This window comes from Ictalurus punctatus, chromosome 10 (genome assembly GCF_001660625.3).
Source record: "Ictalurus punctatus breed USDA103 chromosome 10, Coco_2.0, whole genome shotgun sequence".
Lineage (NCBI taxonomy): Eukaryota > Metazoa > Chordata > Actinopteri > Siluriformes > Ictaluridae > Ictalurus > Ictalurus punctatus.
Genome location: NC_030425.2, coordinates 28317549 through 28389637, shown reverse-complemented (window position 1 = coordinate 28389637; position 72089 = coordinate 28317549). Strand labels below are relative to the sequence as shown.

General features: G+C 43.5%; 2 protein-coding genes across 3 annotated transcripts in view; both read left to right on the top strand.

Moving 5' to 3' along the window:
• The window catches only part of usp10 (ubiquitin specific peptidase 10), a 34748-nt gene extending 22451 nt beyond the window's left edge, over positions 1-12297 (top strand). For both annotated transcript variants that reach the window (XM_053683149.1, XM_017477537.3), the window contains 7 exons: positions 1-48; positions 224-323; positions 1622-1811; positions 4352-4517; positions 5811-5955; positions 7995-8060; positions 11665-12297. The exon at positions 1-48 is cut by the window's left edge and continues 56 nt beyond it. In XM_053683149.1, the coding sequence (XP_053539124.1) occupies positions 1-48; positions 224-323; positions 1622-1811; positions 4352-4517; positions 5811-5955; positions 7995-8060; positions 11665-11852 (903 nt within the window). In that variant the 3' untranslated portion in view covers positions 11853-12297. The remainder of the gene's footprint in view (positions 49-223; positions 324-1621; positions 1812-4351; positions 4518-5810; positions 5956-7994; positions 8061-11664) is intronic.
• An 11951-nt stretch (positions 12298-24248) lies between these two features.
• crispld2 (cysteine-rich secretory protein LCCL domain containing 2) lies at positions 24249-56939 on the top strand. Its single transcript, XM_017477531.3, has 15 exons — positions 24249-24421; positions 32585-32941; positions 36268-36386; positions 37181-37313; positions 44004-44119; positions 44467-44567; positions 45741-45905; positions 46418-46478; positions 46564-46630; positions 46743-46873; positions 47355-47398; positions 47520-47592; positions 48360-48435; positions 53208-53338; positions 54844-56939. The coding sequence occupies exons 2-15, from the start codon at positions 32687-32689 to the stop codon at positions 54893-54895; spliced, it is 1524 nt and encodes a 507-aa protein (XP_017333020.1). The 5' UTR covers positions 24249-24421; positions 32585-32686; the 3' UTR covers positions 54896-56939.
• Positions 56940-72089: the final 15150 nt, after the last annotated feature.

Sequence of the window (72089 nt, the reverse complement as noted above, 5' to 3'; positions counted from 1 at the left end):
TATATCTACAAACTCCTCATGCTGATTAAATGCAGCCTCTCGGAGAAGGTAAGGGGTTCGTCCGCCGGCGCGCGGTCAGTTTGTGGTCGTGACTAGAACAAAAACGGCTTGTTCAGTGAGAGCGTTGTGACCGCGCTCTCCTGCTGGCGAAGCGCGAGCGCTTCGTGTAATGCCACGTAGAGTTGTCGAGTCAGCGGTTAACCGCGTGTCGTCTTCCCTCCAGGGTCGTCAGGAGGACGCCGAGGAGTATCTGGGCTTCACGCTGAACGGACTGCACGAGGAGATGCTGGCACTCAAGAAGCTCATCTCTCCACCGGACGAGAGTGCGTTCACGTTTCCTGTCCTTTAAACGCGCCGCACGGTCACGTCAGCTCGTTCACTCGTAACACGTCGCTTACTTGTCGTAAGGTTCATGTTTCGGTAAAGTAATAGAGACTCGACCGGGGGTCAGAAGCGTTAAACGCGTCGAATGTTTTCATTGAACGCAAAACAAACGAGTAATATCGCCGGAACGTTGTTCTAGAGGGAAAAAACACTATTTTGGGAAGTTTAGCCCGTTCGGAGCGCCCCGCTTCCTGTACGCCGGGCCGAAGACGCCCCGATGGCTGTTAAACAGCGCGGTGTGGAACGCTGGAGCGGGAACGTATAAACGTTTCGGGTTCTGTCCAGAACCAAAACGGGAAAATAAAGCTCATCTAATTCGTTCTCAAGGCAGGTGTGAGTCGGGCGTGTTCAGACGTCGCGTTAGTCTCCGCCTCCATACTGAGGTTTTTTTTTTTTTTTTTAAATCTAGAATAGAAAGAAATGTGGAATATGATTCAGATTTTTATTTATTATTTATTCACGAAGGAAAGGGAAAGAATAAAACGAGCTGGTTTAACGCTTTCGGGCCCGATGACGATGATAGTTTGGTGAGATGACACGTCAATAAATAGTATTCGTTTTGTTTATTTCATTATTTGGGTGAGGAATGTGTAACTTTTTTTTTTCTTTTTTCTTTTTCCACAAGACACACTTTGGTCTTTTAGCTTTTGGACTGCGTGTTAAAAAAAACAAACATTTGATAATTTAGTCAGCAGGAAAACCGGTACTGTCGTCGTCCGTCTGTCTGTGGCCGTGGAACATCCCGGTATTCCCGAGACACGCTTCTGGACTCCAAAATCTTGTAATAAAAATCGGACGAGGAACGTGCGACTCTTTCCAAGACACGAGACACCCTTTGGCTTAGAGCTCTCGGACACAAAACGGATAGTTTTGCCAAAAATTATTATTATTTATAAAAAAAAAATAAATAAATTCCAAGCCGAGGTGGACTGTGTATCTATTCCTAAGACACGGTTTGTCCAACGTTTAGCCCAAATGTCATCCATCATCCAAAACGTGTTTTTTACACTAACGTTGGTTTATCGCCACGGCTACGAGACTAATGTAGCTACCAGGTACAGAAAGCTCGCGAGCTCCTTTTTAGAATCCATGTGTGAAAACCATCCGAGGTCCTCGTGACGCCAAACGTGAAGACTTCGCACACCTGTTATTTCATTTCAATATTTTATTTATTTATTTGTCTCACTTGGATAAACCGTTCTTTTAGCCGCGAGTTAATTAGCCTGTTTGCGCGCAGAAGCGTCCACACCGAACGGGCCGGGTTCCCACGTGGGCGCCGAGGAACCCACGAGCAAGGGGGAGGACGAGGAAGAGGAGGGCAGCGAGGACGAGTGGGAGCAGGTTGGACCCAGGAACAAAACCTCCATCACCCGGCAAGCAGATTTCATCCGCACCCCCATCACCGACATATTCGGAGGACACATCAGGTAGGAAATGATCACGACTTGGATTTCCGTCACTGTTTAATTAGGATGTCGTGGGGGGAAACAACCCCCCCCCCCCCCCATGACTTTAATATGTTTTGGCCCGATCAAAGGGGCTTAATTTGAATGTTTCTTTTTTTATGATGTAACAATTTGACAAAAATGAACACCATGATGTATGTCGAAAGGGAAGTTTTCGTCGGTCCCCGAGCAAATCGTGCACCGCCGTCACGTTACCGTATGCAGGAAGCCATTTTGGATCGCACACGCCGCTGAATTATATTCACGTGAAGACCCGGGTAGAAACAGAACCCCACACTCCCGTCTGTTCAGTACCGATGACTAGACCTGATCTATCGATTGCGTTCGGGCACAGGATAGCGTCACGTTAGCGTTCGTCCATCCGTCTTCCGTCAACCGCTGCATCCTGGTTCCCACGCTTCCGCCGTCTCGTCCGTCCTGAGGGTCTCTCTCTCTCTCTCTCTCTATACGTTGGCGATATTAGCACCCGCACTATTTCCTGTCTGACTAAAGACAACCGTTCGGTCGAAGTCTTGTCCAGACTGTGGAAAATCTGAAGTTTTGCGCATCGCGACGCGTCCAGTAGTCGGATTTCTTTCCTCTCCCAGCGCAAAAGTCGACGGTGCGTCGTGGGCTTTCTGCTCTTTTCCATGAGCGTATTTTTCCCCCCCCCCGTGTCACGTCTGGCACGGGTTAAAGCCGAGCTCCTCTTCGTGTTGGATCTGCTCGGTGTTTAATAGGACACGCGAGTGTGTGTGTAGTAGATCTGACCCTCTGTGCACAGCGTAGCAGCTTCTCCAGCTGTGCTTATGAAAAGCAAAACCCGTCCGAGCCAAAAGACTTACACGAACCCCGTCTCGCACAGCGTGTGAGGTTACAGCTTGGCATCGTTCATGACTACATTTGGAGACGGATCTGCCCGAGGTGGTGATGTTTGGGTAACCGGGTTATGAACTGAATTCATTATAAAAGAGGATTGCCTTTAAAGCCTTTGGAAGTCTTACCCGATGCCTAATTTTCATATTCCTGGAAAAAATAACCCCCCCCCCCCCCCCCCCCTTTTTCCTTTCTTTCTTTTCTCAAGCCATTTATTTAATTTTTAATTTTTTTTTTGACTTGGTTTGAGCTCTCCTGAGAGACGTGTTTTGAGCATTTGCAGAAATCAGGGGACGTGTGCGTGTTTCGTATTTTAAGAGAAGCTTTTAGTCCTTTGGCACGGTCCTGCGTGAAATACAACCCGATTTTTAGTTTTGTTTTTAAGGCTCTGACTACAGAATTTCAGGTGCCAATATTTCTGTACTGGTATACTGTTATAGCTGGTACAACTCCATGCTAGTGGACATCACAGGACTTTTTTTTTGGAAATGTCGCACCACTGATTTCATAACTCGCTCCTCGATCGGTGATCTCCTCGATCGCGCGGCCCGTCCGCGATCTCACGAGCTCGGGTTTACGCGAGACGGAGGAAACGCCGCGGTTTTGATTCGTCGCGGATTCGGTCCGAGACACGTTCAGCCAGAGCCCTCTTCGAACACGAGTAAAGCTAAAAGGTCTCGTTCACCGGCATCAATGCGAAAGACTTTCGCGCAAATCGAGTCGATTTCCGCCACCAAAAAAAAAAAAAAAAAAAAAAAAAGAGCAGATTTTGGGAAGAAGCCTGAGCAGAGTCGCGTTTTTTTTGGCCGCGACGATCACAAAAAAAGCGACGTTTTTTCCGAAATCCTGCACGGACGGGTTGTGGACGCGAGCGATTTTGCTGGCGTCTTGTGAAGGTACCGATTTTGCAGAATCGTAGAAAGCTGTCGTCATGGCGCCCTTTTTATAAAACGCAAGATTAGGCTACTTATGTGAACCGATATATTATAAAAGCGTCAAGCTCATCGTTTACCTCCAGCAAATAAAGTTTAAAGGTGAGTCAGCAAAGATGCAGTTATTTTCCTTTCGATATTAAGGTCTCCGTTCCCTCGTACGCTTGCAAAGCTCTGCCCTCATGATTTACGCCGTCCCGTGTAGTAGAGTTGTCTCGGAGATGGCTGACGGGGAGGCCCGTCCGAACACAAAGCAGCATTCTGGACCGAAACGCGGTTTTCCAAACGGGCTTAAAGCTATTTCACCTTTTTAAACCCGAGTAAAGAAGATAATAATAATAATAATAATAATACTTCACAAGCACGCATCACACCGGTCCTAGCTAGGATCAGCTCGCTGTCGAGACCCCTGAGCATGAAAGCATCCTGATACTAGAATGAGCGTCCTGGATGTTGACCAAATCCCGAGTTGTATAAATGACCATCGCTGACTCTTTCTTTTTTTTCTTCTTCTCTTTCTCCCTGTGAAAAAGGCTTTTAAATCTAAAGCACAGGGAATCTGTTTTTCCTCCCGTCATAGCAGAGCGCTGTTGAAGCAAACCAGCGGCGGCTCGTGAATAAAGAAACGCGTCGCTCGTGCAAACACGAAGCAGCTGTCGTGCACAGCTAATGTGTGTTCCTGTGTGTGTCTACATGATGTGTGTGTGTGTGTAGATCGGTGGTGTACCAGCAGAGCTCGAAAGAGTCGGCTACGCTCCAGCCGTTCTTCACCCTGCAGCTGGACATCCAGTCTGAGAAGATCCGCACGGTTCAGGAGGCGCTGGAGACCATGGTGGCTCGCGAGTCTGTCCAGGGCTACACCACTAAAACCAAGCAGGAGGTGCGTTTCCACAGCTGTGTTCGACTCTCAAATCTGATTGGTCAAAAGGCGTCGATTTTTGAAAAGGCGTCGAATCGCAGCTCGTTCCCAAGCGACGTGTACGGCGGATTAATAAAGAGATATTTATTTATTTATTTTTAAATCTGCGTGATTTATCGATACGTTTTCAATAAGGAGCCTCTCGTTTACGGAAGGAGTCTCCAGAAACGCTACGTTTTCCGACATCTCCGGGACAGAGGAGTTTACGTTCTGCGATTTCTCTGTGACACGGGTGGGTTATTGCTGCTCATCATGTAACGTAGCATAAGTAAGAACTTGTTTCGTGGACCTTCCACAGCATTAAATGGAACTAGAATCGGATAAAAAGGTATGCCTCGTTCTTTGATTAAAACCGTTCTCGTCGTCCTGCTGTGTCAGTACGAATAAATCACTTCAGGACGTGCTGCTGTTGGAAATAATCAACGTCGGGGGGCGATGGCCGTAGCTCCGCTTCATCGCTCCGCCCTGTCGTTGAGTGTCTTCCTGAGGTAGTAGTACGCTAAGCAGCGGTTAACTGACGTCAGATCTCAGTTTTCATTGACTTGTGTGCGTTAAATCACAGTGGACATCTGTAAATAATTGTCACAGTCGTGATTTCCATACAAGGTAAACGAAGCATGATTAGCGATCGCCGTCGTGCAGTCCTGGCATTAGCGACGTTATATTGTTCAGTTTAAAAAATAAATAAATAAATAAAAAAATCCGTTATGAGATCCCTTGCATGCTCCAACGTTTCCACTTTCAGGCCCGATTCGGAGTAAACATGTCACGCACAAAAACACGGCGTGTTTAGTTTGGCCGTAGCGGTCGGCGTGTGATGGATCACCTATCCTCAAACCTCCAAAAACACACCACTGTTGTGTACATGCGGTCTGCACGGCCTCGTTTGTAATTTTATGGACTCTCGGTCGGTTCCTGTTTGAGCACTTTAGACCCCAAACAAAAAAAAAGAAAACGATGCTCCGCAAACACATTAACCGCTGTCTGTTAAACGTCTCGAATGCCGGTGAGGAGGAACATCTGTTGCACATGTGTGCTTCTCGTCAGTCGGCGGTCTTTGTGTTCCTGCCGTTTTCTTGGGACGCGGTTTGTGGGTGTGCGAGTAAAAGCAAAGTGTTGCCGAGAGTTTGTTCAGTCCTGTTTATCAGCACTGTGTGTACCCGAGAAAGGACGGGTTTGGGGGAATGGGACTCGTTCCATTGTCTCGTCTCACACACTCTGTCCTCCTCTCGTTGTGTTTTGTCCTGGCCTCAGATCGAGATCAGCCGAAGAGTGACTCTGGAGGAACTTCCTCCTGTGCTCGTGCTCCACCTCAAGAGGTTTGTCTTCGAGAAGACCGGCGGCTGTCAGAAACTGGTCAAGAACATCGATTACCCCGTGGACCTGGAGATTAGCAAAGGTGCGCCTGTTTAGATTTCCTTCAGTCGAGTGACGGGGTTATTGCTGCACAGGTTTTGGAAACAAATCTCTCGTCGACGAATTGAGTTCTCGTTAATCACAACGAGCCTCGTTATTCGATGTTAATATTCTGTATTATGTTTAGTGTGCATGTATTTATATTATACTGCCAATGATTATTACAGTTAAATGGACCATTTTTAGTATTTTATCATAATCCTCAATGTTTCAGACGATAAAAATTTTTTCCAAACAAGCCCATCCATCCAAATAGTCCATCCATCCATCCAAACAGTCCGTCCATCCATTCATCCATCCAAACAAGCCATCCATCCTTCCATCTATCCAAACAGTCCACCCATCCATCCAAACAGTCCGTCCATCCATTCATCCATCCAAACAGTCCATCCATCTACCCGTCTATCCAAACAGTCCTCCCATCCATCCATCCAAACAAGCCATCCATCCATCCAAACAGTCCACCCATCCATCCACCCATCCATCCAAACAGTCTGTCCATCCATTCATCTATCCAAACAGTCCGCCCACCCATCTATCCAAACAGTCCGCCCATCCATCTATCCAAACAGCCCATCCATCCAAACAGTCTGCCCATCCATCCATCCAAACAAGCCATCCATCTATCCAAACAGTCCACCCATCCATCCATCCGCCCAAACAAGCCATCCAAACAGCCCATCCATCCAACCATCCAAACAGCCCAACCATCCAAACAGCCCAACCATCCAAACAGCCCAACCATCCAAACAGCCCATCCATCCATCCGTCCAAACAGCCCATCCATCCAAACAGCCCATCCATCCATCCATCCATCCAAAGTCTGCCCATCCATCCATACACCCACCCACCCAAACAATCCGCCCTCCCATCCAACCATCCAAACAGCCCATCCATCCATCCAAACAGTCTGCCCATCCATCCATCCAAACAGTCTATCCATCCATCCATCCATCCATCCAAACAGTCTGCCCATCCATCCATCCAAACAGTCTGCCCATCCATCCATACAGTCACCCACCCAAACAAGCCGCCCTCCCATCCGTCTATCCAAACAGTCCGAACAAGCTCGCCCATCCACCAATCCATCTAGCCATCAAACCAACTAAGCTTGTCCATCAGTCCCACCAAGCCAATCCATCCATCAAATCATAATCTAGCCAGCCAAGCCCGCCCATCCGTCCATCCAAACAAGTCACCTCATCCATGCAAGCCTGCTCACCCACCCATCCATCCAACCAAGCCTCTCCAATATAGTGAAAATGAATCCCAAATTAATTCTTAACTAACAAAAATGCTCACTACGTAGGACACAGCATAATGGTGCAAAAGTCAGTCACACAGGATGACCATCCCAACCAAGATGATGATTTTTTATTGGTCGATTAGGTAACGGACTCCACACACACTGTTTTGTCAAAAGGGGAGAAGTCATTAAAACCTCCAGCGAGAACGAGTATGTTGTTTGACTGCGTCCCAGCCGTCTGACGAGTTAGCGATCCAGGCCTCATCACACAACCTCTCTCAGGTTCACACCTCATCAGTCTGTAACACACCCGTAAACGCTGTGATGACTCACCCTACAGATCCTAAACCTTTATAGCCAACAGGTCACTTCTCAACACTCTCCAAAACCCCATCAGTCTTAGAGTTTGGAATAAAGCTCTGGATCCGGTTTGGTGCAGTCCTGGTTCCTTTTCGTCGGCTTTAAATCTCCAGCGGAGTATAGCACGTACGAAGATGAACAACGATAATAGAGAAAGAGAGTAGCGTGAGGCATTCCGTGGGGGGAAAAGCAACAAAATACTGCTTACAGCCCCGTTAATAATGCATCATCATCTGGTTAGAGAAGCAAAAACATTTCCCTTCCTTGGACACACTTTTAAGCCTTAGTTAAAACGCAATCTGGAGTCAATCTGACTAGAACGTTCCTTCCCTTTCTTCCGTAACGGCGAGTGTGTCAAGCAGCTGATGTTTACAGCTAGCATGTTTTATGTAATACGAATCCTCTTCTCCGTGCAGATCTCCTGTCACCGGGCGTGCGGAGCAAAACTATGAAAGGCCAAAGAACCTACAGGCTCTTCGCAGGTACGTATGCACATCCACCTCGTTACCACGTACCGCGTCACGACGCGTGAATCACGTACAGGATGATAAAGTAGAGCTCGCTCCCCAGGGCGAACCAAAAAAAAAAAAAGCCGAGTCATCGCCGATGGCCGTGTGCTTGAGGCAGCCCTGGATTCAGGGTAATGAGATGAATATGGAAAAGTTCTGTCACACGTACGTTGGCGTGAGCCGCTTCTCGTGGTGAGGAGCGCTTCAGGTCTTAATAAAGTAACACGGTCGCAGTTCCAGCTAAAATAGCATCCGTCAGGTCTATCACAGGACCGCAGTCCGGATACGGACCCGGACGGTATCGCACCGGACCGACCCGAGTACGTGAGTAAATAGCGTAGAAGTCCGAGACGATCAGAATACAGGAAATCAAACTGCCCGTGGGTGAACATGGACTGCCATGGCTTCTGTCTCAGGTTCTCCGTTTCAGTTTATAGAATCGTGTGTGTGTGTGTGTGTGTGTGTGTGTGTGTGTGTGTGTGTGTGTGTGTGTGTGTGTGTGTGTGTGTGTGTGTGTGTATTTGTCAATCATTTAGCTGAAAGCAGCCAGCTCATCCACCAGAGAGCTAGAGGTCCGGACGCCATCGACAGATAAGTGTGCGGTTGTTCTCCGCGTCGACAGACAGCAGTAGTCGCAGAAATGGTTGTTATTTTGGTACAAGGGGTCAGATATGAACCAAAAAAAAAAAAAAAGGCCATGTTTATAAACACGTTGCACATGCGGTTCATTCTTGCTCTATGCTGAGTCATGGTGGTTTAACGAGCGAGCCGTATCAGTCAAACCTAAGCGTTAAACGGTATCCGTGGCCGTCGTTCCGTCACGTGCGTCTCGTATCCGGATCTTCGTAAGCGAGGAGTTCTGTGTAACTGGACCGGTGCTCTGAAGCTTCCTTACTTCTGTAGGTTCTAACAAGACCTCGAGTGCTGAGACGCTCTGTTTATTTAAATTTGCGTACATGTTTATCAGCTCCGTTTACACAGGACTCTTCGGCACTCGGACTCCGTTCACGTGCACGTGAGAAGCGCAGTTTTGTGCGAACCATAATCGAGAACCATCGAGTGTCCGGTTCGGGGTGTGACGTTAGTTTGGGATGAGCCAAGTTTTTGTTCGAGTTATGTTTGTAGTTTTAGCGCGCACGGACACTACAAAACCTCTCGCCGCTTTTACCCGACAAAATATGAATACGCGTTCATGGGCAAATTCGGGAACGCCCCCTCGTGCCGTTTAACCAGCTGCTAACGGGCCAGCAAACCATCTTTTACGTTTTCGTCACGCGAGTGTCCGAGATGCTAGACTTACGTCGTTATCTTCCTCAGTGTTTTAATTTATGTAATGTTACCATGGCAACGGCCGATTTGTTCGTCGCTATCGTGGGCCAGGTTGATTAGCTCGCTCGATACACGGGCTCTCCGACCTAAAAGCTTTCGATTGGCACTCTGTTTTTTTTTTTTAAAGTCTAATTTTGAACATGATTGGTTCAAAGCCGGTGAGTTTAATTAGTGACATCACAAACAGAGTTTATGCGAAGCCCTGCCCATGAATCAGCCTTCTATAATATGAATGAAGTACCGCGGGGGGAAAAATGAGTTTTGTGCTGCGTTAACGAATTCGATCCGAGAGGATTTAAACATCACTGACGTTGGGGAATACAAAGTCTAGCGTTATGTGTGTGTGTGTGTGTGAAGGTTTTTGATTCAGATTAAACCGTCAGACGGATTATTAACGGATTATTAGTCTGCATATAAACCGCGCTACCCTTCATACCATCCGTCTCTTGTTTCTCGCTCTCTTGTTCCAGTGGCTCGTTGTGTTTCCTGCACAGCTCGCTGATCTCTTTGAAAACAAACACACACACACACACACACACACGCACGCGCTTCCCTCGGGGGCCGCTATTAATCTTTCCCCGGCCCAGGAGCGAATTACCTCCACTCGTTTATTTTCCTTTCGAGAGGGGGGGTCTTGTCAGAAACTCGCTTTTTCTGTAACCCTTAGCGGAGGCTTGCTCTACCAGCGCTGTAAATTTCCCCAGAAAGCTGACTTTTCTGCTCTTTGGTAAGATCTCCTGCTCTCGTGCAAACATCTGTATTTATTTTGGTAGCCGATGTTCTCCGTAGTGACGATACCCTCGCTGTCGGCAACAGGAACGCGGGGAATTTCTTTAGTCATGTTTGCTTCTCGTAAACGTCGTTTCACGCTTCACGCCTCGTGTTTGTCCCGGGTTCGTGTCACATGTTTGTTGTTCCCGGAAGGAGTTTAAAAGTACACTGTGTTTCACTCCGATCTGGCCGTGTCGTGAATTTTCTGTTTTGTTGGGTTTCGTGTGTGTGTGAGTGTGTGTGTGTGTGTGTGAGAGAGAGAGAGATGCAGTGATGTAGATTATTAAACCCTGCCGATGCGCTCGAGGCTCGTTCACACCGTCTGTGTCGAGTCTGAATCGGAGACAGATCCGGTCTTTTCATTCATACAGAAGTGAGAGGTTTGAGACTCGGCTGCAGATCGGTTCGGTCAGGTGACGCGTGTCGTCCCGTGGGGGGGGGCGGCGTGAATCGAAAGCCAGACCTGTCTGTCTGTCTGTCTGTCTCACTCAGCTTATCATCTCATTAGTGCTCTTTTCTTTCTTTCTTTTCGTCATCTTTTTCTCTCTCATGCCTTCCTTCCTTCTCCCATTCATTATTTTGTTCTCTCTCTCTCTCTCTCTCTCTCTCTCTCTCTCTCTCTCTCTCTCTCTGCCGCCATTTCTTCTTTCTTTCCGTTTCCCCCATGTTTTCATCTGTAGTCTTTCTTTCTTTGCATTCCTCCTACCGTTTCTTCGTTTTTAGTTTCTTTCACACGTCTCCCTTTTTCTGTTTGACGTGTTTATTCTGTAGTCCATTTCTCCCACGTTTTCTTCACGTGTAGTGGTTTTGCTTTCTCTTCTTTCTTTCTTCCATTTCCAGTTCTTCTTTTATTAGATTCGTTCCTCTTTTTTTTTCCTTTGTTACATTCACTTTTTCCTCACTTTTTTTCTTCTTCTTTTGTTTTTTTTTTTATTATAAAATTTGTAGTCTTTCTCCCACTTTTTCATGTGTAGTTGTTTTCTTTCTTTCCTTTCTCCTTCCCCCCCTTCACTTTTTCTCCCGTTTTCTTTTGTGTATTCATTCATTCTTTCTGTCGATGTTTCCCTTGTTCTTTTTTCTTTCTCCAAATTTATTGTGTAGTCTTCGGTTTTCTTTTTTCCCCTTCTTTCATTCTCTTCTTTCCGTCTCTCCCACTCTCTTCTTATGTAGGTTTTCATTCTTTTTCAACACACCTCTCTCTCTCTCTCTCTCTCTCTCTCTCTCTCTATATATATATATATATATATATATATATATATAAAAAAATATATAAAATTGCAGGAAACAATTCAAAGTGCTCCTGGTTTTTCGGCCGTCCGATTGGCCGCTGATTACCCGGAGATCTGAAATAAACCAATCGGGTGTAGCTTCTAAAAGCGCACACACACACAATGACGACAAGCTTCGTGTAGGCAGATGTGTAACTCCGGTCTGAGCTGTACGTCGTGTTCATAACTGTTTGTGACCTTCCCCACAGTCGTCTATCACCACGGGAACAGCGCCACGGGCGGCCATTACACTACGGACGTCTTCCACATCGGGCTGAACGGCTGGCTGCGCATCGACGACCAGGTGGTGAAGGTCATCAACCAGTACCACGTGGTGAAGCAGACTGCAGAGCGCACCGCTTACCTGCTTTACTACCGCCGCGTCGACCTGCTGTAGAAACACACCCACACACACACACACACACACACACACACAGCGCTCATACATACGCACACACTTTCTAACACAACACATACTCACACACCTCAACAGGAACACTGCCCAATTTCTTCGCATGTGAGTTTCCTCCTTTCATCATCCCTCGCTTTTACACACACACACACACACACACACACACACACACACACACACACACACACACACACACACACAGCCGGCTTTTCCACATTTTTGTCATCATTTCAGAGGAAGAGGGGAAAATTCTGGTACCAAATCTGGTATCTAAAGACTTCCATGAGGTGGCGCTCCCTCCCACGCGTGTGCAGACGTTTAGAGACGGACATTGCGGAGCGAAGGACACGACGGACCGAGACGCTTTAATCCCCACGGCCTCGTTCGAGACGGAACCCGAGGGACTGCGCGATATTATATATATATATATATATATATATATATATATATATATATATATATATATATATATATATATATATATATATATATATATATATATATATATATATATTTTTCTTTGTTTAATCTACTTTTTTTTTTAAACGGCATAGTCCGAGAGCGAACAATTGAAGTGTTTTGCCTTTTCTCGAAGGGGTTCGACGGATGTTCCGCCGGGTGAAATCGTCGACTTTTTTTGATGCCCCGCACCAGCAAACTTTAAAACTGCGTCGAACGCGCAGAACACGACTTTCCTTCCGAATCCCAACGGCGCAAGACGCTCTGGTCTGGTCTACCGCTGCCACCTCTTTTCCTCCTCCTCCTCCTCCTCCTCCTCTACTCTCTCGTCTGTTCTTCACGATCTCGACACTCAGGCCTAGCTGAGGGGAAACGAAAACACTGGAGCCATCGGATTATACGGAGACGTCAGACTCGGGAGCGAGGGAGCTGTGGAGCTGCAGCGGGAGACGTGAAATAAACTTTTTTTTTTTTTGGCTTTGCGAGAACCTTGGGTGTGGTTTCTGGGTGTAGATTTAGACTGATTTAACAATTTTAACGCGCTTTAGGACATAACGTTGATTTACAAGGATAAGAAGCTGTTGTGCACGTAAACCTTTTTGAAATTTGATGAATAAAAGTGAAAGATCGAAACGCGCGGCCGAATATATGCACATTTTTCACCGAGAGATCGGACGCCTGGGGAAAGTGCGCGCGATGGTGAACGATGTCACTTTTTTTTTTTGTTTGTTTGTTTGTGTTTTGTTTTTGTTTTGTTTTGTTTTCCCTTTTCTCCACCATCGACCCATGTTTCGGTCCTGTTTTGGTTTTTTTTTTTTAATCGTACGACATTTAAGGGGTGTGTCCAGGGGGCGTGTCTCACTCTGGCTCAGCCAGTCCTGGGCCTTTTATTCAGAGGAGGACGCTGCCGTTACTCCACGTCCCTGCGTCCGGCGGCCTCGGCCTCTCGGTGTACTGTATGCTTCTTGGCGACGGTTTTCGATATCAGAGTCGTGTGATCTTTTCAGTGAACAGCTGGGAATCCTGCATGGCTATACGAGCTAATAAATCCCTAACACACACACACACACACAATCATGTTCGCTTTTGTTTCATCGACCATTCATCAAGCTTATACACTGATCGATTTGTATTAATTTTTTTTTTTAAACAATCCCCCCATTATCCCGTAATTTAGTTTTGATTTGTTTTTATTTGATTGTTCGTCTGAATTGATTTGAATTGAAGAAAAAGAAATTTGACCCGACATTAAGCACAATAACAAATAAAGTTGTACAAGTTCTGCGGTGGATCATATACGTTTTTGTTTTTTTTTTTTTTACTGTTTTTTTTTTTGTTTTTTTTTTAATAACAATAACACAAACGGGAGCTGCACACCAGGACAGAAAAGAAATGTAAGATTGTTTGTTTGTTTGTTTGTTTGTTTCCTCTTTCCAAATGTTTTGGCTTTTGAAATGATCTTATACGTTTATAAGTGTGTATAAATGTCACAACTCTTCTGCCAGCTGATGCAAAAAAAAAAAAAAAAAGAAAAGAAAAAAAATCTTTAATGCTATCTAAGTAATCGCTGTTAGCTGAGATTCTGGTGATTTTACACGCCAGATTTTCTGGAAGTTTCTGAGCCTCTGCAAGAATCCCCTACGTCGCCATCCGTGCTGATCAGGGGTGGGCAAATCCTGAGTTCTCCTTCTTTGCTATTGGTTGCCTGGATGCCTTACTGATGAAGTTAGTGTTTAGCTTGCTATCCAGTGAAGTCGTACGCTAGCTGTGCGAGTTAATATAGTCTAAGAGCGAAATGGAAATACGATTTCACGATGCTGTGTTTTTGACCCGACGGACGACGTTTTCTCCGCACGGTCCGCGTGTAAAACCTGTTCTGCGGGTCCGCCTGGCGTCTTTCGGTTCCTGCACGGGCTGGGCGACGTGACCCGGATGTCACATCACGATACGCGAAGACGTTTCCACGACACGAGACGAGCGTCACGGGATATCGTTTAGCCGCCGGACTGTCGGCAAAACGGTAACGAAATAAACAAAATGATTCAAAATGTCAATAAATCAATCACCGTACCGATGATCTCTCAGAAAAGGGTATGGAGATATCGCCCAGCTCTAGTCTCTAGCGATGTGTTCGCCACTAAATTTACGCTTCGTTTATACACGAAACCCCGAAAAATCCACCGCGATAACCCTTGACCGTCGACACCGTGGATCGTCGCGGCGCTAACGGGCGCACGGAGGGCCGGGCGATGTGCCGCTGGTATCACACCGGCGTACTCCGGGACGTTTCAGCAGGTGGTGGGGTTCAGATGGGGCGAGTATAACGATCCTCGCGCGCGTACGTAAACGTGGCTCCATATCGAATGGAAAACTTTATTTATTTTTTTATTTTGCGAAAGCCAGAGAATCGCTCAAACTCCGCCCCCCGCTTGTGATTTGTCCATCCCTGAGCCAAACACAGCGTCTCACGACTGAGAGTTTTCTCCATCTCGTCTGCTCGAACGTCTTCGTCATCTCTCACGATCACCACTAAAGCCGCCGTTTTATTAAATAACGACGCGCACACACGCACACGCGTGCACACGCGCGCGCAGCTGTTCAATAAAATCGAAGTTTCCCAGAGCAGCTTTGCTTTTGAGAGTTCACACACCGTTTATATACCACTCTCCTCCTCTGCGGCGTCTCGTCGGAACGATTTGAAATATTCTCGTTTCCCGAGACGGCGTGAATTCGGCGCGAGTACGTCCGCCCGGGTGATTTTTTTTAAAAAATGTATTTTTATTTTTATTTTTTTTAAAAACCTTTTCTCGTCGTCCGTTTTCATTCCGACGATGTACGGAAAGACGAGCGTTTCCCGATAACGAAAACCAGCGTACGCAGAACCCGTACGCGTCTCACGAGCGCCGCGAGAAAACTTCCGCAGGGAGTTCGGTCAGCGTTCCTGATTTCGGTCGTCCCTCGTTTGAAATGGAGATTTATCATTATATAATAATAATAATAATAATAATAATAAAGCAAACCAGAGCTAATCCTCGTAAATGTTGGTTCAGACGTCCTGATGATTTTGTTTGTTACTATCGCACTGTCAGTATTTGTTGCTTTTCTATTATTTTGGAAAATAGATTTTTTTTATTTAATTTTTTTTTTTTTTTTATTATTTTTTTTAACCACACTCATCCAGACGCTTTATGTTGAACATTTTTCTCCTCCTTCTTCACTCGGTATAAATGTCAGAGAAATGTCCTGACGTGTTTATATATATATATATATATATATATATATATATATATATATATATATATATATATATATATATATATATATATATATATATATATATATATTATATAAAATATAAAAAAATATTTAAGCGAAAGCTTCTCTGTTTGGTTTGTGCTTCCTAACAGAATACAGCGTATTTGTCTCTCACCTCAGCTTTTTTTTTGTTTGTTTGTTTGTTTGTTTTTGTTTTTTTGTTTGTTAAATTTTCAAATAAAGAAAACTGTGACAAAGCTGTTTCGACTGTAGTTTAGTACTAGGTCTGAGTTCATCGTCATCGTAATAATAAAAACCCGAAAAGGCTACTGTATTTGAGAAACGCGGCCTTTCCCTCTGGGCTCTGGGCCTCCTGTGGGGAGGAATGTGCACTGTAACCGGAAAGCAAACATGAAATAAAGGAGGAACCAATCTTCTCTGTCTGTGTTGGCGTGTGTTGTAAGGATATCGGATGGCGGACGCACTCGCCGCACCGTTTAACGTGCCCGCCCTGCTTCTCCCGCTCTCGAGCCGACCGCGTCGTGGCGTTCTTGCGGCTCGGCTGGCTGTCTGCTCGCCCGAGGTGTGTAGCCTTCGCCCTGCGCCGTTCGCCGGAAGAGTTCTCCCGTTGCACAATACTCGCCTCGTTAATGTCGCGGAGTTTAGGAGCACCTGAAGGCAGAGAACGCTCCTCTTTGTGCTCCACGCTGCCTCCGGTGTGCTTTCATTGCCTTGAGGGCATCTTTTAAAACGTGCCCACGGCCTGGGGTGGTCGTGGAGTAGTAATAATAATAATAATAATAATAATAATAATCCTCCGGAGTGCATGACCACTGCCCAAAAAATGTGAGCGCTCTAATTGTCCAGTATCTTACAGCTGAAGACGAAAGTTTGCACACCCGTTTGGACAACATGGAGGATGTCGGAGTTTTGTTTTATTGTTTCGGGTTTCAGACGTTATTTCAGTATCGCCTAATAAAAATTGTAAAACGCTGTTTTGTTTTGGTTTGTTGTTGTTTTTTTGAAAAAAATTTTTATTTGCTCGCCAATTCCTGTCCGCTAGCGCCCCCCCATTCATGCGAGTAAGTAAAAGTCACTACACGGTTGTTTAAAAAATGTCTTCGAGTTCGATTAAAATGCTACGTGCCCGTCTTCGTGCTAGCGAAGTGCGCTCACCAGAGGCACCGGCGATCCCTGCTGCTCCTTCGTAGTGTCGCTGTACACGTTTGACGAGGTGTCGCACAGGATAACCGTCAGGGTGAGACGGAAGCACGCTTTTCTTCCGTTCTCGTACGTCGGACGGTAACCGGGAACTGAAGAACCGTCGGACCACGCGGTCGATAGGATCGCTCTGAGGAATCCATCATGACTATTTGGATTCGTCGCGTCATACCCGCGCTATATCACTGGAGGTTTGTGGACGGCACATCCAGACAGATTTATTCCCCCTTTTACTGTTCTAATAAGCTCCACGGGGTCTTCTGAGAAGGTTTTCGGCTAGATTTTGGGGCGTGGCTGTGGGGAGTTGTGATGGTTCAGATACGAGAGCGTTAGCGAGGTTGAGTTCAGGCGCTGATGTTGATGTGAGGAGGCTCCGGGGTTCCAGTTCATCCCTAAGGTGTACAATGGGGTTGAGGTCAGGGATCTGTTCAGGACACTCGGGTTCTTCTACCTTCAGACGCCATGCAGGAGCGTCGTCATGCCGGAACACGTTTGGGCGTCTTGGTTCCAGTGAAGGGAAATTGTAAAGCTACGGCGTACAAAGGCATTCGATACCATTGTGTGCTTTGAACTTTGCGGCCAAGGCTCGGGGATGAACCGCATACGGGCGTCCGGTCCAGGGTCTGCATGCTTTTGGTCGTATCGTGTAATTTTTTTTCCAAAATTTCAATTCAGATGTCACAATGTGATTGAAATCGTGGTCGTTCGTTTCCACACGCACACTATTAATTAATTTGAGTTTTAAATCCTCTCGGTTGGAGGTCGTGTCTCGGATCCCGTCCCAGTCGTCTGAACATTCTTCTTCGCGTCTCTCTCTGCCTTCCTTCCAGACTCGAATCGAAAGTTGTTAGGGTTTTTTTTTTTTTTCTTTTTTCCAACCCCCCGAATTACACCTCTCGTATTACACCATGGTGGTTGTTTTTTTGTTTTGTTGTTTTTTTTTGGCCCGGATCTTGACGAAGAACTCTTTTGCGTCATTTATGACGGATTCACGGGAGCTGGAGATATTCTCTTTATGTATGTTTTTTCTTGAACACTCTTTGCGGTAGACTTTCCCCACCCTGAAATCTCAGACGAGTGCTCGAGCTGTTTTCAGACGAGTAATTACGACGAGAGATGCTTTGAAATGTGACCAGATGGAGAAACCCGACACGACCCTCAAACATGCCATGACACACGGCTCTGCTACTCCCGAAGATCTCCTTTTCCATGAGCCAGACTTTGCGCGAGATGAAGAGGGGGGGTAAAAAAACAACCCCTTTGTGGTTTGGGACGTTCAGAGCTCTGGGGAACCTGTAGGTGTCGGCTGGTTGTGGATCTGGGTGCTGTCGGATGGAATCGTACGGTAGGGCGGACGCCGTGTCTGCTCCAGCTGACCTCTATGCAGTCGGAGGAGAAAGGACACGTTATAGTTTAGATTCCCTTACAACAGCACTTTGTCTCCGTGCAGACCGTCCCGTAATGTGGGTTTGTCCGACATGGAGCGCTTCCCGCTTTCCTCGGCGACTGTTGGCGCCTGAGACGTGTTCGGTTAAACAAAGTCCTGGCGTACGAGCTGGAATCTCAACATTGGCCGTGGCCCGTTGTGCTCGTTCTGCCAGCACCTGCCTAAAGACTTACTCACTCTCTCGATTCTAGCGCTTCTACACTGAACAAGCTGGCATGTGGTCGCTAACCCCAATCCACATCTAGCCGAGCCCTGGTCGAGTCTCAAGGGTGTGTTCTCTAGCACGTAACTGCACTCTTTTTTAATCGTGGCGATCAGTCCAGACGGAACCGAGGGTGCCGAAACTTCAGCACCAGAGAATGGCTGTCTTTATTGAGACCCGGCAGAAATGCAGCGAGTTGCTTGTTTTCTCAAACGGTGTTCTGTGGTGCATCTAGTACACTCCTCGTTCTACGCCGTCGTCGCACCCTACGCAGTGAGCACGTGTAGGGAACGGGAAACCGTTCGGCATTCCGTCCTAGCGTGCGCGGCGGAGTCGCTAAGGGAAACCCACGTTGTTACCTGGACCCCCTCCCCCCGGGCCTCTCCAAATAATCGAGTCGTCTTCCCACTACGACTCTGCAGATCTACAGAGCTTTACCCCAATGCAGAGACCCAAAACCACAACAGGAGAAAACACCGAGGGGAGGAGAGACGGTCACAGAGAGACAGACAGAGGGAGAGCGAGGGACAGAGAACGTAGAGGGACGGACGGACCAGGGAGAGAAAGAGGGAGAGGGGGACACAGACGGGAGAGAGACGAGTCGAGTAGTTCTGTGTGGTCGTAACGGCTGTGCACGATGTGCAGTACACGGTGAGGTGAAATAACACCGACGGAGAGAGAAAGACAGTCGGATAGAGACGGAGAGAGAGAAGATGTCTCGCCATCAGTTATTACGTTCATGTATGTACACGTGCACACGCTCGTGCTCGCCCGTTCATCGTGTCGCACCACAGTGCTTGTGGAGTTCTGGATCCTGATTGGTCAGATGAATTTTCTAGAGCAGCAGTTCTGACAATAGCAGCTGCAAATCACCGGTTCATTCATGATTAATGCGCTCGTTCTAATACGTTATCGTTTCTATAGTAACCGCTCATTCACAGGGACGTGTACGGTATAATAATAAAAATAAAAATAAAAAACGGTGTGTTTGTCCTGCTAAAGATTTCTGTTTAACAATTACAGTATGGAAGGAGTCTCCAGTGTCAGCACTTTCTTCTTCATTTCCAGAGAGGATGACGGACAGGCTTGTGAAGGGACGTCTGTTTATTATAGCTGCTATGACGTGAGCGCTTAAAGTGCACCTATGATGGTTTTTCAAATATTCCCTTTCATGTAGTGTGTTATATACGTCACTGTTTGTGAACGTAAAAAAGTCTGCACGAATCGAAACGCACGACAGACGGAGTTACCGACTCCCGAAAGGAGGAATCGATTCTGAATCAGCCGAAATGATTCGTTTGTGATTCCGAACTATACTTCCTGTACTAACCTACGTCGGTTTGTAACAAAAAGCCCCCGCCTCTCGTCTTCATCGGCATCGACAGACGGAGCTGAAACCCGTTACGGTAGTGGGCGTTTCCTTTTTTGGACATCTGACCAATCGGAGCAGAGTACAGAACGAATCCTTTAGAACGGATCATTTAACGAGTCGTTCGTGACACTGGAGGGGGAAAAAGGTAACGCTGCGGTTTGAATTATGAGCACGTTAAAGTGTTTTTTGATCTCGGATGCACGTAAACCTATCGTACGAGACCTTTAAGACAAAATTAGGCACGTTTCATAACCATGATAGGTGCGCTTTAACAACATTAAATGTAGCTGGATAAAAAGTACGACACGTAATCGCTGGCACTCTTTAGAACACGCTCTTACCGGAAACGAATCAACTTTAGTGTAGTAACAGTGCAGGCCTCATCATGCGGAGAGTTTTATTCCTAACGTGTTAATATGTATCTAAACTTGAACTATTACCGGATTTGTCCGCTGATAAACGGTCACGGTCTTCTTATTTATTTATCTATTTTTATTTGCTTCAGGAATTTAAACGATTGCCACACTTTGACTTTCACAGATGAAGCATGAAGTGTCTGAACTCCTGGAACACTTTGGCTCATCCTTTCTTTCTTTCTTTCTTTCTTCTTTGTCTTGGCGTGTAACGGGAATTTCTCCGTTCTGTGACGCTACGTCATTCCTTTTGCGTTTGCAGAAATCTCTTTTCAGCGTCTGTGATTGAATGAGATTTGGACGTGTGTGGTGGTGTGTTGTTTTATTTTTTTTTCTCGTCCCTGTAATGCCTCGTTTTTCAGGGTCGGGAACCGAGATGAGCGCCATCTAGTGCTTACAAACACGTCCTCCGTTCAAACGTGGAATTTTCCTAGCAGTCACGATGCCAGAACACCAAATCGTCGGACCCTCTGACTGACCACGATGATTTGGCTCGGTCACTTTTCACCAATTTAAAAATAATCTCATGGATTCAACTGAATTTTTTTTTTTTGTCCTCTCCACATTTTACGGCATTTGGCAGACACCCTTATCCAGAGCGACTTGCATCTCGTTGAGTGTTAAGGTCCTTGCCCAAGCGCCCAGCGCTGGCAGCTTGTCGGTGCTGGGATTTGAACTCATGACCTTCTAATCAGAAGTCCATTGTCTTAACCACTGGATGGATGCTGGATGAACACATTTGTCTTGTGCTGATGTACGTTGTTGATTCCCAGCTGGGACTGAACGTTCAGGGACAAACCCTGTGAAGAAGCAGGAAAGGAGGAAGACCTTTTAGAAAGGAGTTTTGTGTGTCAGACCCCCGGGGTTGTTCCCAGGCAGCTGGCTTTGTGTGTTTTTCAACCGCAGAGTTTTACTGGACGTTTCTCTGGAGATGAGTTTAATAGGTTTTGAGAAAGCCTCTCGCACGGGAAGATAAATCTCTGCGTTCGAGCTCTGTCTCCTCCAGTGGACATGGTGTTACTGTACTGCCCTGGTGTTAACTGGTGCTCATGCTTTTTTTTTTTATGCAATGTTGAGGAAAAACGATATTTATTTATTTAACCAAAACCGCTCGCGAACGCACCACGTTTTTAATCGCCGCCCCCGCACTTTTTCCGAGGACGACCCGAAGGCAGCGTGAGCAGAAGAGTTATAAGACGTCTTTGCGCGCGCTGTACTTCATGTTCCTCGATTTCACCGTACTCGTTCCCGATTCTTTAAAGCTCGCCCCCGTCACTCGAATACCGCTTCGACTGATCTCCATACGAAGTGAAAAGTCGATAAGGAGTCGATTTTGTCTTTTCCTTTCTGACAAAAATGGAAGTCTGGACACACAAGCCGTTCTTCTGGGTTACTGATTTCACCAACACCGACCCTGTGGTCATCCTCCTGAAACGTACAAGTGTCGATAACGTGTTTTACTCAGACACAAAGGACATAAAGCAAACCTCGGGGTCTGACCCTGGCGACAAAATGACCATTGGCTTGAGTTGCACTCCTCCAAGTGCACACACTACTGACATCATAAAACTATTGCGCAATAAAGCACTGTAATTGGTGGATCATCTCATATTTTCTCTCACTACGGTTCATTTGGATCATTAGTAGAATGATTTAAGGTCTGTTTGCACCAACATCGTGTGTGTGTGTGTGTGTATATATATCTATGTATGTATATGTATAAGATATACTGGATAGATTTATAAATAAGCACATAAGGTAAGTATTCTGGACTGAATACTTGATTTCTACACAATTCTACATTTCCACATTCCCCACAGGTGTGAGCGCTTTCACAACGCACTCCCTGAACACTTTTCTTATCGTTATCGCGGCTGCGGTTGAGAGACTCGCTTTCCACAGAATGTTTCTAAATCCCACATCTAATCTTGTTTGTGTTGAATAAGCTGCTCCTGAGCACATCTGCGCTCGCAGACTTGGTGATGTGTCGGTAACGTGGAGGCCAACAGCTTTGAAGAACAGAAAAATCGGGGATTATAGAAAATCTTCAACAATCCATTACAGTGAGCTGTGTTTATATTAGGACAGATAAAGAGAATTCTTAGTGTAATGTCTACTGATTATTGGAAAGTTTTATGATGATTTGTGAAGTGATGGATTAAAAAATAAAATTTTTTTTGCACTAAATCTGTCCCATCATGCACCATGAATGGGCGGGGCCTGTAACGTAACTGACAGAACCAATGAATGTTTACATCTGTAGTATTAAAGACACACTCACATTTGCATGTATGGTCTTAAAGATACACCCATATTTGCATATATGGATTAAAGCCACGACACGCCCACATTTCCATCTATGGTCTTAAAGACACGACCACATTTCTATCTATAGTCTTAAAGACACTTCTAAAGATGTCTAAAACGATATATGCAAATGACAGCAGATGTGAGTGGGGTGTGTCTTTCGAACCATAGATGTGACTTTGGGCATATCTTTATGACCGTATATGGAAAGGGGGGCATTTCTGTAAGACTCTGTGGGGTGTGTCTTTAAACTATAGATGGAAATGTGGGCGTGTCTTTAAATTGTAGACAACAATGTGGGCGTGTCTTTGAACTATAGATGGGAATGTGGGCGTGTCTTTGAACTATAGATGGAAATGTGGGTGTGTCTTTAAACTATAGATGGAAATGTGGGCGTGTCTTTAAACTATAGATAGATATGTGGGTGTGTCTAAGACTATAGATAGATATGTGGGTGTGTCTAAGACTATAGATAGATATGTGGGTGTGTCTAAGACTATAGATGGAAATGTGGGCGTGTCTTTAAATTGTAGACAATAATGTGGGCGTGTCTTTGAACTATTGATAGATCTATGGGTGTGTCTAAGACTATAGATGGAAATGTGGGTGTGTCTTTAAACTATAGATGGAAATGTGGGTGTCTTTAAATTGTCGACGATAATGTGGGCGTGTCTTTAAACGATAGAGAGAAATGTGGGCGTGTTATTAAGACTATAGTTGGAAATATAGGAAGGTCTATAAGCCCATGAATATCCTGGTGATCAGGTGCCCTCCCCTTCCAACACCGGAGTCTGCCTTACTCACCTGATTTACACGGTGATCCATTGGACATCAAATCCATCTGAGTGCCGTCTAATCACACGCTTCAATCGAAGAGATTAGACACGAGGAAAAGCTGAACGTTGTTGTTAACACCGTCAGTATCACACATTTGCTTACATTTCAGTAGGGACCTAGAAATCCTGAAGGATCCTCGAGATGAAATATCTGAACTATTGTTTTGACATGTTCTTTCAGTGTGTGAAATGTTTCTCAATCCTATAAACCGACTGATAAATAAATAAAAAGCCCCGATATTTGGAATGTGGTTTGCGATTTGTGGACCCCACTGTACATGTTGATAACATATTGATGTCCTCAGCGATGCTGTGGTAATAACCGCCCTGTATACGACCTGAATTATGATACAGACGTGTTTTGCGGCTGTTTGGAAAGGGACACTCCGGGACGAGCGTTGATGTGACAGGACGGCGAGCGCTTGGCCCAGAACATGACGTCCTGTTAGTTATATTTCCCGCCGTGAAGTTTACATAATCAAAGAACTGGGCAATGATCAGATATTGTCTGATTGGGATCAGATGGTGACGTAAAAAGGACTTTGTATATCTGGATGGCAGGATTCCAGAGCTACTGCTAAATCGAGATTAGGCACAGGGCCCGGTGGCAGGAGATGAGAGGAGCTGAGATGTTATGGGATGGGGCTTACGGTGATTTACGTGCTTTTGCACATCGTTCGTCAGATGCGGAGACTATCCAAGAACATAGCCTTCCTCTGGCGGGCTTGAGGGGGCGTGCACGGATGGCATGCGTAGCTCAGCAGCTCTGTCTCACCCACACCCACCACCCCCACCCCCCCTTTCCTGCCTTTTTTTTTTTCCTCCCCCCCCGCCTTTCCCGGGGTCTGTTCCTCTATAAAAGGTGCCGAACGCCGAGCACACGGTCAGTGCGAATAAGAAAGCCCTGCAGCCTGTAGAGCTCCTCAAACCTGCTGGAGTAAAGAGCTCAGAAGGAGGATTTCAGACGAGACACCAGGCACGAGACAGAGTTATTAATCAACGTCGGAGAACGTCTGGAATTCCTGGAGGTGGAAGAAGCTTGGTAACGTCACACACGTAGATGCATGCTTCAGACTTCATTCACATGTTCAGTGTATTTTTTTTTGTATTTGGCTTTTGGAATCAGTGCTTCAGGTGTGTGTGTGTGTGTGTGTGTGTGTGTGAGTGCTTTAATGCATGCAGGATAGCTCTAAGTGACTTGTTCAGCTCAGGTGTAGAATCGCACAGCTGTGCGATGCCGGTATAAAGGTGTGCACGCGAACATGGGTGAAATTCTGCACTTTCTGATTTCTTAGTCCAAAAAAAAAAAAAAAAAGAAGCGAGGACGGAGGAAGGCGGGGGTTTCCGCACTCGTTCGCTGGTCGTGCGGTTAGACATGTAATGAAACTCTCAGGTATTTCAGTGTCAGCACTCACCCCATGCTGTTCAAGCACATGCAGGAGCAATTACCGGACGTTTTCTTTCTTTTTTTTTTTAGGTGTTGAAGGTCGTATTCTGTCTTTTTACTGGAGACGGGTTTTTATTTGTGGAATTTCCACACGTCGAAAACATTTGAATTCGATTCGAATTGACGTTAGTTGAGAGGCCGGCTTGTTTTTTGAGTCATTGAGTTTGTGTTATTGAGGTTTTGGTTGATCCACAGGACCACTTAATAATAAATAAATAATAAAGCTTTGATGATGATGATGATGATGATGATGACCCCTGAACACACTTTGAGAACACACTGGTATAAGAATACTTGTTTTATGTTGGTTGAGAGTGTAGAATGCATGGTCAAGGAATTTGTAATGTCTGTGAAAGGTCTTCTGAAGAATAGTGAGTGTGTGTGAGTGTGTGTGAGTGTGTGTGAGTGAGTGAGGAGAGAAACTCGGAGTCAGGAGAGGACAGGGAGGGAAAGGGGTGTGGTAGTCTGGCTTTCACAGAGGACTGTAGCTGGAGCGGTGACAGTCTGTTCACACAGCCGAGGTGTCAGACCTCAAACCTGTGGAAAGAGAGAGAGAGAGAGAGAGAGAGAGAGAGATGGAGAGAGAGAGAGAGAGATGGAGAGAGATGGAGGAAGGACCTTGGCTCCGTCCGGTCTCTCTCGTCTCTCCCCTGTACACCGGGCTGCATACTGATCGAGTGTTGTTTGGCTAGCAGGCCCTGTGAAGGCCGTGAGGTCCAGCGACGGCACGTGACGTGCCGCTTCTTCTTGAAACGCTCCTCTAAAAAGACTTTATTCATGTCTGTCTTTCTGTTTGGACTCGTCCCGTCTAGCACCAAGGCCTCAAACTCCACTCTAGGGATCGTCTACAGGGTGAGGAGGCTTATCGTTGTGTGCAAAAGTTTGTGCTTTTTTCTACGCTGTTTGAGTTCCAACAGAGTCTCAGTCTGATCTGCAGTTCTCTGTTTCTCATGGTCAGAGGTTTGCGTTTCCAATGACAACAGCCTGAGAAAGGGGAGGAGACGAGGAAAAGTGTACCAACAGTGGGGGGAAAGGCGGAAAGAATCATTCGGGATCGAATGAAACGAGCAGAAAGATGAACACAAAAAGCCAGAGACTTGAAAAAGTTCAGAGCACGTTAAGATCACTCTTAGTATTTGTGATGATGGTAGACACGAGCAAACGTGCGTTCGATACCGTTTTTAAAGCAAGGGTGCGCAAACTTTTGCACTCAAAACTTTTCTAATTGGAGTGCTAATTTCTAATCTAACTCAACTTTTTCTAACTGGAGTGCGTATTACCTCTCAGTGCGTTTATAGCTCAAATTATACCATGTTAAAATTTGTTCCCCAGACTTTGTTTCTCTCAAATGTTCTCTGGATCGGTGATTGGTTGCTGATCTGTTAGTGAAATTTCATCAAGATACGTGTTTATCGCCCGTGTTTATCGCCCGTGTTTATCGCCGTGTTTATCGCCGTGTTTATCGCCCGTGTTTATCGCCCGTGTTTATCGCCGTGTTTATCGCCCGTGTTTATCGCCGGTGTTTATCGTCGTGTTTATCGCCGTGTTTATCGCCCGTGTTTATCGCCGTGTTTATCGCCCGTGTTTATCGCCGTGTTTATCGCCGTGTTTATCGCCGGTGTTTATCGTCGTGTTTATCGCCGTGTTTATCGCCCGTGTTTATCGCCGGTGTTTATCGCCGGTGTTTATCGCCGTGTTTATCGCCGTGTTTATCGCCGGTGTTTATCGCCGTGTTTATCGCCCGTGTTTATCGCCGGTGTTTATCGCCCGTGTTTATCGCCGGTGTTTATCGCCGGTGTTTATCGCCGTGTTTATCGCCGTGTTTATCGCCGGTGTTTATCGCCGTGTTTATCGCCCGTGTTTATCGCCGGTGTTTATCGCCGGTGTTTATCGCCGTGTTTATCGCCGTGTTTATCGCTAGTGTTTATCGCCGTGTTTATCGCCCGTGTTTATCGCCGTGTTTATCGCCCGTGTTTATCGCCCGTGTTTATCGTTGGTGTTTATCGCCCGTGTTTATCGCCGTGTTTATCGCCGGTGTTTATCGCCGGTGTTTATCGCCGTGTTTATCGCCGTGTTTATCGCCGTGTTTATCGCCCGTGTTTATCGCCCGTGTTTATCGTTGGTGTTTATCGCCGGTGTTTATCGTCGTGTTTATCGCCGTGTTTATCGCCCGTGTTTATCGCCGGTGTTTATCGCCCGTGTTTATCGCCGGTGTTTATCGCCGGTGTTTATCGCCGGTGTTTATCGTCGTGTTTATCGCCGTGTTTATCGCCGGTGTTTATCGTCGTGTTTATCGCCGTGTTTATCGCTGGTGTTTATCGCCGTGTTTATCGCCCGTGTTTATCGCCCGTGTTTATCGCCCGTGTTTATCGCCCGTGTTTATCGCCCGTGTTTATCACTGGTGTTTAACTCCGTGTTTATCGCTGGTGTTTATCGCCCGTGTTTATCGCCCGTGTTTATCACTGGTGTTTAACTCCGTGTTTAACTCCGTGTTTATCGCTGGTGTTTATCGCTGGTGTTTATCGCTGGTGTTTATCGCCGGTGTTTATCGCCGTGTTTATCGCCGTGTTTATCGTCGTGTTTATCGCCGTGTTTATCGCCCGTGTTTATCGCCCGTGTTTATCGTTGGTGTTTATCGCCAGTGTTTATCGTCGTGTTTATCGTCGTGTTTATCGCCGTGTTTATCGCCCGTGTTTATCGCCCGTGTTTATCACTGGTGTTTAACTCCGTGTTTAACTCCGTGTTTATCGCTGGTGTTTATCGCTGGTGTTTATCGCTGGTGTTTATCGCCCGTGTTTATCACTGGTGTTTATCGCCGTGTTTATCGTCGTGTTTATCGCCGTGTTTATCGCCGGTGTTTATCGCCGGTGTTTATCGCCGTGTTTATCGCCGTGTTTATCGTCGTGTTTATCGCCGTGTTTATCGCCCGTGTTTATCGCCCGTGTTTATCGTTGGTGTTTATCGCCGTGTTTATCGCCGTGTTTATCGTCGTGTTTATCGCCGTGTTTATCGCCCGTGTTTATCGCCCGTGTTTATCGTTGGTGTTTATCGCCAGTGTTTATCGTCGTGTTTATCGCCGTGTTTATCGCCGTGTTTATCGCCCGTGTTTATCGCCCGTGTTTATCGTTGGTGTTTATCGCCAGTGTTTATCGTCGTGTTTATCGCCGTGTTTATCGCCGTGTTTATCGCCGGTGTTTATCGCCCGTGTTTATCGCCGGTGTTTATCGCCGGTGTTTATCGCCGGTGTTTATCGTCGTGTTTATCGCCGTGTTTATCGCCGGTGTTTATCGTCGTGTTTATCGCCGTGTTTATCGCTGGTGTTTATCGCCGTGTTTATCGCCCGTGTTTATCGCCCGTGTTTATCGCCCGTGTTTATCGCCCGTGTTTATCGCCCGTGTTTATCACTGGTGTTTAACTCCGTGTTTATCGCTGGTGTTTATCGCCCGTGTTTATCACTGGTGTTTAACTCCGTGTTTAACTCCGTGTTTATCGCTGGTGTTTATCGCTGGTGTTTATCGCCAGTGTTTATCGCCGTGTTTATCGTCGTGTTTATCGCCGTGTTTATCGCCGGTGTTTATCGTCGTATTTATCGCCGTGTTTATCGCTGGTGTTTATCGCCCGTGTTTATCGCCCGTGTTTATCGCCCGTGTTTATCACTGGTGTTTAACTCCGTGTTTAACTCCGTGTTTATCGTTGGTGTTTATCGCCAGTGTTTATCGCCGTGTTTATCGCCCGTGTTTATCACTGGTGTTTAACTCCGTGTTTAACTCCGTGTTTATCGCTAGTGTTTATCACCGTGTTTATCGCCGTGTTTATCGCCGTGTTTATCGCCGGTGTTTATCGCTGGTGTTTATCGCCAGTGTTTATCGCCGTGTTTATCGCCAGTGTTTATCGCCGTGTTTATCGCCCGTGTTTATCACTGGTGTTTAACTCCGTGTTTAACTCCGTGTTTATCGCTAGTGTTTATCGCCGTGTTTATCGCCGTGTTTATCGCCGGTGTTTATCGCCGGTGTTTATCGCCGGTGTTTATCGCCGGTGTTTATCACCGGTGTTTATCTCCGTGTTTATCACTGGTGTTTATCGCCGGTGTTTATCGCCGGTGTTTATCGCCGGTGTTTATCGCCGGTGTTTATCGCCGGTGTTTATCACCGGTGTTTATCTCCGTGTTTATCACTGGTGTTTATCGCCCGTGTTTATCTCCGTGTTTATCACCGTGTTTATCGCCGTGTTTATCGCCGGTGTTTATCGCCGGTGTTTATCGCCGGTGTTTATCGCCGGTGTTTATCACCGGTGTTTATCTCCGTGTTTATCACTGGTGTTTATCACCGGTGTTTATCTCCGTGTTTATCGCTGGTGTTTATCGCCGGTGTTTATCTCCGTGTTTATCGCTGGTGTTTATCGCCCGTGTTTATCTCCGTGTTTATCACTGGTGTTTATCTCCGTGTTTATCACTGGTGTTTATCACCGGTGTTTATCTCCGTGTTTATCACTGGTGTTTATCGCCGGTGTTTATCGCCGGTGTTTATCGTTGGTGTTTATCGCCTGTGTTTATCACCGGTGTTTATCTCCGTGTTTATCTCCGTGTTTATCGCCGTGTTTATCACTGGTGTTTATCTCCGTGTTTATCACTGGTGTTTATCGCCGGTGTTTATCGTTGGTGTTTATCGCCTGTGTTTATCACCGGTGTTTATCTCCGTGTTTATCTCCGTGTTTATCGCCGTGTTTATCACTGGTGTTTATCTCCGTGTTTATCACTGGTGTTTATCGCCGTGTTTATCACTGGTGTTTATCTCCGTGTTTATCGCTGGTGTTTATCGCCGGTGTTTATCGCCGGTGTTTATCGCCGTGTTTATCGCCGATGTTTATCGCCAGTGTTTATCGCCCGTGTTTATCGCCGTGTTTATCACTGGTGTTTATCACCCGTGTTTATCGCCCGTGTTTATCGCCGTGTTTGTAGCTGGTGTTTATCACTGGTGTTTATCGCTGGTGTTTATCGCCGTGTTTATAGCTGGTGTTTATCACTGGTGTTTATCGCCGTGTTTATCGGTGGTGTTTATTGCTGGTGTATATCGTGGGTGTTAATCGCTCTGTTTATCGCTGTTGTACATCGTTGGTGTTTATCGCTGTGTTTTTCACTGGTGTTTATTGCTGGTGTTTATTGCTGGTTTTTATCGTTGGTGTTTATCACTGGTGTTTATCGCTGGTGTTTATCGCTGTGTTTATCAGTGGTGTTTATTGCTGGTGTATATCGTGGGTGTTTATCGCTGTGTTTATCGTTGGTGTTAATTGCTCTGTTTATCGCTGGTGTATATCGTTGGTGTTTATCGCTGTGTTTATCGTTGGTGTTAATTGCTCTGTTTATCGCTGGTGTATATCGTAGGTGTTTATCGCTGTGTTTATCGCTGGTGTATATCGTGGGTGTTTATCGCTGTGTTTATCGCTGGTGTTTATCGCCTTGTTTATCGCTGGTGTATATCGTAGGTGTTTATCGCTGTGTTTATCGTTGGTGTTTATCGCTGTGTTTATCTCTGCTGTTTATTGTTGGTTTTTATGGTTGGTGTTTATCGCTGGTGTTTATCGCCTTGTTTATCGCTGGTGTATATCGCTGGTGTTTCACACTGTGTTTATCGCCGGTGTTTATTGCTGGTTTTTATGTTTGGTGTTTACTGCTGTGCTTATCGTTGGTGTTTATTGCTGGTGTTTATGGTTGGTGTTTATCACTGGTATCTATTGCTGGTGTTTATCGCCGTGTTTATCATGGGTGTTTGTGCCGTTGGTGTGCCGACCCAGTCTTTACATTTTTAGGGCATTTTTGTGATCACGTGTTCAGAGAGCCTTTGCTCCTTTCATGATAAAAGGGTCTTCTTTCACATGACGACGTGTAGCACTTATCTGTCTCCTCACGTACGTTCTATCTGCTTATCTTATGGCATGACCTATCAGGTCAGAGCATCCTGGTACACAATACACTCACAAATAGTACGAGTCAACATAAGGAGAATAAAACCAGGATTTAAGCGCAAGAGAAGGTGAAGTAAAATCAACACATTCCACGCTGACAATGGTTTCAAGTCTTGTGATAAATTCCACCCTGGGACAGGATTATTCCCTTCCCCGGACAGGATCATTCCATTCCTGGGACAGGATTATTCCATTCCCATGTGTGATTGAGAGAGATTTAGTCTTGTGATTATGATATAATGGGAAGATGGATGCAGGGTGGAGTGAGCCGGGATGGTGGAAGGGAATGCAGTGCTGACGGGGAGTAGCGATTGGTATCTCAGCTTTCATCTCATCTGCACTGATGTGTGGGATTTAATGGCCTCAGCAGCAAGAACTGCATCAGAGAAGGAAATCTTGAGTTGTGAAAGATCAACGTCATCACCCCGTTCCTCCGGTCGCTCTGCAGGCTCGCTCTTTCTTTCGCTCTTTCTTTCACTTGTGTAGGTTTTCTTTCTTTCTTTCTTTCTTTCTTTCTTTCTTTCTTTCTTTTGTAGAGGCTTTCTGTCTTTCTTTCTACTGCAGACAGTTTCTTTCTTTCTTTCACTATTAGAGGTTTTCTTTCTTTCTCTCTTTTGTAAAGGGTTTCTGTCTTTTTTCTCTCACTTGTAGAGGCTTTCTTTCTTTCTTGCTTTCTTTCTTTCTTTTGTAAAGGGTTTTTTCTTTCTTCTTTTCTTTCTTTTGTTGAGGCTTTCTTTCTTTCTTTCATACTTTTGTAGAGGCTTTCTGTCTTTCTTTTTTTCCTTTCTTTTTTTCTATCTTTCTTTCTTTCAGTTGTAGAGGCTTTCTTTCTTTTGCAGAGACTTTCTTTCTATCCTTCTTTCTTTCAATTGTAGTGGCTTTCTTTCTTTTGCAGAGACTTTCTTTCTATCCTTCTTTCTTTCAATTGTAGTGGCTTTCTTTCTTTCTTTTGCAGAGACTTTCTTTCTTTCTTTTTTCTATCCTTCTCTCTTTCAGTTGTAGAGGCTTTCTTTCTTTCTTTCTTTCTTTTTTTCTATCCTTATTTCTTTCAATTGTAGAGGCTTTCTTTCTTTCTTTTGCAGAGACTTTCTTTCTTTCTTTCTTTCTTTTTTTCTATCCTTCTTTCTTTCAGTTGTAGAGGCTTTCTTTATTTCTTTTGCAGACTTTCTTTCTTTCTTTCTTTCTTTCTTTCTTTTTCTATCCTTCTTTCTTTCAGTGGTAGAGGCTTTCTTTCTTTCTTTTGCAGAGACTTTCTTTCTTTCTTTCTTTCTTTTTTTCTATCCTTCTTTCTTTCAGTTGTAGAGGCTTTCTTTATTTCTTTTGCAGACTTTCTTTCTTTCTTTCTTTCTTTCTTTCTTTTTCTATCCTTCTTTCTTTCAGTGGTAGAGGCTTTCTTTCTTTCTTTTGCAGAGACTTTCTTTCTTTCTTTCTTTTTTTCTATCCTTCTTTCTTTCAGTTGTAGAGGCTTTCTTTATTTCTTTTGCAGAGACTTTCTTTCTTTCTTTCTTTCTTTCTTTCTTTCTTTCTTTCTTTCTTTCTTTCTTTCTTTCTTTCTTTTTCCTATCCTTCTTTCTTTCAGTTGTAGAGGCTTTCTTCCTTCCTTTTTTGATGACATTTTTACATACTCTTTCTTTCTGTAAGTCTGTCTGTCTTTTTAATTTGGCATTGTCCTTTTCAAAACGAAGTTATATTGGCGTTACATCAGCGCCGGATCAGTGAGCTTGTGTTTGTACTTGGAAAGTGTATGACTGTATTTCACTGATGCCTCTGCTCCTGTTTTTTCGTTGCTTTTTTCAGATCAGTCTTCATCTCTAATTCAGTGATCCCCATCTGTGATCTACAACCACCACCAAAACCACCACCTTCATCACCACCACCACCACCACCACTCTCCCCGCCATGTCCAGACTGCTCTCTCTCGCCCTGCTGCTATCGGCCACTCATCTGTCCTCCAGTCTCTTCCTTCCCGACTCGCCTGAGCTCCGGCGGCTGCTGAGTCGCTACGAAGACGATCTGGAGGCCAATCTCACGGCCTCGGCGTCAGGCTCGCGTGTACGCCGCGCCATACCGTGGTCAGATCGGGAGGAGATCCTTGTTCTGCACAACAAACTGAGAGGTGCCGTCTATCCGACCGCCTCTAACATGGAGTACATGGTAAGGCCACTGAGAGTGGGAAAGGTGCTACAAGTGCCTCATTTGACAACATGACACATAATAGATAACTCGAGGTGAACCCGGCCTAAACTGTAGTACAACGTGGACGGCATCCAGCGCGCTTCTGACGTCAGCCATTCGCGTCGGCTCTTCTAAACACTAGCGCTGAATCATAAACAGAGCTAAAACAGTCTCATGCTGGCTGCCTTCTGAGTCGGACCACTGCTGCAGACTTTACAATTCAGCGGTAAACCTCTCGAGAATTTTACGTGATGCTGATCGGCTGCTTGAACCTTATTTTATTAGCCTTATAAACGTCTGCTCCAGAAGTCATTTCGGTGATGTTTACAGCTACATGATGACACTGTGGACGCAAAAGAATTAGCATTAAACAAATACTCCATGTAAATCAACCCACTCCCTATCCAATAGATCTGTAGTGTGTGTGTGTGTGTGTGTGTGTGTGTGTGTGTGTGTGTGTGTGTGTGATTACCATTAATAAAAATCTGAGAATAAAATAGACAACCTGTTTACTCCAAAAAGCACTTATAATATTTAATATAATGGGGCAGTGGTGTGTCAGTGGTTAAAGGATCTGGGTTACTGATCAGAAGGTCAGGAGTTCAAGCCCCAGCACTGCCAAGCTACCACTGTTGGGCCCTCGAGCAAGGCCCTCAACCCTCAACCGCTCAGTTGGATAAATGAGATAAAGGTAAGTCGCTCTGGATAAGCGCGTCTACCGAATGCCGTAACTGTAATATGTTTAGGGCAGTTTATAAACGTTTAATTCGCATGACTCTGTAATGCAAATTCAAAGCTGCAGCCTTTCCACAGGAACAATAAAGGTTTTCCAATGAGACGGACATGAGAGAAAAATCTGATCCCCAAACTACTATTCTGGAAGTTTATCCATTTTCCAACACTGGAGCAATCCAATATGAAGTAGTTCTGGTTATGTTAGACTTTCCTGCTAACGTTGATATAACCAGATTTATACAGATCATATACAGAGCTTCACTCGGAAACACATTTGAAGAATTTATGAAAACCTTCCACAGAAATATTACTGAGATTCAACAGCTGCCCTTACACTTTCATTATAAGTAGATTTGGAGTAAAACACGATTTCGGTTCTTGTCTCGTGGCAGAGAAACTATTCTCATCGAAATTATTCTCACTGGTAATCAAAATACTCTCCAGATACAGCGGATAGAGGTTTGATTGAAAACACTGTGGTATTCCTTTAGTGTCGAAACAGTGCCTTACATTTTCCTGTTTTTTTAAAAAAAAAACTTTTTTTTAAAGGTTTAAGGTGTTCATTAAAGCGGTGCTCTAGGTTACATAACCACATGTAAACAAATATATGCTTGAAGCCAGGTCTGCAGCCTCAGAGAAACTTTAACTACTTAATATCCCTCCAACCCCCCCCCCCCCCCCCCCCCCCCCCACACACACACACACACACTTGTATAGAAAGAGAAAAAGGTGAAATGGCCGCCAGATTGTTCTCTGACTTTTAGTTCAAATCGGTGTATTTGCAAAGCAGTGCTTGGACCCCTATTGATCGCTGCTTGCAGAGTTAATATTCCCGCGACGGCAGCGATCAGTAGGGGTCCAAGCACTATTTTTCGAGCACACTGATTTGAATTAAAGTTAGTGCTTGGTTTTAAAGATAAACAAGCTCTGGTGTAATTGAATATCAAATTTGGTCAAAGTTAGAAAAAACGAACCTATTAAGTAAGTCTTTATTGTTGTCTGTTTACGCCAGTAGCAGTGGCAGGGGCAGTGGTCGCTTGATGGTTAAAGGCTCTGGGTTGCTGATCGGAAGGTCGGGGGTTCAAGCCCCAGCACTGCCAAGCTGCCACTGTTGGGCCCTTGAGCAAGTCCCTTAACCCTCTCTGCTCCAGGGGGCGCTGTATCATGGCTGACCTTGCACTGCGACCCCAGCTTCCTGACATGCTGGGGTATGCGAGGAAAAGAATTTCACTGTACTGTAATGTATACGTGGTTAATAAAGACTCATTATCATTCTCATCATTATGATAAAAAAGAAGAAATTTTTCGAGCAAATATAGCCTTATTAATGAAGATATTGTGTAAAATGAGTGTAGTCAGGTGTTTCTTAGTAAATTTGCTTATTCTAGCGTGCTTGGTTGAGCAGTTTCGGAGCAAGTCCAGGTTTCTGCCAGGTTTTGGTGAATAACTGTATGGAGTGCACTAACACATGGACACCAGACAGGACAAGGGTTATAGAGTGTGTGTGTGTGTGTGTGTGTGTGTGTGTGTGTGTGTGTGTGTGTGTGTGTGTGTTTAACACCGCATTGGAAATTTACTGAGAGTCCTGCACAGCTTTCCTCAGATGAGCAAATGTATGTGTATATGAGACTTCTTCCACTGTGTAAGTGTGTGTGTGTGTGTGTGTGTGTGTATCCATGGAAGAGATGGAAACCTCCTCCCGTCCTTCTCAGGTGGAGAAATAAGCCAGAGAAATGTGTTTCATTTATCCCGAATCGCAGGGTGTTTACAGTGGACCGGAGCCAGACTCTGATGCCTGTGTTGGTTGTCGTCTGTGCGTTTTCCCTTTTCAGTCCGATTTCCCTCCACGTTACAGTCTTCGCTTTCGTGAAACGGCAGAACGAAATCACTTATTTGCTCCAAAAAAGTTCAAGTGGATGCAATCTGCACTGTAGGTCTACAGCAAGATCCCAACGTCTGAAACGATAGAATCGAGGCGCGAACCTTCGTATTCGACGTCTGGCTATTTCATTAACATACGACTTGCACTGGATTGATTTTGTTTTAAAAATAGATGCATTCCAAAAAACATGTATTCAAGCCTAAATTCTTATAATAATCCTTAATAATCATATTCTTGCATTTTTTATCTGGAGTGCAGTTTTGCATCCAGCATGGTCCGATAACAATGCAATGCTGGGGATTTTAACGTATTATTTTATATATAATATTTGTTCAACATTCCATTTTATTATTTCAGATATCACTTTTATCATTTGTTTATTATTCATTGCTTTCTGAATGTTTTTTTTTTTTAATGTAGATGATATTTTTTCACTTTCAAAATCCTACCATTAATTATTTGCCCATTATTTATTTACATATGGTAATGAAGGATGTCGAATCACGTTAATTATCTTCCTGATTAAATGAAAATGTTCTTCTAACTGTATTCAAACTTTTTGCACTTTTAACTTTGTTTTTGCTTTGTTTTATCGCACTAATATTTTGTACAAGTACTTATATTATATGTAACTGGATATTTCTATTGGTTTTACATTGTTTATTTACGTGTGTGTGTGTGTGTTTAGATATGGGATGATGAACTGGAGCGTTCTGCTACACACTGGGCTGAACAGTGTCAATGGGACCACGGACCCCATGACCTGCTTATGTCTATTGGACAGAATCTGGCAGTGCACTGGGGCAGGTCTGTGTACACACACACACACACACACACACACACACACACACGCACACGCACACTGTTTGCGAAGACACTGATTCACTTCACTACCATTCGACTCCACTGTGACAAAGTACAGCAATAAATAGGGTTGTATTTCTACCACAGCACTGCTGAACGCTGGATCCTGATTGGTCGGAAGGCGTGGATTGATTTGACAGGAGTGCAGCTGCAAATCACCGGTTTATATTAATGCCCTCGTCCTAATATGTTATCGTTTCCACAGTAACCGATCGTTCACTCGTAAAAAGATGTAACTTTAGGTTTTCCGACACCTCTAGGACGGAGGACTTTGAGCTTTTTCAGTAACGTGACATTCTGCTTACATTTTTTTTTTTTTTAAAACCACGGATCTATTACTCTCCTCACACACAGTGTGTATTATATACACTTCGAGAGCTCCTCTCTATAACCCAGCAGTTTGTGACCAGCGTCTCTCTCTCAGTGCCCTTCCTCAACTCCACGCTCGTTCCCTTTAAACTTTGTGTCTGTTCTGATGCCAGCAGAATGGGTGTTTTTTTTTTTTTTTTTTTTTTTTTTTTTTTTTTTTTCCACTCCTCTCCAGCAGGACTCCTCAGTGCCGTATAAAGTAATGTTTACAGTGTGTGGAGATGAATGGCTGTGCAGAGGAACGAGCGCTATTTATTTTGGAGTCAGGGATGAGAACAGATAAAGGGTCTGTGTGTGATGTGTTAGTGTTCTTCTGTGGGTTAAGGAACAGGTTCTCGACTGATTTTCTGTCCCGTCCTGTCCTTTAGGTACCGTTCCCCTGCGTATCACGTCCAAGCCTGGTATGATGAGGTGAAGGACTACACGTACCCGTACCCACACGAGTGCAACCCCTGGTGCCCCGAACGCTGCTCTGGACCCATGTGTACTCACTACACACAGGTGAGGGGGTGGGTTATAAACACAGGGCTTCTTTAAGGTTCATAAATAAGTGGAAAAACCTGGAAAATAGCAATTTTAGAGAAGCGCCTTGCATTTGAGATTAATTGTAGCTGCGGGTTAAACTGAGAAATAAATTCACTTTAAAATCAGCTCACACTTTACAGATGAATAGATTAGATTTATTAATCTCAGTAATGACGGACGAAGTGCAGACTGGTGTCACGCAGGTGATGAGGAGGCTGTTTGTTTTTGCTGTAGCTTTGGAGGCAGAAATTCAACATACACACTATTTTTTTTTTTGGTTACACTGGAACATTGGCAAAGAGAGAGTTTCCATTCAACATGTCGTAAATCTGCTCATATTCGCTTATTAGCAGGACTCCAGATGCTTTGTCCTCCATGACTGTTTTTCTCGTTTCTAACACCCCTCCAGGAACATCTCACCTGTAATACCCCTCAGTAACATCTCACCTGTAATACCCCTCAGTAACATCTCACCTGTAATATCCCTCAGGAACATCTCACCTGTAATATCTCTCAGTAACATCTCACCTGTAATACCTTTCCAGGAACATCTCACCTGTAATATCTCTCAGTAACATCTCACCTGTAATACCCCTCAGTAACATCTCACCTGTAATACCCCTCAGTAACATCTCACCTGTAATACCCCTCAGTAACATCTCACCTGTAATACCCCTCAGGAACATCTCACCTGTAATATCTCTCAGTAACATCTCACCTGTAATACCCCTCCAGGAACATCTCACCTGTAATATCTCTCAGTAACATCTCACCTGTAATACCCCTCAGTAACATCTCACCTGTAATACCCCTCCAGGAACATCTCACCTGTAATATCTCTCAGTAACATCTCACCTGTAATACCCCTCAGTAACATCTCACCTGTAATACCCCTCAGTAACATCTCACCTGTAATATCTCTCAGTAACATCTCACCTGTAATATCCCTCAGTAACATCTCACCTGTAATACCCCTCCAGGAACATCTCACCTGTAATACCCCTCAGTAACATCTCACCTGTAATACCCCTCAGTAACATCTCACCTGTAATACCCCTCAGTAACATCTCACCTGTAATACCCCTCAGTAACATCTCACCTGTAATACCCCTCAGTAACATCTCACCTGTAATACCCCTCAGTAACATCTCACCTGTAATATCCCTCAGTAACATCTCACCTGTAATACCCCTCAGTAACATCTCACCTGTAATACCCCTCAGTAACATCTCACCTGTAATATCCTTCCAGTAACATCTCACCTGTAATACCCCTCAGTAACATCTCACCTGTAATACCCCTCAGTAACATCTCACCTGTAATATCCCTCAGTAACATCTCACCTGTAATACCCCTCAGTAACATCTCACCTGTAATATCCCTCAGTAACATCTCACCTGTAATATCTCTCAGTAACATCTCACCTGTAATACCCCTCAGTAACATCTCACCTGTAATATCTCTCAGTAACATCTCACCTGTAATACCCCTCAGTAACATCTCACCTGTAATATCTCTCAGTAACATCTCACCTGTAATACCCCTCAGTAACATCTCACCTGTAATACCCCTCAGTAACATCTCACCTGTAATATCCCTCAGTAACATCTCACCTGTAATACCCCTCAGTAACATCTCACCTGTAATACCCCTCAGTAACATCTCACCTGTAATACCCCTCAGTAACATCTCACCTGTAATATCCTTCCAGTAACATCTCACCTGTAATACCCCTCAGTAACATCTCACCTGTAATACCCCTCAGTAACATCTCACCTGTAATATCCCTCAGTAACATCTCACCTGTAATACCCCTCAGTAACATCTCACCTGTAATATCCCTCAGTAACATCTCACCTGTAATATCTCTCAGTAACATCTCACCTGTAATACCCCTCAGTAACATCTCACCTGTAATATCTCTCAGTAACATCTCACCTGTAATACCCCTCAGTAACATCTCACCTGTAATATCTCTCAGTAACATCTCACCTGTAATACCCCTCAGTAACATCTCACCTGTAATACCCCTCAGTAACATCTCACCTGTAATATCCCTCAGTAACATCTCACCTGTAATATCCTTCCAGGAACACCTCACCTGTAATACCCCTCAGTAACATCTCACCTGTAATACCTCTCAGTAACATCTCACCTGTAATACCCCTCAGTAACATCTCACCTGTAATACCCCTCAGTAACATCTCACCTGTAATATCCCTCAGTAACATCTCACCTGTAATATCCCTCAGTAACATCTCACCTGTAATATCCCTCAGTAACATCTCACCTGTAATACCCCTCAGTAACATCTCACCTGTAATATCCTTCCAGGAACATCTCACCTGTAATACCCCTCAGTAACATCTCACCTGTAATATCCCTCAGTAACATCTCACCTGTAATATCCCTCCAGGAACATCTCACCTGTAATACCCCTCAGTAACATCTCACCTGTAATATCCCTCAGTAACATCTCACCTGTAATATCTCTCAGTAACATCTCACCTGTAATATCCTTCCAGGAACATCTCACCTGTAATATCCCTCAGTAACATCTCACCTGTAATACCCCTCAGTAACATCTCACCTGTAATACCCCTCAGTAACATCTCACCTGTAATACCCCTCAGTAACATCTCACCTGTAATACCCCTCAGTAACATCTCACCTGTAATATCCTTCCAGGAACATCTCACCTGTAATATCCCTCAGTAACATCTCACCTGTAATATCCCTCAGTAACATCTCACCTGTAATACCCCTCAGTAACATCTCACCTGTAATACCCCTCAGTAACATCTCACCTGTAATATCCCTCCAGTAACATCTCACCTGTAATACCCCTCAGTAACATCTCACCTGTAATACCCCTCAGTAACATCTCACCTGTAATACCCCTCAGTAACATCTCACCTGTAATACCCCTCAGTAACATCTCACCTGTAATATCCCTCAGTAACATCTCACCTGTAATATCCTTCCAGTAATGTCATTCCAATATAACAATATACCTTCTTACCATCCATCTGCCTTCAAGTAATATTCTTCCAGTACTGTCCGTCTGGTAAAATCCTTCAAGAAATATCCTTCTGGTAAAATTGTAGCTTTCAAATAGGAAAAAAAAAAGCTTGATGCTGATTGGTTAATCCCGTCTCTCCTCATAGCAGTTAATAGCCAATAACTTTTGATTAAATACAATAGGGAATGTGGTGGTGGTATTGTTTTTGGACCTCTGGGGTTGAAATATATTTCACAGGATCGTATGGCACGTAAATTTGACGTCTCGTTATATTCGGTGATTACTTGTGCTAATCCTCGCACTCGTAACAAACAGCCTGCGGGACATGGAGGTGTTTTGGGGTTGTGTATCGTCCAAGGTGTCGACTTTCCACCTGCTCTCGACTCCGTGTAGAGACGCGACGGGAGTGACAAAAGGGGAAAAGGTTTATCTTTGTAAGGAATGGGGGAAAAAAAAAAAAGTCAGAGAAGCAGAAAATGTTCTGGCTCTGTATCCTCTCAGACTTTACTTAGCAGCTGTGATGGATTTGTGAAAACAGTCTCCCGCTGAAACCAGGTCACAAACATCTGGAAGCTGTTCTCCGACTCCTGCAGCGCTTACTTATTGGACCTGAAATCGTTTGAAGATTTATAAAAACACCCCCGAGCCACCGTGCCCTGCTCGTCTTTCTCCACGTCTGATACGGCTACTGTCCTGTTTTGTGGTTTTTAACCAGCCTGTTAGTTCAAAACTCAATACAAAATTATTGGCACCCATCATAATACAGTGCCAGTATCGACGATACTGACATCAACCACGTGTTTTGTGTTAATCGATCGTGGGATGGCGTGGGACGTTTAATTTCGCTTTGTTTATTATTTCCCGGCTTTAGAACGTGCCCGTGAAAACGTTCATGCGTTCAGGCTACTATGCTCGTTTGTTGACTTGTTGAATGATTATGAAATCGTTAGCTACACAAGTTAGCATGGCGTTGCGCTGGAGATGGGTTTGTTTCAGTACGGAAAAGTCTTTCCGTACAGCTGTTAGTAAAGTACGTTTTTGTCTTCATGCCATCAGAATCCCTCAAAAAATGTATACTGAGTAAGAGCTTTTAGTGGTTTTATTTAGTCGCATTTCGATTGTTATTAATTGCGAAATACATCCGAATCGCTGTGATTTTGCTCCGTCTGTTCGTTAGCGTGAAAGTAAAACGCTAGGGTTATGTCTCACGGTATCGCATGGTATTCGATATTGGTATTTGAGAAGATTTTACGTATGCGAGGAAATGAGTACGGTATCCGACTGATACGGAGCACCGCTATCGGAAACGATGCATCCCTAACGGGCATATTATGTGACCGCAGAGTCCTTTCCTGTAGCACTGGAGGCGTAGAGACTGTTCTCCAAGCAGTAGTGCATGTAGACAAGCTCAGCGTTAAAACGACTGTCACGAAACATGCCTCCATCTCTCTGTTGATTTGGGAGTTTGTTCGTCGTCGTTATCTTGGCGAACGATCCGTCTGTGGTTAAGTCGTAACCTCTTGGCAGCAGTAACCAGATTTTTGGATTTTGAGATATCCTCACAGTTGGCTCTTACAGGAGAAGTCATTCACTATGCCGTCAATCTGCACAAGAGCCATAAACGAGCTTTAAATATCAATAATCCTCTGTCATATTTGTGGTCCGGGGGCTTTTAATTTGTATTCAGTTCTCTCTTTTTTTTTTTTTTTTTTTTTTTTTTGTCCATAAAGCTCTTATGGGATTTTGCAAAGTTCAAGTACTGCACTTGGTAGGTTTCTTTTGGGGTGCCAAAATTTTTTGCAGCATATTTGAGCAAAAAATGCAAAACTTTTCTGTCCGTGGTTTCTTAAGGATGCTAAAAGTTTGTTTCTTGACTGTGAGGCCAGGGTTAAACGTGATCTCTTTCTGGCCCTGGAGCAGGAAGAACTGGATCAGGAGAGAATCTCTCTCTCTCTCTCTCTCTCTCTCTCTCTCTCTCTCTCTCTCTCTCTCTCTCTCTCTTTCTTTTTTTTTCTTTTAACACCACTGCTCTGTTGGACTGCACACAAACCCGCTGTGTAGTTTAAACTGTACATGAGCAAGAAAGCGCTGAGTCAGAAACTCCATTTATTTACTAGTAAAACAGTCCTGGCTCATGCAGTGTGGCTGCACTGGATGAACTCCACTGCACTGTGTGGCAGCGTTCCTTTATTTGTGTGGAGGGTGAAAAAGATTGTACGAGCTCACAGGAAGCTGACGCCGGTCACACTTCACGTGCATCTCCTTCCGCTCGGATTGAAAGGATCGCTCTCTCTTTAGAGCCCCCTGCGGACCCATCAATCCGGACACGCCTGACTGGACCGGTGGGCGGGGGCGCCAGAGACATTAAAAATGCACCGAAGTCAAAGAATCTTTCTCACTCCGTACACGTTCCGCGAGGTCACGTCTAAACGACACCGATGAAACAGTCCAGCTACACGATTTCCCATCCAACTTACGAATAGTTTTTTTTTCTCTTTTTCTTATACGTTTTACCAGAATTATTGGCGCCCTTCATTAAAATAATAATAAGTGGCATTTTGATCTTAAGCATATAGGGACACTTTACGGTTTTGTTAAAACGTGCATCCGTTACCGTATATTCAGAGTTTTGTGTACGATATATCTGCAGAAACACTGGTTAATATTTGGGGACACCTCTCTTGGGTAACATAATTATAATCCTGTATATACACTCTTCATTCGATATAAACATAATCAGTCTCACTATAAAGAAATGAATAAATATATTCCCAATATTATGTAAACAAATAGACAGTGGTAGCCTCGTCAAAAAAATAATAATCTACCAACACACTTTAAATAAAATAACCTAGTAGATTAGATCGATTTTACACAATTGAAATCATCTGCGTAATAAAAATATAATAATACACTGTTTAATATGAAAATGAAAGACATCGGGTCATCTCTACGACTTTACTATGATTATCAATAACGCCATCTATGAATATATTAATGAATATGCAAATTAGGAAATGCCTCCATGAACACAGCGATCGCACGCCGGTCTGAGAGCGTACGAGCGAGGTGGCCTCGGCCCACTTCCGAGTGAACCCTTTAGAGAAAGCGATTTGACTCTGAATCGACTCACTGCAGGAAGTGAATCGATTCCCGGATGGTTTATTTATTAACTTATCATCACTTTCTAAACTGATCCAAAGGACGAAGCTGTAGTTGTGTAGAAATGCTGTATGTTCTGGAGGAGCAAGAAGAGTCTAGTTATTTATATCATGATCTAAATGTTTATCTCCGTGTTCTCACTGCTCAGGAGATTTTTCCACTGCTGTTTCTCTGAGTAGTGAGTGCGAGAATCTTACAAGGACTTTTTCAGCCCTGCACGATGAACACAATGAAGTGTGCACTTCAGTTCTGTTTTATTTTCCATGCCTCACTCAAAATCCTGCTTCCTGCTTCCACTGACTCGTTCTGCGCTACAGTAGAATGGATAAAACGGTCCTGATATCGTGACCTTGTGACCTCCAGGAAAGCCAGGAAACGTATCAGGAAGCTATCTGAGTGGCAGCACGACGCTCAATCATGCTTGTTGCGCTAGGGTTTTTGTGCAGACCGTTGTGCTCATGGGCGTGTCTGGTTGTTTGCAGATTGTCTGGGCCACCACCAACCGCGTGGGTTGTGCTGTCCACGTGTGTCCAAGCATGAACGTGTGGGGGGAGACGTGGGAGAACGCCGTCTACCTCGTATGCAACTACTCGCCAAAGTAAGTCACGTGCACCCGCTAACTCTTTCCACTGACATCACATCTGTCCACTTAAATATAATAAACCACTTAATCCTGGCCTCTTGAGAAGAACAGGACTGGAAGGACAAGGTTCCGTCTAGTGGGAAAACAGAAAAATGTCTCGAGTTAGGGAAAGAATAATGCTACGCAAGCTGATTAGTTCCAGACTTTCCTGATCATTTAATCGCCGGTTTCTATTTGGATGGTGTTTTCTGGAGAACCTGACTTGGTGAAAATGTCCAGACAACTTTAAAGCGATTAAGTTCTCAGTCACGTATATAATCGCTCCATGACTGGTTCTGACCCGGTTGTGTGGTCTCCATCAGGGGAAACTGGATCGGCGAGGCGCCCTACCAGCACGGACGTCCCTGTTCTCAGTGTCCTCCCAGCTACGGTGGAGTCTGCAAAGACAACCTGTGCTACAAGGGTAATTGTTTAAATTAGTTTTTTATGTGCAAGTCAAAACGGTCCACAACTCATCCTACTCTAAAGAATGTGTTTTAACTCCTAAAGGATGATCTTGGGTATTTGTAGGCACCGTGTCTTTTCTGGTTCACAAATCATAAACGTCTTAACGCGTATATAATTAAAATCGATAGAACTGGCTCTTTAGCTTCGGAACCAAAGGATGGAGGGGAAAAAAAAAAATCAACCAAGCTGCGTTCTAACATGTCTTCCAGTCATTTAATAATTCCTGTAATGTTTTGCATCTCATTTGCATATCGTTTGTCCCACCCACTTAACTTCACCTCCTATCACTGTTAATCACCAGACAGACGTCTAGCCTCTTTGTCGCATTACATTGACGTGAACCCGGGGTAAGACTCGATCCGTCCCGGGATTCACTTGGAAGCTGACGCTATATTCAGTGAAATATTCCATTCTTACTCCTCCACAAACTAATAATAATAATTGATGAAGCCGCCCACCGAGCTTGATTGACAGGTTGACTTACAGTAAATTGTACTAACAATGAAAGTGACATGAAATCAATCCATAGAGTAAATAAAACAGCTAGTCAATACAAACCATAGAAACCAAATGATATATTAGTATACGTATGTGGACGATGTTTGCTTTAAAGAACAACATTAACGGACAGTGTAACCGTAGCAACGCTCTTACCAGCCCTAGCTAGTATGAGCTAACTGACTAGCCTAGCTCGCTTTGTAAATATATATTAGATTTATGATGATCAGTAAATGGAGATGAAATAAACATCGTGGTGATATATATAAAGGCAGAAACGCTAAAGAAATTCGAGCTGCTCGTGGGACGTCACGTGACGTACTCGTGAACATCCCACAAATACACGTGCTGTTATATTTATTTACATTGCAACATTGGAATACTGGCACATTTTCGATTCAACGTCTCATGTTTGATCACTAAGACGAGAGCTTTTCAGCTGTACTTTGCCGTCCATGTTTGTTTTTCTCTCCTCACGATTGGTCGAGAGGTAATAAAAAAAAAAAAAAAAAAAGCTTGACATCACAGCAGTTCTGAAAAAGAACACGCCCTAAGATAACGAAAGCACGTTAAGATTGAACACTTTGCTAATTTATACCTCTGCGATTCGAAATGGCATGCTTCTTTTCAGGAACTCCTCAACGCCCTGAGACTCCAGACATGAATGAGGTGGAGAAGCCTCAGGTTCCTGTGCAGGTGGAGATCCCTCAATCCAGACCTGCTTCCAGGACCAAACCCAAACCTTCTACACCCAAAAAGCCCACGCCGCCTAAGACCACTCGCACCAACTTCCTGAGTAAGAGCTGTCCGTTTATTTATACACGTGTTTACATCGTCACAGCTGTACCACAAATCCCTCGTTCTGATTATGTCATCGTTTCTATAGTAACAGCTCATTCAGAGACTTGTATAGCGGATGATCTTTAAAAAAAAAAAAGAAAAAGGTCAAATTGTTTAAACGACGAAGCTTTGTGTGAGGAGATGTTTATGTAACGTTCACGGAAGGAGTCTCCAGTGTCGGTGCTTTGGAACAGTCAAAAGGAACGGCCGTTTATAGCAGCTTTGACTTCGAGATGTTGGGCGAGATTAAATGTAACTATAAAGGGATAAAAAACACGGTGTTGTTCAGTAATACGTTAAGGATCGTAAACGTTGTCGAGTTGCTGCGGTGTTAGAGGAATGAAAGTCTTCGGGAAGTGCCGTCATGTCGGGGTCGTAACAGGAACTCGGCTTCGTGTTGACTTCATTGGGGGAGGGACTTTTGCTTGTCTTGCCTACTGTACACATGTATTATTGTTTGCACTGCAGCTCAAAACATCAAGTGCGAGACGAAGATGAGGGACAAGTGCAAAGGCGCAACCTGTAACAGGTCAGTTAGACAATCTCACATCGCACCTCAGACTGTACTGTACTGTAGACATCCACCGATTAAACCCCATGTGCACTTCCTGCAGGTACAACTGCCCCGCGAACTGCTTATACAGCAACGCTAAAGTGTGGGGCACGCTGTACTACGACGTGGTACGTCTCTCGGGTCCTTCTCGACGCGGATTTGTCTTTTTTTATTTTTCTTTTCCTCGACTTGCGTCTGAAGATTTTTTTTCCTCTCTCTCTCTCTTTCTGATTCTTCCAGCAATCCAGTATTTGCCGTGCTGCCATCCATTACGGGGTCATCGATAATAACGGAGGCCTGGTGGAGGTCGCAAGGAAAGACAGTTTCCCGTTCTTCGTTAAAGCCACGAAGAACGGCGTCGAGTCTTTCAGGTAAAACAATCAGCTGAGGTAACAGTAACTCTGAGTCATGACACCACCCAGGCGTTGATTATTTTCCTACAGCGGTGGCGTGACGCTGAGTGTATTATTTCTTACTAATATGGGGGCAGTGATGGCTTGGCAGTTAAGGCGCTGGGTTGCTGATCGGAAGGTCGGGGGTTCGAGCCCCGGCACTGCCAAGCTGCCTCTGTTGGGCCCTTGAGCAAGGCCCTTAACCCTCTCTGCTCCAGGGGGCGCTGTATCATGGCTGACCCTGCGCTCTGACCCCAACTTCCTGACATGCTGGGGTATGCGAAGAAAACAATTTCACTGTGCTGTGATGTACACGTGATCAATAAAGACTCGTTATAATCAATAATGGATGACCTACTGTACTGTAATATCACATATTGAACTGTTATCTTCACTACCGTATGAATCTGTTACGTGCAAAAATGTCTTAATCTGACAGCTCCACGTTTTCTCTTCACAGTAAATATAAAACCGCCAACGCATTCCTTGTAGCAAAAGTGGAAAGTAAGTGAAGCGAATCTCCTCACGAGTGAAATATCGTGTATCATTCCTGTATCCTGTCTGTATGCACAGACGTAACACGAGCGATGTTTGTTTGTTTGTTTGTTTGTTCGTTAACTCACAGTAAAATCGGTCGACTGCTACACCACGGTGGCCGATATTTGCCCCTTCAGCGACCAGCACAGCACCTGCCCAAGGTAACACACATCGAACAAAGTATTTATAGTATATTAAATTCGGGATCATGGATGAATTCTGGATCGTGATTGGTCAGGTGTCGATTTAATTTCCTATAACAGCAGGTCCGATAGCCGTGCAGCTGCAAATCACAGGCCTGTATACGTGAACGCGCTCGGACGTTATAATACGTTTAGCGTTTCTATAGCAACAGCTCATTCGCTTCGCTCGGATTTTTCGAAAAAATGCGTATAATCGGCGACGTCGTGACGTTTTCTGTAAGGAGACGTTGGTTTAACGTTTATGGAAGGAGTCTCCAGTTTCCGACATCTTCACGACGGAGGAGTTTTACACTTCTTTGCGGTTTCTCGGTAGCGTGCGTAACAGACTGCGTTTTTATTTTTGGTCTTCTTACCTTCGAGAGAGAGAAAAGAAGACGGAAGCTGGTGAGTGAACGACTTTATACCGGTTTGTAGCCGCCATAGCGTAAGTGACGACAGGAAAGAACGTGATTCGCGGATGCCGTTCATCGCTTAACCAAAAATATGTCCTCTTTGCTGTGGTATACGAGGAATGAAAGAGTTCAGGACGAGGGTAGAAAAGAAAAAAAAAAAGTAAAGTCATGTGGTCCAACTTGAAGTCATTTGGGTAGTAAGTCTTTTTTTCATTCGGTCCAGGTCACGTGATCCTTTCGTTCTTATCCACGACGAAACACATCTACATCACAGAACTGAAGTTCCTGTTCTTTAACTCTTCATTTAATTGCCGTTCTTTTTGTCTTATTCAGGGTCCGGTGCCCAGACAGCTGTAAGAATCAGCCTTCGTACTGGTCTCCAGTGATCGGCACTGGCGTCTACGCTGACGTGAGTAGCTCCTCTCTCTGCTTTGGGTGTTAATGGAGGTTCGGTTTAATGTGGAGGTATTGAAATATTAAAAATGGCCATTTCAGACCTGCTAACCTGTACACCGACTTGCGTAGGAGCTTCGCGTTTTAACCACGTAATGCAAAAAGAGCGGTGTTCTTCGTACGAATCCGGAATAACCGACGGTCGAAGCGGCACCCTTGCTTTTTGTCTGTCATTTCATTACAGTGATTTAAAAAAAAAAAAAAAAAAACTTCATTACAGTGAACCAAACTCTATTAACATATATCTGACTTTAAAGACCATTAAATGAGTATACAGTTAACGATATAAGCTACTTTTTCACTATTTACTTAGAAAACGTAACTAGAAAAAAGAAATAGGACGACAACTGGGCTTCAATTCTAGGACCTTAAAAACGATTTGAACGTCAATTCTAACCGTACAATGATTTAAAGCGCTGTCAGTTCGCTTTGCTGTCCTGCGACGTGCGGTCATGGCTTGACCAGGGACGCCAGAGCCGTAGTTTTTTAAAAGGATTACGTTCGAAAACGTGCCGTTACGTCGCGTACTGTCCGCAGCGTTCTGCCGGAGTACAAGTCTTATTTGTACGTCGTTTTATTTTATAATGGATAAGGTTGGGGGGGGGGGGGGGGGGGGGTTTCAGATACGTCCGCTGTTGTGTCACTGCAGTCAAAAAGGATCTGTCTGCGAGAACCAGAGTAAAGAATAGGATTCCCGTGGAGAAGAACAGTACACGTTTTATCGGTTTAAACACCGTTATCGTTTTTACACACACACACACACACACACACACAACGTTTAGCGTGCCAAATCACTCAGCAAATATGTTGTGCTTGCAATTCCTTGCCATATGCGGTACATCACATCATTATTGAATTTTTATTCGTGCTCTAAACCAATCACAGTGAATATATCGGCAGTCGCGTTTGACTCTTAACTCGTGATATGGGCCAGATCGCATCTTCACAGACTACTACTTACTTCTTAAAAGTAAACAGTTCATTAATCAATCAAATAATCTATAATCATATATCTATAATCTATTGCGTTCTATTATTTAATTTATTTCATGTCTCTCTTTCAGATCGTGATATCAGATCTAATTACACAGTTTATTTGAAACTAATGATTACATAATAAATCCCGTCATTAATTATTTATTTTGAGAATGTGTTATATATATATTTTTTTGCATATTATATATTATTTCATGGGTCAAATATTTGTCTTTATTAGTAACCTCAGACCTGATGATCAAATTTTAAAATAAGTGTTAAATTACAGTGTAAAACCTAGACATTTGATTCATTTATTTGTTTGTTGGTTTGTACAATCTCTCCGTCGTGTGTTTATATCGCATATTATTTCATTTATCAGATGATTTTTTTTTATTTAAAGGAGATTATTCGATCATTACACAGGTCGATACGCATTATTTACGAGATTATATAATCCACAAACCGTTAGTCATTCGATGTTTGAAATTGTCTCCGTTAGCATTATAATAATGAAAGTTTTGCTCGGTAAATAAATGAATCAGTAAATCAGTGAATAAATTAATGCTCGAAAAAGAAGCACACTTTATTTTAAAATGAAGCTATTCTAAAAATAAAAATGTCTTTATAAAAAAAAAAAAAAAAAAAAAAAAGTAAAATTGGCCTAAAAATGAATCCTGGAATTATTTATACTGATCTCCTGTGAAATATTACAAACATTCGTCTTTAACAGAGATGTATTTTTTTTTAACTTCTTAAAATAACATATTTTTACAGTGCAATCTCAGTTCATCTCCCTGAGCCCCAGGCTTAAACTTCTTAATCCTTTTCTCTCAAAGCAGGCCTCACTTTATTCATTATTATAAACTATTTTTGTTTGTCATCAGGAATGGCTTAAAGAGCTACAGTTGCAGTCGACGCGATTCATCCCCCAGTGCAAATCAGGTTTATTGTGAAGACGTACAGGCTTCCAGCTGTTTGCGATGAACACATCAAACAAAAGCAAGTGAAATAGTTCGAACGTTTCAAGTGGTTTCAACAAATTCACCTGGAAATGCGACTTATAATGATTTCTCCGGTCTCAAAAGTATTCACCCCCCTGAATGGAATCCCTCACAACAGCACGAATATGCAGAACAGGTGTCGTCTCAAGCTAATCAAGGGCTTCGTTAGTTGCAGCAGGTGCGCTTGAGCTGGAACACATGAAATACCTGAACTGGCTAGGGGTAGAACACGTATGAAATACCTGGACGGAGCAGGAAAAGGAAGATATCGACGGCTGCAGGCAGATGTCTGAGAAGGGAGGTTGTGAAAAACCCTCGAGTGACTGTAAAAGACCTGCAGCGAGACCTGGTGTAACAGGCGCTGAGGTTTCGGTGAGCACAGTAAGGAGCGTACTAAACGCAGAAGGTTTCCGTGCCAGAACTCCGAGACGTTCACCGCTACTGACCCAAAAGCACAAGAAAAGTCGCTCAAAATCATATAAATAATCCACAGAAGTTTTGGGAATCTGTTCTGTGGAGCGATGAAACAACACTGGAACTTTTCAGCACGATGGATCAGCGGTACGTCAGGAGGAAGAAGAGTGAAGAAAGAACACTCTGTACACAGTCGAGCATGGTGGGGGCTCGGTGATGCTCTGCGGCTGCTTTGCGTCCTCCGGCACTGGAAACCTGCAGCGTGTGGAAGCCGAGACGGATTCATTGAAGTATCAGGATATCCTAGGAGAAAACTTCACCCCGTCTGTGAGGAAGCTGAAGCTTGTGCATCATCGGACTTTCCATCAGGACGATGATCCAAAACATACCTCAAATTCCACCAAGGCTTCAAGAAGTTCTGGAAGATTCTACAGGGCCGTCACAGTCACCTGACTTGAACCCCATGGAAAATCTCTGGTGGGATTTGAAGAAGGCGGTCGCAGCACGCAAACCCAAGAATATTACTGACCTGGAGGACGTTCCTCATGAGGAACGGGAGAAGATTCCTCAGGAACGCTGCCAGAAGATCTGCATCTCGTTTACAGCAGGTCATAACAGTGAAAGGAGCTCTACTAAGTACTAAAGATGCTCTCCATGCAGGGGTTGAATCATTTTGAGACTGGAGAAATCGTTATACGTTGCATTTTCAGTTGAATTTGTTGAAACCACTTGAAGCGTTCGTCGTGTTGAACGATTTCACTTGCTTTTGTTTGATTTGTTCATCGCAAACCGCTGAATGTTTGTATCATTTGACAGTGAACCTGATTTGCAGTGGGGATTGAATCATTTTGATTGCAGTGGTATCAAATCAAATCAACATCTGTTAGAGAAAATCTATGGAATGAATGAAGGGTAAACTGATCGCGGCTGCTCTCGCAATTGTCCTTGGCTGCCCTGTGTCCTCCTCTGACATGCTGATCCTCATTGTCTGAGAGGGATAAAGTTCTAATAGACTTATGCCTGTCTGAGCCACTCACATTTGCTGGAAGTGAACTTGGACACACTCGCTGCTGCGTTTTGGCATGTTTATCGCATTCTTCTGTCAAAGCCCCGGGTCTGTCCAGCTGGCCACGGATCAGAGCTCTCTCTTGGGACTCGGACGCAAGTCAAACCCTAGCTTCTCAGTGTCCTGAAGCTACTTTACAGTTTCCTTCAAAATAAATGTGACGTTTAAATGATATATTTCTCTTGGATGCTGTTTCAGATAGTATAGTTTTGGACACTAAGGGCATGTTTTTCCATTTAAAGCGCTCACAGTACTTCTGTAGAAAAGTGATTAGGGGGTGGAGCTATGTATAAGCTTGTATAAGGTTTGGGATGCCCATAAATAATAAGATCCTGAGTTTTGGACATCCAAAAGAGGGTGAGTGAATTGTTGGATGGCGTGAGGAAAACCGTCCACACTTGATGTGTTTCCATTCAAATGTTTTGCATTTTATTCAGGCCTTTTTTTTAAATTCCAGACTTTTAAAAAAAAAAAAAAAATTTGCATAAAAGTGTTGGATGGTAAACTTCATGCAGTCCCTTCAAGAGTTGAGACGCAGCAAAGCTCTGAAGTTTAACATCATTTTGTTCCACCAGCGTATCCATAAATGGGCTGGTTCTGATCCTTCTGAACCCTAAATTCCATCCTATACCCTACATTTAAAAAAAATTCTTATGCATTCTCATGTGGCCCCCTGGTGGCTCGGAGGTCTGACCGAGTTCTAGAGAAGTGGGTGGATTTTGAGACCCAGCGGCCTTCACCGCCTCTTCTAGGCAGGAACTGAAAAGAGTACTACTTTAGACTCCAGATAAGAACTGTATGTGCTGGACTGGTCCAGCGTTGCCCTCAAACCCGTTGAGCGGGTCATGTGATGTCATCTGTCTGCGTTCTCACACACTGAGCTCATCTATTTTCCTTTAGAAGGTCATGTTGAACTTGGTCGATTCACTGGAATGCCATTCAGTATCTGTGGATTTGGTCTTTTCTGTCCATTGCACAAGCACAGAGGATATATTTTTCTGGGATTTTATGTGTGTGTGAAGTGAACGATGGATGTGTGAGGAACAGCAGCAGATGTGTGCACAAAGTGTGGCGGTATTAAACTGTAGGTGTGAAGGTCAGCGGAACATCAGCTGGTGTAATGGAACCGAAGAGACTCGGCTATCGAGTCCGAGTCGACTCTTTATTCCCAGCACCTTTATTTGGAGAATTGACTCTTTTTTTTTTTTCTTTTGGCATCATCTGAGTAAACGGTACAAGTGTAAGATCTGCCGTTTGTATTCCTTACAGAGCTCTAGCATCTGCCGGGCCGCTCTCCACGCCGGCGTGATCAAAGCTTCAGGAGGATATCTGGACATCTTGGCTATGGATAAGAAGAACAGCTACACGGGCAGCCTGAAGAACGGCGTTCAGTCTGAAAGGTACTTGCTTCTCGTTCATTCCTCTGAGCTTTTCATCTCCGAGTGCGTAAAGTAAGAACGTGTGGTCGGACCACACGCAAGCCTCTAGCTTCCTTACGCGAGCAGGACCATTCAACGAGCATCGACAAAATCCAGCCCAACCTTGTTGAACTGAAGGTGGACCGCGACTCTTTCTCACGTGATGCTAGCCACGGCTCGTGCGCCTCATTAACAAGAAAATAATCACACGCTCTCGAGTTACCGTCTCCGTCTGCTCTCACGGCCCGACTCACCCGATAATTACAGGCGATCTGAAACCAGACGCCTTGTTTTTATCCCCGCGTTCTCCGATGTGGTGCGGCATGAAGGCCGCTCTGCTAATGAATTCATAACAAAGCAAACACGCCAAGCACAATAGTCAATAAAGCTCATTTCATTTGAACAAGATCATAACACCAGTAACAACGAGCTGGTGTTTGAGTTTCCACTTCAGTCTTCCAAGAAATCGTATTGAACTATTACCTAGATGGAATAAGTTAGGACCCTCTAGCAATGTATCCTCTATATCAAGGGTTCTCAAACGTTCTACTATCTAATAAAAATGGAATTACAGGAGCGCACGGTGGTTTAGTGGTTAGCACGTTTGCCTCACACCTCCAGGGTCGGGGGTTCGATTCCCACCGTGTGTGGAGTTTGCATGTTCTCCCCGTGCAGCGGGGGTTTCCTCCCCCAGTCCAAAGACATGCATGGTAGGCTGATTGGCGTGTCCAAAGTGTCCGTAGTGTATGAATGTGTATGTGATTGTGCCCTGCGATGGATTGGCACCCTGTCCAGACTGTACCCCGCCTTGTGCCCCATGCTCCCTGGGATAGTCTCCAGGTTTCCCCGCGACCCTCAAAAGGATAAACGGTATAGAAAATGGATGGATGGATGGAAGGAATTAAATTACAGGCTCCCTTAATACAGCTTCATTTTACAAAATGTTCCAAAAATTTAAGCACGTTATTTAAACATATAATATACAGTATGATTTTGACAGTTTATTTGCGTAAGAGTGTGTGTTGTTTTTTTTTCCTCATGAATTTTTCCCCATTATTATTGAACTCAAAATATTTAGATTTCATTACCTTCGATGATGGAGGGATGCGGTTTCTGTTACTGTTAGAAGACTGCGGACCCTCCGTGAACCCCACTATGAGAATCACTTCGAGATATTATGAATGCATTAACATACAGCACGTGTATTCCGTTCATAAGAGCTTTCATGTTTTTAAAACGGTTTATTCTGACGTGTAAAAGGCACGAGACTAAAATCCAGACATTGAAAAGACCTTCATTAGGAAAGCGGTATATTCCGAGATAAAGCTACTGTTTATATCACTATTACTATGACATAAATCTAACCGAACTAGCATTCAGCAAGCTATGCTAGTCAGTTAGCCAAGCTAGACTGGTAAGAGCGTTGTCATGGTGACCCTGTGCACATTTTGCTCATATTAGCTGAGTGTTCCCTGTCTCCTTTCCAGTAAATCCCAGTCACAAGGTGGGTCCTTCCGCGTCTTCACGGTTCGAGAGTGATGCGCCCGTACACACAGGGTCTCCCGTCCACTTCTCCAGGGACACACAGTCTTCTCATCAGGACTAAAAAACTCATTCGTCTACCGACTTCATCTGGAATTGTCTCTCTTGAGTGAGAGCGAAGGGACCCACGTCACCAGCGGACCTCCCTTCCTCGTCATTTTCCATCCGGATCATTCCCAATATCTTCTTACTCTTTCATTTTTATACCCTTTACACGTATGTGGCTGAAAGGACGATGTTTACCAGCAGTGCTGGTTTTATATATTCAGTCATTTTATGATCTTTTACGAAAGAATATAAATATATTGATCACACTGTATTTAATCGTCGTTTTTGTTTTGTACAGCTTTTCTTTGGGATTTTTCTCTGCGCTGCACTTTCCCACCTCTAGCTTGTCTTCTGGCATTGTTTTTTGAATTGAATTGAGTTTTCTTTTTAGCCCGCCCAGTCTGTATAGTGCGGGGTGGCAGGCGAGCAAGGCATCGGCGCTCGGCGTCTGTGGGAATAGCACATCACCGTGAGCTTTGTTCTCCTGGCCAGAGGAACCTTCGTGAACTCTGGGGGGGGGACGGGTTCTCTGTGGAGGAACGGGAAAGCAAGGAGGCAAAAAGGCAACACTCCAAAGAAAAGAAACTTTTCCTGGAGGATTGTGTTAAAGCTTTCCAGAATCAATAACACGTTAAAGTTTGACCCAGAGTGCAAAAACAATGAAGTGGCCTTCGAGAAGTCCGAGCAGCCGGCCAGATTTCTGCCTTGGTAGCATCCCAGCTAACAGAGACGTGTCAGTAGGTGTTGATTCATTTCCTATAACAGCAGCTCTGACCGCATGCGCTCGTTGTAATATTCGAATACCGTTTCTATAGTAACAGCTCGATCACACGGACTTGTACTGAGGACAGAAGTTAATAATAAACTGCGAACAATAATAAGCCATCACCACTGATTATTTTCCCATAACAGCAGGCCCTAAAGTGTTTAATTCCTTATGTAACATTGAGAAATGTATCCTAAAAGTCCTGAAAAGGTTCAGCGGTAAAGATTAAAAAAAAAATATATTTTGAATATGTATTTATTATTATGGTTACACACACACACACACACACCGTTGCAATGTTTGTGAAACGTTTGTGTTAGCATTGCTACAACTGAAAATTGGTGCATTGTCTTCATCGGAATGCTTAAATGTTTACGATTTTATTTATCATTCCCTTTTTAAGGTTGCTTTCGCGTCTGGCGGCGAAGGTTAACGTGAACAGCATTAAAAACCGTTCTGTCTGGTCAAAGACGTCTGAAACCTCGCACTTGACTCGCGCAGTGAATTTGATGAAGCCGTCGGATAGCTACGCGCCGAAGCAAAACGGAAATAAGCCTAATCAGTCCGGTTTGCGATCAAATACCGGCTTTCGAAATGTCCCTGAAATGATGTTTTCCCAGACTTCCACATATCTCTGGATTTTGCCACAATCCAAATTTAAGCTTAAGGTTTAGTGTGTGTGTAAAAGTCGATATTTTCTCTCCATCTGCCTTACTTTCTGTTTTTCTCGCTGTCTCCATGTCTTCATGTGCTACCTCAATCTTTTGCTACAGCTGAAGGGTTATATGGCGTTTAAAGTAATTTGGGGGGAAAATTCTTTGTACAGATTTTAAAATTGTGTAAATATTTTTTGATTTATGACTGTTTAAAAAAACAAACAAACAAACAAACAAACAAACAAAAAAAACCCCAAAATAATTGTGGATGTGAAGGTATGTTTTCTATGAAAGTCTGTTTTTGTGCTTTTGTATCTTTTTTTATTATTACATTGTTTTTAAAAATGCCGAAAAAAAAAAAAACAGTGGCAAATCGATATTTCTTTCCGCATAACCTTTATTTTTTTAATGAAGAGCAGCAGAGTCTTGGACGTGATTCGTTCCTGAAGCGACTCCAAGGTTTGGGTGCTGAACTCCAGTGATTTTTAATTTTTTCTCACTTGGCATCTGCCACAGGTAGTGAAAGCTATTTTTGCACAAAAAGAAACTGAAAATAAAGTGATATACCTTGGTTGATCGTCTCGTGTTCTTTTGAATAACGACCCACTACAATCCTGTTAATGTATATCGAAGATCACACAAGTCATGTGACCTGTTCATGTTCGTGTTTTCCCTCCTCTAACACGTAGACTCAAGGATGCCCCGTTAATGAGCCGATTAGTCGACTCGGTGGATAAAACGATAAAGTATGCAGGATCGGGGTATTCTAATACCAAATTTAGGAAGCACTGTGCATACAAGACCACCCAAGAAACGCTGGTTAACCTTGAACACTGGTCCAAAGCCAAGAAGAACACTTTTTTTTTTTTTTTTTTTTTTTGCTATGGGCCTAGCGTGATCTGGAACAGTGCATATTAAAACAAATGGTTCACCTTGGCCTGGGTCATTGGACCAGTACCATCATAAAACTGAGGTCTCTCGACACCAGAGCCTGAACAGAAAGACAGAGTACAGTAAAGGTTCTGAGATAAAGTTTATATGATATGAATAAATTTGACATTTCTGCCGCTAAACGAATCACGGCACTTTAACACTAACGAAAACGTGCCGTGTTCACACACGTCCGTAATTAAAAGCGAAGTGATGTTAGCTTGGCGGAGTGGATATTTCATCTGGATTTCACAGAGACAGCGAGTCCAAAAATCATAGACTTTAATGTGTGTGTATAAGAATTCAATAGAATCATTACTGAAATGTCAGTGTAAAAGTATCACTTCGCGAGACTGATGATCTTGCAACAGAAATCCGCTCTGGACCTTCGTAGGAATTTGACTGTTCGTCCCAGGAAAATATCTAATACTCTAAAATTCTAGTCTTATAATATTCCAATGCTAAAAAAAATAATAAATAAGGTCCATCTTGGAAAAAATAAATAAAACAAAAACAGTCATGTTTGATAAAAGAACTACTTTTGGAGTCAAAGAAATTGCAATAAATGATCAAATAGAAAGTAATAGTTGGGGAAATATCTGTTTTTGGCTTTGTACGCAAGCATCGGCGTCGCAGTAGTCCAATCATAAGATGACCACAGGTCTGAACAACCATCTGAGTGAGTGGCCTTTGAGGTGAAAGACGAGGAAAAGAAAGACGAGGATGAGCATACACAGCACAATGAACAAATACGGGACGATATGACCTCGCTGAGAAAGTGGGATACGCTGTAGGAGGGAAATAAAAGAAGACCCAGCACTGAACCGTTGGCACTTTAGATACATTACAGATATTCTCAAACCTGTCCAGCACATTTTGTACGTCTTCCTCATCTAACACACCTCGTTCATCTCAGCAGCTCATTAGTACAGACTGCAAGACCTGAATTGGGTGGGTCAGATAATGGAGACGTACACAGTGTGCAGTGCTGGGGGTCGTCCAGGACAGGTTTGAGGACCCCTGGTCTAGAGCATGGTGGAAAGGGTCTAGGGGACAAGGAGGGGATGTGAGGGCTAGGATTGCTGGGTGAGGGAAGATGCAGAATCTCTTATGGATAAAAACATGTTAAGCAGTTAGATAGGAAGGAAGGGGATTGTTGAAAAATAAAGCTCTCTTACCATGAGACACTTTAGGTGCTAAACTGTGACTCAGTCAACATGTGTATCCAAGCTGTAAGTAATCTACAGAGCACGGTGTTGGGTTGTTATATGTGTGAAGTTGACGGTGTAAGGGAAAGCACCTCTGGGCGTGTTAGCCGTCATCGCGGCCTCGTGTCCAGGAGTTAATGAGGCAACACTGCTGTGAGCACTTCCTAACAAAAATTCTCGTGTGTGTGTGTGTGTTTTCAGAATGGAAAAGCCGCTGTGTCACTAACTCATCCGGCTCGAATGTGAAAACACGCAGCTGTGTTTACATCAGCCGGAATTAATTCATTTCCCTTGCAGATTCCAAATGAGCTGTTTACAAGAACCCCAATTTACTCGGACTGTTGAAAAATCTCCGTTTGAGTTTAGATCTCAGTAGGTCTCAATAAGGAAAACATCACCATAACAACACCACCAATTGTGTGAATCCTGTTCGAGCGTGACAGGTAGCTAACGTTAGCTCGAGCTTGTCCCAGGAAAATGCACACCAAGTGGCTTTTCTTGAACAGGATTTGGGAGAAGTAGAATTTGTGTCATGGTTTATTCGGCTTTGAAATGTTCGCTGGATGCCCCTGAACCCCAATCCAAACAAATCTTTAAAAGGCGGGCTGACTCCATGAGTTTGGGTAAGTTTACTTATAAGGAGACGCACTAAATGTTTCTCACATAATTGTTGGTATATATTTCTATGTATAATTCACAAGGAGGCCTAATTAATCATAAGCAAGTCCTCATGAGGAGTTCATCATTGTAGTGTTGCACGTATTTCGATCAGATTCTTGCAGTGGGATGGACTGTGTGGTTTTTGGGAGTGGTGGCTAAGTGGGCGAGGCCACCACCACCAATCTGCCACGCTTGGGATCCTGAGAAAGATCCTTAACCCTCATCTGCTCAGTTGTATCCTCTCAGTTATAAATCTCTTCGGATGAAAACATCAGCCAAATGAGCAAAATGTAAACGTTTAGCGTGATGAAAACAACATCATTATGCAGAACATCATTATGTTCTGTAAATGCAAACAGGTCATATACAAGATGACTTCTGCGTCTGTGGCTCAGGTGGTAGACAATTAGTGGTCCACTAATTGTAGGGTTGGCGGTTCGATTCCCGGCACACATGACTCCACATGTCTCCACATGTCTCCATAAGTCTCCACATGACTCCACACGTCTCCACACGACTCCACACGTCTCCACACGTCTCCACACGTCTCCACACGACTCCACACGTCTCCACAAGTCTCCACATGTCTCCACAAGTCTCCACAAGACTCCACATGTCTCCACAAGTCTCTACAAGTCTCCATATGACTCCACATGTCTCCACAAGTCTCCACAAGTCTCCACAAGTCTCCACATGTCTCCACATGTCTCCACAAGTCTCCACATGACTCCACATGTCTCCACAAGTCTCCACATGTCTCCACAAGTCTCCACAAGTCTCCACATGACTCCACATGACTCCACATGTCTCCACATGACTCCACATGACTCCACAAGTCTCCACAAGTCTCCACATGACTCCACATGTCTCCACATGTCTCCACATGTCTCCACATGACTCCACATGTCTCCACATACCGAAGTGTCCTTGGGCAAGACACTGAACCCCAAGTTGCTCTCGATGGCAAACTAGCGCCTCGCATGGCAGCTCTGCTACCATTGGTGTGTGAGTGTGTGTGTGTGTGTGTGTATGTGTGAATGGGTGAATGAGACACAGTGTAAAGCGCTTTGGACTATTCCACTATAGTATACCCAGTAGAGGATGGGTTTCTTCCGGTTTCTTCCTCATATCGTCTCAGGAAGTTTTCCTTGCCACTCTGGCTTGCACGTTAGGAACGAATTGAAATCTATATGCGGATTTTCTGACAATGTCCATTGCTGTGTATAAATAAAATCCAATTGAATATACAAAACCGGACATGGATATGCCGGTATTTATTAAAGGATTATTATCGGCAGGGTTTTGTTTTGTGAAATGACTCATCCCTGCTACAAGACCCAACTGTTTGATTTGATGAAACTTCTTTCAATCCAAACCTCAAACCTAATAAAAAACAGCCTGTATGTACTTTTTGGACCATGAGCGTGACATTTTAATCCTTGACACTCAGTGAGGATAAAGAGAAAGGACTCATAATCAGTAAGGCGACTCATCCACGGTACCGTATACTGGAAATGGGTTTGTTTTGTACTGCTTCTGTTTCTACCTCAAAACCTCAGTCTTGCAAAAAAAACTTATATAAATAAAGCCTTTTTGGCTTGACAATAAATTATGGCAACTGTGTTACACTGCACATTGAATATCCTTTAGGATAAAGCTGTTGTGAAACAGAAACCTATATAACCTCACTCGTAAAGAAGAACAGAGGCATGCTGTGTTGTGTTGTGTTGTGTTGTGTTGTGTTGTGGAGAAGGAGTTTAGTGAGTTATGGATGGATTTGCTTCTGGGATGGAGTCGTGTTTTGCGTGCATTTTGGCTGAACGTGTGCTGGGAAGGTGAAACCACAACGCTGATAGACCAACAAAACCTAGGCTGCTGTGATAAATAAAGATGATGAATTAACATCATGTTTTGAGTTATTTAGTGAGCAGGATTTGCTGGGGATGAACTCTGTGGATGAAGGAATGAAGAGAGGAGTTGCAAGGGGCCATGGAAAGCTTCAGGGAAAGTGTGAGTGTGAGGCTTAATAGAAGTTCAGATCTTCTTCCGAATGATCCAGAGCACCACAGGGGAACCTACAGAACCATCCAGACCTCATTTAAAGTAGCCCCGAACTCAAAACATGATGTTTAAATCATGAACTCTTCTTGGAAGCAGATTCCGATGATATAAACAGTGAAACTACGAACTAGTTTCATATTAACAGGGTTTGCGATGTATAGCTTCGGACCAATCACGTCAGAGATTGGGGTTGTCATGGTAACATTACGCTGGTTTAATTTTCTCCCCGATTCCCACGCACCAGCTAACTCTCTCCTATGACAATATGCAAACCGAGACGCTGATACATGATCCCTGACTAATGTGAGAGGGTTTACTATAAGTTAGCAAGGACATGGACGTGCTTTCCTTACTTACTGTAGAAATTTACGCCCTATAGAGGAGTTGCATGAGTCAGTAGCAGCAATATTCACGTATCAGAAATAGCAATTAACGATTTCCAGTTATGCAGTTATACACGTAGTTAGACTTTTTTTCTCATCCTTGGTGACGTACGTCCTTCCTGGGAACAGAGCGCAGACGACATGGGCAGAGAGAGAGAGACCCTTAAAAGCAGACGTATGGTCTATGCTCTGATTCAGGACTGGACTTCCTTTTTAGGGGCTTGGTATTTCGTTTGCTGTGAAAGCATCACGTTGAAAAAAGAAACGAAAAAAACAAACCCCATTCGACTTTATTGCCTTTGAGAGCCAGCCAGAGATGATGTTGACGAAGATTTAGAGCTTGATGGAGGGATTACAGGACAGACTGGAGAATGTGTGAAATACTGTAGCATCGCACATGTGAATATAGAGTATGTATCTCGTTCATTAATCCATCACCAGTAAATGCATTATTTTTATCAGGCTTTTGGGGAATCTGGGAATACTGAGGCAGGATGGGACGCTGGATACTGGAGCATACACACGTATTCACGCACACCTGGCGAGCACTTCCCTGCCCGCAACAGAGAGAAGAGTCCGTTGGTCAGATGGCTGAGGGCCTTCAATCTCTTCCTGGCCTTGGTCCAGCACCACTTGCTGTAGATAGACTGCAGGTCAGGTGCGCTCAGCTGATCTCGCCATCTGCTGGAGAGCCACCGATCCTGCTTTAACCAGGCTGTGATGCGTCCCATCAGGAGGCTCTCGATGGTGCGGGTGTAGAAGTGCCTTAGCACCTTAGAGGGCAGTTTAAAGTCCCTTAAGCATCGAAGGGACTTTAAACTGCCCTCTAAGGTGCGAAGGCTTACAAACTGGCCTACAAACATGGCCGCCATGGACCGCAATTCCCAGAACACTCATTCATTCTAATCACGCACACCTGCATCTAATCTCACACGCAATCACAACACAGTTTAAAAGGACTCTCGAGGCGTTCACTCTTTGCGAAGTATTGAGTGGTATCACCGTACCGAGCGTTTGTACCCTGTTCCTCGTTTTTTTATTCGTGTTCTTTGATCTTGTTTCTTGTTTCTCGTTCTTGATTCTTGCCTTGCCTCGCCTTGTTTACGCCTGTTTGCAGATCGCCTGACCCATTGCCTGTTTTTGACCACGTTATTGTCTCATGATTTGGACTCGTTTGCCTTCCTCTCTTTATTAAACGCTCTTAACTGCACTTGCATCCGTCCTAACCTCCATTACGTCCAAAACGTGACCGGCGCTCCTCAGGTAGCTCCTCTCCTGCTTTGTGCTGAAAAGCCAATCCACCTACTGGCATGGTTTTGGACAGAAATCCTCAATATGCCGATATTTGATATACTGTATTGTTTCACAATACACTTTCCTGAGATATTGCAGATATTTAGATGTCTTTTTCTTTAAAAAAAAAACAAACAACAAAACAAAACTGGAATCAGCTACTGTATTACTGTCAATTTTTTCACAAACCTTTCTATCATGATACGTGTCACCTTTGAAGAACGTTTGCGTTTATATGAGCCCGTTTTCTACATGGTGCTGACTGATGACGTGAGCAGCACCGTATGCAGTAATGTTCTTTACATCGCAGGTTTATCCTTAGACGATCGTCTTCATATAATCTGACACGTAGAACACTTTATCGCATAGTGTGGTATAGAATTCACCAACCCATCGTCATAAACCAGGATAATAACCATCATTTCCAAAACAGGAAACTGGGACGTATTCTTTTTTTCTTCGCCATGAAGACAGAAAGATATATAAGTTTACTTACAGGCACATAATACGGGGGCAGAAACAAGACGTTCAACACGTTCAACCCAGGAGATGAACCCAGAACAAAAACCAGAGGACCAGATCATGACATCAGAGTTGTTTTTTGAGAGTGTGTGTGTGTTTTTTTGCTATCACTCTTTGAGACGATGACCAGTTTTGGGGTAAAAAGTCTCCTCTGTACCCGCTGCACTCTGAATAACTGCTCCAAACCCTGTTGTACGGTCTATTTTGCAGGTGACGTCGGGCGGTGCAGTCCGAGATCTTTTGGAAATGCCGACCGTCACGTACGGTACAGTGCAATATGTGCGAGATTACCCTGCTCTGATTTACTTCTCCGCCGTGGCACTCGGAGCTCGTTCCCACTTTATCTAGGAACGGCTCATAATACAGTTTCGAATAAAGTTCCCGCATTCTCGAGCAGGTACAGTATGACATTGATCATAAACAAATCTTTAACCTTCCATGGCATGTCCATTAACCTATCACAAATAAAACAACCCTCTATGGAATTCTCCTGATACAGACGAGCCCGTTTTTTGTCTCTTTGATGGAGAAGATGGAGAAGCGGTTGTTCAAGAATAACGGATGAGTGTGTCCATCGCGAGCGTTTACGAACAGGTAGTCTTACCTTAGTAAGACGTGAAAAGCAACTCATTTCACTAGCCAGAGCTGCTCTACTAACCTTTTATTTGTGTCTTGTTTTAAACTGGCCCTTCATGTTATTCATGTGGATCAGGTGGTTGAGCGGATTGTCCACTAATCGTAGGGTTGGCGGTTCGATTCCCGGCCCACGTGACTCCACATGACTCCATATGTCGAAGTGTGCTTGGGCAAGACACTGAACCCCGAGTTGCTCCCGATGGCAAGTTAGCGCCTTGCATGGCAGCTCTGCTACCAGTGGTGTGTGAGTGTGTGTGTGAATGAGTGAATGAGACACAGGGTAAAGCGCTTTGTATAAAAGCGCTATATAAATGCACCATTTACCATTTTATATATCTACCGAGTCTCCCAAAAGTCTCCACATATAGGAAAAATTCTCCATACAGAGGGGAAATGAACTTTTTTTTTTTTTTTTTTTTTTTTTTTTTTAACCAAAATGTCTTCCAAAATTGTTCATACTTAGTTTATATGATATTTTTTTCAGAATGCAATTGACAAAAGAAATGCCCCCCCTCCCCCTCCCCATGTATGGAGACGTTCGGGACACCCTGTATTTTCTGAATCGAGTGATCTAGTTTCTGAACGAATATCTCTAGTATTGTAGCTAGACTCTAATTTGATGAGCTGCCTTCAGATAAATAATTTAGCTGTAGGCAAATTTCACACCCGACAGAGGATCTTCTACAGAAAAGACACTCGCTCAGGTTTAGAAAACGTCTTGCTGACTTATAGCTCGTTTCTTTTCCCATAAGTTTGTCACAGCGGTGCGCAAACGTTTTTTTTGTAGCCAGGGATCCCATTAACTGTCAAATAAATGCCACCGTCCCCCTCAGTCTGATTGATGTCATGAACATTATTGAAATAATTCTAGCGCATAGAGCTTTCCATTCCTGACATTCAAGCAGTAGAAGACATTACCTCTGAGTTGACTTCGGTGCTTGGCCCCCTAAATATAGTAACGTTATTAACGTTGGTTGTGATTTTTAAACACCGTAACAAAAACAATCACAGACCGCTGGATAAGCTACACGGACCCTGGGGGGGTACCCAGACCCCACTTTGAGACAATAACCCCTCCCCCCACACCATCCTCCAAAACGTACTCGGTCTGTTCGAGACGGCCGCCATTGAAAGCCCCTATCTTATAGAAAAGAAAGAAAAGTTATGTAAGGACTCAGCGCTAATCCTGTAATATACTATTTAATTTAAAAAAAAAAAAATCAAAATAATGAACAAAAATCAGGGTGTCTGGTGCAGGCCAAAACATCTGCGTTCATGAAAATGTCGGTTCGCGATGACTCATTAATCGCATTCGCATTCAGGAGAATGTGAATCGGATCATAATTCAAAATTCTGGTATTTCCCACATCTGTAATGTTGTTTTGCTTCTTGCAATGCTTTTTCTTTCTGTGTTCTTAGAAAGTTTTCTCTCAATCATGTTCCTTACACTTTGCTGCTTCTTTTTTTTTTTTTTTTTTTTTAATGTTTATTCATTACCTCAGCAAATAAACGAGGCTAGCTTGAGAAACTTCACTGTTCATGTCATGGCTTGTCGTGAACCCAGTGACTCATGGGAAATGTCCCACTTTATCACAGGAAGTTTCCCACTACTTTTACGGCTGATTACGATCATCACAGAAAGAAATTAATTCCACCAGTAATTTCCCATATTACTCAGCTTTTGCAACGTTGCCTGCGCTGTGTCGTCACTCAAAACTTTAACCGACACGCACACGCACACACACACACACACACGTCAGTCAGTGTGTAATATTTTCATCAGGCCTGTGATGGATGGCTCGTGTGCTGCCATGAAAAAGTCCTGCACGGGTGGTGCGGCGTGTCCTCATAGCCCTGCTCTGGGAAAGCTTTCGTTCCCAGACCACTGGGTTCAGAGAGAGAAAAACACCCTAGAGGTTCAGTTTTTTGAGTCTCATAGCTGGGGTTTACGCACAGTCCACTCCAGAAATATTGGCACCTTTTCAAGCGAACATGTATTAAAATTTTCCACAAGTATGAAAAGAAATCTTTCCTTTAATAAAAACCTCTCATAAGAACAACCTGTTTTTTTTTTTTTTAAAGAATACTATTTTCTTTCAAAGACATATGTGGCAAAATTTTTGAAAATAAATGCAAGAAAAGTAGGGCCGTATTCATACAGAACATTAATGCTATGGTAATGAGGTGCCCAATTCCTATCTAACACCTTCAGGATGAACTGGAACCCCGACTGCGCCCCAGGCCTCCTCGCACCCAACATCCCTAATGCTCTTGTGGCTGAATGGACACAAATCCCCATAGCCACACTCGAAAATCTATTGGAAAGCCTTCCTAGAAGAGTGGAGGTTATTATAACAGCGAAGGGGGAATAAAGCTGGAATGGGACGTTCTAAAAAGCGCCTATACAGTAGGTGTGATGGTCAGGTGTCTGCAGAACGTTGGCTATATAGTGTACTGTGTGTTGGGTAATGAAAATCAAGGTGAAAGGCAGAAGCAAGAAGACAGAGAAAAGAAGGAAAACAATGCTCAAAAACACCGTGAAACGCCAAAACCCTTGCGAAGATTGGTGGTTAATGAAGTTCCACAAAAAAGTGAGTTCAATAAGGAGGTGAACGAGAGTGAGACCGTCCGGACTAGATCAAACTGTGAATGAAAAACTCCTAAAAATGGACACTAACCGTAATATTTAAGAGTAATTCACAAAACCTATTTAGCTCTCGAAGCAGCTCCTAAACCTGCGGTAGTCCAGATGACTCCGAAGTCACTGAGGGCCTTATTCAGGGTAGCTGACTTCAGTTTAAATGGGAAGGGGAATGCTCCTTGTGATCAGAGGCAGGTTATTTGAATTGACTTCCTGGTCATCCTTTTCAGGTTTTGAAAACCAGTTGAAAATCTGGTTGGCAGGAAGTTAAGAACACTCCAGATTTTCCCAATGGGTATCATGGTGGCAACACTTCGAGAAGGTCAGCCCAGACTTCACTATCTCAGGCCACAGATTCCAGCTCCTCCTGGAGGATCTCCATTAGATAGTTAGATCCCCACCAAGTTAGATGTACCTGATACAACGCGCCCAAATATACAGTCAGGTCCATAAATATTTGGACAGCGACACAATTTGGGTGATTTTGCCTCTGTACACCTCCACAATGGATGAAGCAATCGAGTTTAGCTTTAATTCAAGGGGTTTAACAAAAACATTGCATTAACCCATTAATTACAGCCGTCTTTTACACAGACCCTCCATTTTCACAGGTCAAAAGTAATTCGACAAACTGATATAATCATAAATATTAGGATTGATATTTACTTGGATACAAACCCTTTGCCATCAACCCATGGACATCAGCAAATGCTGAGTTTTCTCCCTTGAGATGCGTTGCCAGGTCTTTACCCTATCCGCCTTGAGTAGCTGCTTGTTTGTGGGTCTTTCTGCCTTCAGTTTTGTCTTCAGTAAGTGGAAAGCATGCTCATTTGTGTCGAGGTCATCGGACATTTGAGAACATTTAACTTCTTCTCATCTTGAATGTTTCATTTCAGACCCATCGGGGTGGTGTAACGTACAGAGGTAAAGTTACGGAAATTGTGTGACTGTCCAAATAATTATGAACCCGACTGTGCGTCTAATCCGGCAGAGGAATGGCCGCAGAACGAAAATAAAAACCAGGATTTTGCGATGACCAGTTACTGCTGAAAACCCGAGCACTTGTGAAAAATGTGACAATACAGAGGTGCTCAGACTCTCGTTGAGAAGAGAAGAGAAGAGAAGAGAGACTTCAGCAAAATATTGTTTACTTATAAAACTCCAGTCCTCAACCCCCAGATTGGAAATGTCACGTGTAGGCATTGTATTATTATTTTTTTTTTCAGACATGACGTATGGAACTGTCTCCTGCGATGTCAGTTTCACTTGAATCCATGTTGTGGAATGCTTTCCTCCTGATGTTTTAAATTAAATCTTTCTAGCTCAATATGCTTTTGATGAAAGAAATCGGCCTGTTGGTCCAAGGACCTTTTATATAACCGGTTTCTAATGATCTGATCGAATAACCCCGTTAAAAGCCAAGGAACCATTTGAAGAGCCGTTAAGGAAGCCTTTATGGTGAGTGTGGGAGACAATTTTGATCAGCACTCGTATCTCAGATCGATGCTTTTTCATCAGATCTAGGAAAGTTGATCAAAGGGAAGAAACCCATCTCCAACTGTCTCCACTTTAAACCCATAAATTACATTTCTAGCCTGTGGTTTCTCTCGACATCTGGACCCGCTGCGGTGTTTACTGTGGCAACTGTTGGCTCTTGTTTTAGAGAAACATTCATGACACGAGTTCTGAGCCATCGCTATGGACCCATGACGTGCGTTGGCAGAGGGGAAACCAGGCTCTCCACTTGCTGCCAAAAACCTGTTCCTGGAACTGAGGTCTTAAGCAAAAAGAGCAAGAAGATGCTGAGCAAAAACGTGCAGCGTGCAGTCTTGGTTTTCGAGCATGTTAGGAACACCAGTAAGCATGTCAGTACCCGAAGCTCTTGTCTCTGCAGTACTAGAAGCTCTTGTCCTTGTTTCTGTGTCATATTGGCCATAACAACAGAAACGTAGGAATATTTGAGAAAATAAAATCGGAAAACGTCAAGTGCATCCAAAAACCACCCACTGTCACTGTATTTCCATTCTTGGAATTCAGAAGTGATCCCTCGGTTTCCTTCTTTTCCCTTCTACAGTCTCTTGCAGGTTATCCACTGTCTGGAAAGAAGCTGAAATCAGGAAGGCTTTAAGTTCATGGTCCAGTCCTGGATCTGATCTTCACATACTACCGAGACCGGCTCTGCCGAGCGTACTACCTGGATCGGTTCTGATCAGCGTTATGATAGTTTTAATACTCACTAAACACACTGCTGTGTGGCTATGGGTCATAATAGCATTGTAGATAAACATGTCACAGACTTCTGTCTGTTATTTGTCTGGCTTGTTTGTCTGATAAGTAGCTTAGTTTTGAGTAATTTGCTTCATATAAATACTTAACAAGTCGCTTTAATTTTTTATTTATTTATTTATTTATTTTTTTTTAGATATGTTGGTTTGGAGAAGTTGCTTTAGCATTTACTGTTATGTAGATAAATATAATTATTCTATAATTGAATATGTTTCTATTATATTCTATAATGAAAAGAAGATATAATCCTCTTTCTGGTAAGTTGCTTGTGACTCAATAAAAAAAAATTATTAGTCTGTTTTTTTTTTATACAATGCTTAGGAAATTTTGTTTTTCTTTTAATGAACTGCATGGAACATTTTGCTTTCTGGATAAGTTTCTAGGTTTAATAAGTTTGTTTTGTAAATTTTTTTGGCATAGGTTTTTTTTTTTTTTTTTTCATAAGTCGCCTGAGAGAGTTTTTTTTTTTCTTGCGAAGGAGCTTTTTCTGATTCATTGGTTAAGTTGTTGTTGTTTTTAAGAAGTTGGATAAGATGCTATGCTTTATTATAAGCTGCTCTGGAATTTTTGTAGTTTTTTTTCCTTAGGTAAAAGTTTTTTTCCCTTTCATACAGTATATGGCTTTTTGGATATGTTGGTTCTCCTTAATAAGTCATTTGGGATAAGTCGTTTGCATTTTATAAGTTTCTCGGGATAAGTTGCTTGTCTTTTATAAGTTGTTGGGGATAAGTCGTTTGCCTTTTATAAGTTGTTGGGGATAAGTTGCTTGTCTTTTATAAGTTGTTGGGGATAAGTTGCTTGTCTTTTATAAGTTGTTGGGGATAAGTTGCTTGTCTTTTATAGGTTGTTGGGGATAAGTTGCTTGTCGTTTATAAGTTGTTGGGGATAAGTTGCTTGTCTTTTATAAGTTGTTGGGGATAAGTTGCTTGTCTTTTATAAGTTGTTGGGGATAAGTTGCTTGTCTTTTATAAGTTGTTGGGGATAAGTCGTTTGCCTTTTATAAGTTGTTGGGGATAAGTCGTTTGCATTTTATAAGTTTCTCAGGATAAGTCGTTTGCCTTTTATAAGTTTCTCGGGATAAGTCGTTTGCCTTTTATAAGTTGTTGGGGATAAGTTGCTTGTCTTTTATAAGTTGTTGGGGATAAGTTGCTTGTCTTTTATAAGTTGTTGGGGATAAGTTGCTTGTCTTTTATAAGTTGTTGGGGATAAGTCTTTTGCCTTTTATAAGTTGTTGGGGATAAGTCGCTTGTCTTTTATAAGTTGTTGGGGATAAGTCTTTTGCATTTTATAAGTTTCTCGGGATAAGTTGCTTGTCTTTTATAAGTTGTTGGGGATAAGTCTTTTGCATTTTATAAGTTTCTCGGGATAAGTTGCTTGTCTTTTATAAGTTGTTGGGGATAAGTTGTTTGCCTTTTATAAGTTGTTGGGGATAAGTCGTTTGCATTTTATAAGTTGTTGGGGATAAGTCTTTTGCCTTTTATAAGTTGTTGGGGATAAGTCGCTTGTCTTTTATAAGTTGTTGGGGGTAAGTCTTTTGCATTTTATAAGTTTCTCGGGATAAGTTGCTTGTCTTTTATAAGTTGTTGGGGATAAGTCTTTTGCATTTTATAAGTTTCTCGGGATAAGTTGCTTGTCTTTTATAAGTTGTTGGGGATAAGTTGTTTGCCTTTTATAAGTTGTTGGGGATAAGTCGTTTGCATTTTATAAGTTTCTCAGGATAAGTCGTTTGCCTTTTATAAGTTTCTCGGGATAAGTCGTTTGCCTTTTATAAGTTGTTGGGGATAAGTTGCTTGTCTTTTATAAGTTGTTGGGGATAAGTTGCTTGTCTTTTATAAGTTGTTGGGGATAAGTTGCTTGTCTTTTATAAGTTGTTGGGGATAAGTCTTTTGCCTTTTATAAGTTGTTGGGGATAAGTCGCTTGTCTTTTATAAGTTGTTGGGGATAAGTCTTTTGCATTTTATAAGTTTCTCGGGATAAGTTGCTTGTCTTTTATAAGTTGTTGGGGATAAGTCTTTTGCATTTTATAAGTTTCTCGGGATAAGTTGCTTGTCTTTTATAAGTTGTTGGGGATAAGTTGTTTGCCTTTTATAAGTTGTTGGGGATAAGTCGTTTGCATTTTATAAGTTTCTCAGGATAAGTCGTTTGCCTTTTATAAGTTTCTCGGGATAAGTCGTTTGCCTTTTATAAGTTGTTGGGGATAAGTTGCTTGTCTTTTATAAGTTGTTGGGGATAAGTTGCTTGTCTTTTATAAGTTGTTGGGGATAAGTTGCTTGTCTTTTATAAGTTGTTGGGGATAAGTCTTTTGCCTTTTATAAGTTGTTGGGGATAAGTCGCTTGTCTTTTATAAGTTGTTGGGGATAAGTCTTTTGCATTTTATAAGTTTCTCGGGATAAGTTGCTTGTCTTTTATAAGTTGTTGGGGATAAGTTGTTTGCCTTTTATAGGTTTTTGGGGATAAGTCGTTTGCCTTTTATAAGTTGTTGGGGATAAGTTGCTTGTCTTTTATAAGTTGTTGGGGATAAGTTGTTTGACTTTTATAAGTTGTTGGGGATAAGTTGTTTGCCTTTTATAAGTTGTTGGGGGTAAGTCATTTGCATTTGATAAGTTTCTCTGGATAAGTTGCTTGTCTTTTATAAGTTGCTGGGGATAAGTTGTTTGCCCTTTATAAATAGTTGGGGATAAGTTGTTTGCCCTTTATAAATAGTTGGGGATAAGTTGTTTACCTTTTATACATTGCTCAGATAAGTTGGTTTTCTTCGATAAGTTGCCTGTGATTAGTTGTTTTTCTTTGATATGCTGCTTGGGATATATTGGTTTTCTTTGAGGGTTTTTTGGGCTAAACTGTTTTTTTTTCCCCCTAAGTTTCTTGAGATATTTTTTTTTGCTCAGGATAAGTTGGGATTTTTTTTTTTTAATGAATTGCCTGGGATGTTTTTTTTTAGTCTACTTAGGATAAATTGTCTTTAACAACTTTCTTGAGATAAGCTTTTAACAAGTTGCTTACGGTTTTTTGATGTTACTTAAGATAAAGAGTTTTTACTGCATTAGTTACTTGGGATAAGTTGCTTGTTCGGATCTGATGCTCTGTTTAATATGATGTTT

Coding starts and splice junctions, on each gene's coding strand:
- crispld2 (XM_017477531.3), top strand. CDS start 32,687: ATGTCCAGACTGCTCTCTCTCGCCCTGCTGCTATCGGCCACTCATCTG. Junction 46,874..47,354: donor AACGGCGTCGAGTCTTTCAG/GTAAAACAATCA, acceptor TTCTCTTCACAG/TAAATATAAAACCGCCAACG. Junction 48,436..53,207: donor GCACTGGCGTCTACGCTGAC/GTGAGTAGCTCC, acceptor TATTCCTTACAG/AGCTCTAGCATCTGCCGGGC.